The 58,736-nt window shown below is 35.2% G+C and overlaps 1 protein-coding gene across 1 annotated transcript; it reads right to left on the bottom strand.

Moving 5' to 3' along the window:
- Positions 1–30,123: 30,123 nt before the first annotated feature.
- On the bottom strand, positions 30,124–49,823 carry LOC132558097 (uncharacterized). Its single transcript, XM_060222622.1, has 2 exons — positions 49,676–49,823; positions 30,124–31,220 (listed from the first exon to the last, which is right to left on the bottom strand). Exons 1-2 carry the CDS (start codon positions 49,821–49,823, stop codon positions 30,124–30,126), a joined length of 1,245 nt encoding a protein of 414 aa, XP_060078605.1.
- Positions 49,824–58,736: the final 8,913 nt, after the last annotated feature.

The following is a 58,736-nucleotide window of genomic DNA, read 5'->3' as shown; positions in this document are numbered from 1 at the left end:
TAAAAAAAATTATAGCAAGTTGAACTTTAAAAATGTTGAATTTCACTGAAGTTGCAAATGGTATTGTCTACTTTTGTTTTTTAATCAATTTATTACTACTGTCTGGTTTTATTACCAGCATTTCTTGAAATAAGTTTTGATTCATTTTTACAAATATGCTTAAAAATGATTTATTGATTGACAGGGTTTAATGTTTTTGTTAATACTATTTAAAAACTAACCTTCTGCTTCTAATTTTTTTCTGTGAACAACAAAATACTTCACTATCAAACAAATATTCATATTGTCTCATGCATTTAGTTATATTTGGTTAGTTTCCCCATTATTTCTGTAAGGGGAGATAAATCTATTTCTTTTTCAATTAAAATTAAAATATACTTGTTTACCTTTAACCTTATTAATTTAAATCTGAATAGATTAATGCCTTAATGTCAATATAACATTATCCCACACTAAAAGCAAGAAATTTATATGCAATAATGAGTTACTAGACATCTAGCTGTAAATACATCAGCAGCGGCTGTACAATGTAGTATATATGTACTGTATGTGATGTCCACCTACAAAGATTCTTTGAATGGATGAATGGAGTAGAAATTGCCATCAGTATTTAAAAAAGATGATAAAAGAATCTATTCGCTCCTATTCCAAATCAAATAAACGAGATAATGGCAGGTTAGAATTATTGTGTAATGACACAAACCAACTTCAGTTTTCTGTTTAAAAGAACAAAATAGTCTGAAGGCTTTTATACACTTGTCTCTGGTGTGAATAACTTCATAACATTTCTTGCGGAATAATGACATATTAGCAATAACAAAACAAAAGATTGACGAGAAGGGAGATAAATCTGCTTTTAATTATCTATTTAAGGCAGCATGCAGCCTTAATGGAAGGAAGTATTAGTATGAGAAGATATGTGAAATGTATTTAGAAATGCAAGTAAAACTTTCACAAATTTATTTTACAGATATAGGAAGACAACGCTGTGTGTAGGTGTGTTTATGTTTCTTAAAAATTCAGTTTATTTTTAAATTTTATTGATTGTTTGGTATTAGAGAAGATATCATTTGAAATGCTTTTATGCTATAGAAATCAAATGAAAGGCTACACTACCATTTTAATGTATAAGTGAAATCTGCTGAAACTAAATATCGGTCATAATTTTTTTTTTTTTTTTTTCAATATGGAAGTTACCATTGTGGATTTTAATCAGATGATTCTGTTTATAACAAATATTTGTGTAAATATGAATATTGCATGAATGCATGAAATGTTTTCTTAACTGTAATAATGTGAAAAGACAGAGTAGAAAACTAACGATTACACTGCCACTATCAGAAACTAATGGTTTGAAATTTTTGCAAACAAATTTCTGACTACAATTTTGTTTGACTATTTGGTCACTATGTATCCAGTCTTTATAAAAATAATGCTGTAGTGTCTTTGTGTACCACTGGGTAGGGGATGGTCTATAACAATACAAATCATATTAAAGATTTTGAATGATTTTCTTTTGAGTGGTCTGAGTGTGGAAGAACTTGTACATTTTGCAATTTGTAAGTTGGTACAATCTGTATGTAGTTCTTTTGAGTGGAATTAATGTGGAAAAATTGTACAAGTTCATTTATGCCACAGTAATAAATTTTGTCCTTGATTTTTCTGTTGAAGAAAATTGACATTTATAGTGTTGATTTACAACTAAGTATTAGTAGTGAACTCTACCTAAATGTAATGTCTTCACATGATTTTGAAATGTACCACATGTATTTTTGTAGGTTTGCAGTAATGTTGGAGTATAGATAGACATATATGCTAATGTACAGTCATGATATGGTAGTTTTTTCGCTGTGGTGTCTCCAGTTGATCATTAAATTTAACTTATGTTATATACCTCAGTTGAAGACCCAAGGTTCCTGTGGTGGTTCCAATTATCATTGAACATTCTGTGTCATTAGGCAAGAAGTTTACAATTTCCTCCAAGTTGCTCGAGATGAAATGTGATGGACCTTTCTTAAAATGTTTTGTAAGCCGGTCACCAGCTATAATTTAATGTTACTTTTTGCTTTACATATTCCAAAGATACAGAGTACACAATTCAACTGATATTGAAAGCAACACTCTTGGATGTTGAAGATGTTTCATTAATGTGGTTTCATTTCCTCATGATATGTGATTGTTTCTGAGGAAACAATGGCAACTTGTATCATAGCCAATCTTCATGTAATTGTAAGGTTAGAGGAGTGTTTTTACAGCTAGTTGGACTAATGCAACCATGGAATTGTGTTGTTATATACCTATACAGCTAGCTGGATTAGAACAATCATGGAATCATCATCTTATCCACTCATACAGCGAGCTGGATTAGAAAAATCATGGCATTGTTACATTATCTACCTATACAGCTAGCTGGACTAGACCAATCATGGAATCATCATCTTATCTACTTATACAGCTAGCTGGATTAGAACAATCATGGAATGGTTATATTATCTATCTATGCAGCTAGCTGGATTAGAACAATCATGGAATCATTATCTTATCTACTTATACAGCTAGCTGGATTAGAACAATCATGGCATTGTTACATTATCTACCTATACAGCTAGCTGGATTAGAACAGTCATGGCATTGTTACATTGTCAACTTATACAGCTAGCTGGATTAGAACAATCATGGAATTGTTATATTATCTACCTATACAGCTAACTGGATTAGAACAATCATGGAATTGTTACATTATCCACTTATACAGCTAGCTGGATTAGAATAATAATGGAATTGTTACATTATCTACCTACGCAGTTAGCTGGATTAGAACAATCCTGTAACTGTTATTTTCTTATACAGCCATGAATGTATTTTTCAAATAATTTTTCAATCAGTAACGTACAACATAGAAGCAAATGTAGCAGTGAAGCAATGTAGGTAGAGATTGAAAGAATAAATGACAATAGAAACAATTAAAAAAAACAACAATAATTTGAATTAAACAAATTTAATAAACAAAATATACAAATGCCTTATGGCTGCTATGATTTTTATGGGATCTACATACATTCTTTTCAAATAATGAACAGGTAAAATTTACAGATAATTTTATTTGTTTTATGAAAGGAATTATGAAATGATGCCTTCTGGAATATAACTAGGTAACATCAAGAATATAAATGTTCTTCAGTGTTACTATTAAAACCTGCACGAAACTAATGTTGAAAATGTTAGATATAATCCATAGAGTCACATATGTGTATACAAAATCCTCCTTGGTACCCTGTCCTCTTGTATTTCAATGATTTTCAGTTAATTAGTCCTCCCAAATATCATGAGGTCACTGCTGCTTGTGTCCACATCACAGGATCAGGTTCATTGACATCACTAGCTACTCCATGTTTCTTCTACAGGAAAAGAAACTAGATTTAATTCACATTTTAATCTACTTTAATACTTAATCTGCAAAAAAGGTAATATCTTCACAACTTATTCATGTAAACAATCTAAAAGTAATGTAAGGATATATTTCATTTTGTAGGCGTTGTGTGTGACGTCGGTCAGTTGGTCGGTTGGCGTCGAGTCCGTCGTCGGTCAGTCGGTCGGTAGGCGTCGAGTCCGTCGTCGGTCAGTCGGTCGGTAGGCGTCGAGTCCGTCGTCGGTCAGTGTGTTAGGCGTTGTTGTCGGTCAGTCGGTCGGTAGGCGTCGAGAGTCAGTAGTCGGTCAGTCGGTCGGTAGGCGTTGTGTCCGTCGTCTGTCAGTCAGTCGGTAGGCGTCATGTCTGTCGTCGTCAGTCTGTCGTTGGACATTGTGTTCGTTGTCGGTCAGTCGGTCGGTAGGCGTCGAGTCAGTAGTCGGTCGGTAGGCGTAGAGTCAGTCGGTAGGCGTCATGTCTGTCGTCATCAGTCTGTCGTTGGACATTGTGTTCGTTGTCGGTCAGTCGGTCGGTAGGTGTCGAGTCAGTAGTCGGTCGGTAGGCGTAGAGTCAGTCGTCGGTAGGCGTAGAGTCAGTCGTCGGTCAGTAGGCGTAGAGTCGTTCGGTAGGCGTCGAGTCCATCGTCGGTCAGTCGGTCAGTAGGTGTCAAGTCCGTAGTCGGTCGGTAGGCGTCATGTCCGTCGTCGGTAGGTGTCGAGTGTCGGTCGGTAGTCCGTAGTCGGTCGGTAGGCGTCATGTCCGTCGTCGGTCTGTTGGTCGGTAGGCGTCGTGTCTGCTGGTCAGTAGGAAGGCGACGTGTCCGTCATCGGTCAGTCTGTCGTTGGACGTTGTGTTCGTTGTCGGTCAGTCAGTCAGTAGGCGTCGTTTCCGTTGTCGGTCAGTCGGTTGGTAGGCGTTGAGTCCGTCGTCGGTCGTTAGGCGTCGTGTCCATCGTCAGTTAGTCGGTCGGTAGGCGTCAAGTCCGTAGTCGGTCAGTCGGTAGGTAGGCGTAGAGTCAGTCGTCTGTTCGTAGGTTGGATTATGTCGCGTAATTCGTCTGTACATATGGCAGACACCTTCTGACCAATGTTTCAGTCGTCAGTACATAGGTCAGACACCTACAGACCAAGGGTACTTAGGTCGGTAGGTGTCTGTTGTCGGTAAGTCTGTCGGTAGGTGTCATGTCAGTCCTCTGTATGTAGGTCTGTAGGTGTCGTGTCACTTTTCAGTACGTCGGTTGGTAAGTGTGGTGTCTGTTGTCGGTACGTAGGTCAGTAGGTGTTGTGTCTGTCATTGGTAAGTCAGTCGGTAGGTGTCCGCTGTCGTCGGTAAGTCGGTCGGTAGGTGTCATGTCAGTTCTCTGTATGTAGATCTGTAGGTGTCGTGTCAGTCCTCTGTATGTAGGTCTATAGGTGTCGTGTCAGTTTTTGGAACATAGGACGTTGGTGTCATTTCAGTCGTTTTTAAAGTGTTATGATCATCAGTATAATGTTGATGATAGTTTTGTCGAAGGATACTACTTGTTTTACCTTGATAAACAATGACTGTCCTAGGCTTTCAAATAAATGATGGTTAGACTAAATGAGAGAACAGAAATGTTAGTCAGGTGGAAATGGATAGCGGGTGCATGCTGCATACTTACGGTAGTCTGTCTTGTGTCTGGCACTTGAAAAATTAACGCGTTTTGAATCAACATAACATACACACAATATGTACATCTTCAAGCATTTTTCTCTAAATACAATAAATAGAATGGGTAATTTTATATTGATTTAATGGATCAGAAGTCAATGATAATGCATTAATGAAAATTCAAAAACAAATTGTAGTTATATGGAATGATCTCCTTTTTTAAGTATCCATACAGATTATAATATATTAAAAAAATGATAAATGTAAAATCTATTTAAGTAAATACAAACAGATGTACATGTTTCTTGGGGCAGTGGGGACATGCAGGCAAACTTACTCAGACTTTCTTCCTGTTTTTTTCAATCAGTTTCCTAGTTATATAATCTGTAATTCAAAAGAAAATGAAATAAAGGTAATTTACTGTTACAGAGTAATGTAACGGGTAGTAACAGACAACAACAGAAAGTAAGAGTGAAAGTAGAATATCAAGTAGTAACAGTTGATAAATAAATGTCACTGAAAATGCAGTAACAAGTGGGAAATATATTAACTCAGCTGAAAGTGGAGTTACAAGTAGCAGCATGTATAAAAGAGGAAAGTAACTGAAAGTGGAGTAACAAGTAGTTACAGGCAATACAGGAAAGTTATGAAGTTAAGGAACAAGTAGTAAAGTAATTTGACTGACAATTAAGTAAGTAATACCATGTGATAAATAAATGTCACTGAAAATGCAGTAACAAGTGGGAAATATATTAACTCAGCTGAAAGTGGAGTTACAAGTAGCAGCATGTAACAAGTAGTTACAGGCAATACAGGAGAGTTATGAAGTTAAGGAACAAGTAGTAAAGTAATGTGACTGACAATTAAGTAAGTAATACCATGTGATCAATGAAAGTAACAGAAAGTAAGGTAACAAGTAGTAACAGGCAGTAAAGAAAACTTACTAAAAGTTACAAGTAGCAACAGGCAAAAAGGGAATTAACATAAAGCTTAAAGTGGAGTAACAAGCATTAACAGCCAATAAAGGAAAGTAGTGCAAAAACTTCTGACAATAAATGAAAGCAATGTAACTGGAAATAGTAACAAGCAGTAACAGGCAGTAACAGGCAAGAAAGGAAAGTAACAATTAATATAGTAACAAAGAGTAACAATCAATAATAGGAGGAACTGAAAGACAAGTAACAAGTAGTTACATCAAAGTAACAAAATTAAGAAACAAAGTAGTACAGACAATAAAGAAAATAACCTGAAGTGTAGAGTAAAGTTTTTACAGCAAAGTAACTGGAATGAATCACAAGTAGTAACAGGCAATAAATGAAAGAAACACTTAACGTTGAGTAACAAATAGAAACTGTCAATAAATGGGATTAAAATGGAGCAACAAGTAGTAACATGATATACAGGAAAATAATAAAGTTAACAAACAAGTAGTACAGGCAATAAAGAAAAGTAACACATACAACTCAAGTTAAAAGTACTGACACTGATAAGGAAAGTTACTTAATGTATGGTAACAAGTCTTTTCAGATAAGAGAAGTTAAGTAACTGGAAAAAGTGGCAAATACTTATATGCAATAAAGGAAGAAAAGTAAAAGTAAAGTAACAAGTAGTAACAAACAATGATACGAAGAACTGAAAATCAAGTAATTAGTATTAACTGGAAATGGATTAACAAGTAGTAACAAGATATACAGAGAAATAACAAAGTAAAGTAACAAGTAGTAACAAGCAATAATAGGAAGAACTGAAAATCAAGTAATTAGCAGTAACTGGAAATGGATTAACAAGTAGTAACAAGCAATACAGAGAAATAACAAAGTAAAGTAACAAGTAGTAACAAGCAATAATAGGAAGAACTGAAAATCAAGTAACTAGTTGTAACTGAAAATAGATTAACAGGTAGTAACATGCAATACAGGGAAATAACAAAGTAAAGTAACAAGTAGTGACATGCAATAATAGGAAGAACTGAAAATCAAGTAACTAGTTGTAACTGAAAATGTATTAACATGTAGTAAAATGCAATACAGGGAAATAACAAAGTTAAGGAACAAGTAGTACATGCAATTAGGAAAGTAACTGAGTGTGGATCAACTAGTATTAACAGGCAAAAAGGGTAAACAGTTCTTACAGAATTAAGAGAAAATGAAACTGGAAAGAAAAACAATTATTAAAAGGCAATAAAAGGAGTGCAACCGAAGGGGAAAATTTGAAGTAAAAAGCAATATAGGAAAGTATCAGAAAGCTAAGTAACAGGAAGTAACAGGCAATAAAGGGAAGTGACTGAAAGTCGACAAGTAGCAACAAGCAATAATGGATTATTCCTAAAAAATTAGAGTAACAAGTTCTTACAGTAATAAAGAGAAACAAAGTAACTGGAAAGAGTAACAAGCAGTGACAGGCAATAAAAGGAAGGTAACTAAAAGTAAAGTAAGTAAAAATGAGCAATAATAGGAACAACTGAAAGTTCAGTATCAAGTAGTGACAGGCAATATAGAGAAGAACCTGAAAGAGGAGTATCAAGTAGTAAAATGTGATACAGGAAAGTAACAAAGTTCACAAGTAGTACAGACAGTAAAATAAATAAGCTGAAAGTAGAGTAAAAAAGTTCTTACAGCAATAAAGAAATGCAAAGTAACTGGAAAGAATAACAAGTAGTAACAGCCACTAAATGAAAGAAACACTGAAAGTTGAGTAACAAGTAGTAGTAATCAATAAAGGGGAGTAACTGAAAGTGGAGCCACAAGTAGTAACAAGATATACAGGAAAATTAACAACTAATAGGAAGAAATGAGAATCAATTGACTAGCAGTAACTAAAAACGTAAGTGGAAACAGAGAAACAAGTAGTAAATGGCAATGAAAGGAAAGCAACCGAAGGGGAGAAATTAGTAATAAGAAGAAATCATCACCATTAAAAATGGAAGAGTCATAGAATATCAATGACTGAAAGTAGATTACAAGGGAAGTAACTCTAATCATTCCATGTTGTTTTACTAGGCAAATGCAATTTGTAGTATTTGTAGTTGTAATTTTGTTAGTACAGTAAGTTTTTAGCAAAATGCAATAATCTCAATAAATCACTAAAGTCTTCTTCATAAAATAATATTTAAGATAAAGAAAAATATATGCAACTTACTTCCTTCAAGTCCAGTATACTGAGCTTTGTATTCCCTGTTCACTCTATCAATGTGGTTACTAAGGTCCTGTATCAAAATAAATACAACTCCCCCCTCCCCCTCCCCCCCCCCCCCAAATTGTCCCAGAGGTGACTTTTGTGAAACGTGCGGGTCCCATTTTTCAATTTTCTGCATCTGTATTTTTCATATCTATAGTTCAGTGATTTTATCTATTCTACTTGCATTCCGTCGAAACTAACACCACACAAACTACACTCAGCTCAGGTAACAGAATCAGATTTTTGAAAATACGACGTTCACAACAACATTTAATCAATCTTTGTAATAATTATACACGTAATACATGTGTAAGTTGCTGAGAAGTAACAAATTTGACACAGACCTTATCCACAGAGGCAGCTCGTGCGCACATTTTTTCGCTAATGAAAAATGCGCCCAATTTTTTCACTGCCGCAAAACGTGCAATTTTTATATGTATCTGATTGGCTGTTCCTATGTACGAACGATTTCATTGGTCATTGTGATAAAATGACCAAGATATTCCTACTCGGTATATAGATATATAATATATGTTTGTGTATATAACAAAGGAATGGGCACGGTTTAAATTCTGGACACAATATAGTTCCTTATATTAAGCAATATACTTGGCTAAATATGCGGTACCAATATAATCTATATATATGGTGAAAATAAAGAGACAGTTACAGAGTACGTGTTTGTAACTAAAAGAACACAAAGACAAATTGTAATCCGCACTATATGTATTACATATGTGTGTGTGAGAGTGTGCTTGGAGAAATTATGAGTAGATGTCACTGATTTTCACTAATCGTCCCAGTTACATGTTATATGTGTGGTATACACAATATGTCGACTGAAACATTTTAAAAACTAGTTTCAACCTCGTCGTGCTTCTTTCAATTTGGTATGTCTGTAAAGAATCTGTCTACACATCTTTCCCAGTCCGTCAGTGAGTCTTGTTTGTACATAACAAAATACCTATGATTTATCAATCTACATTGTAGATTAATAATTTGAATAAGTCATTATAAAGCATACTGCACTGTTGTCAGAATGGTATAATAACAGATCCCCACCCCAACCCTCACCCCTGCCCCATCCCTCTCCTCACTCCTCCTATGACACTTAGCTAATCATTATATATTTAATTATCATGTCTAATATGCCACTAGTCACTGTTTGGTTAGATATGTTTTTTATGACGCATTATTATACATTAAAAAGATACATGTATATTCTATAATGTCTTTGGATATCTTTAACATTACGATTTCTGTGTGTTCATGATATATAAATACGATAGGATATGGAAAGGATATATATATCTAATATATTTAAATGTTGGAATTCTATGTGATTGTAGTTTGATTGAATCATTCTTAATAAAAACTGTTTTCATTTCTTAGTTTTCCAAAAAGTTTTACACGTATCGAGAAACAGAAGTTTGTCGACTAATAAATTTAAATCAGTGATATAAGACTCCGATTTGAGCAAGAGACTTGTAACAAATATCCTCGAAATGTTGTATGCATTCCCAAGTACATGTGGCGTTTTATAGTTACTGTAACTGGTATAAAAATGCCGACAGTTGTTTCAATCGCCACACAAACTGTCAGTTTAGAGAGCGTGCCAGCAGAAAGCTTCAGATGAAATGTGTCTCCAACCTATATTCTCTTTCTCCTCCTTCATTCCCCTGTTCCCATCATTCTTCCTCCCTTTTCCCGTTGTTGGGTTCGATTGTACCGGTAACGATTTATACTTAGCTCAAAAATTGTACAACGTCTCTGTCGCCGATACAATTTGTATACATCACGTCGTACGAATCATGCTTTACTCAGAACACCTGTCAAACTTGTCCAATATCCATCACGTGCTTCTCAGCAGAAACGTACGCGTGTTACATACGTCTCTGTTCTCAACAAAGCGCACTGTATGTAATAATAACTCGTGAATAACATAGCTGAGCATAAAATCATGGAAAAATGGATTTCTAATGCGGTATCACTTTCCGTCCCTCCATTCATCCGTCTGTCCCATTTCTAGAACAGGTCTTACTTTCATTGCAACAACGGAGGTGGGGGCATCAATCGTGCCCCCGATATTCCATATCCAAATCTATCGGATCTACAGTGGTGATAAGGACCGTGAAAGTCCGGTTATCTGAATATCAACGCTCATGAAGGAGATATATGACTCTAAAAACGGAAATTTCTTCAGAGTACGTAGATAAAGGGAACTGGAGTCATAATCACTTGATAATATTTTCAAATACATTGCAATTACCATATTAGGAACTACAGAGAAAAGAACAGGAGTATGTTATAAGTTTATATGCATGTGACGATGAAAAGATGATGATATCGAACTGCTGATACCCAGTATGAACGAACAAAAAAATAGTAACACAATAACACCTATGGCTGCGAAAAAGCAGAAAAGAAGATTTGAAAATTGTATTGTGAAGACGTGTATATGCAAAATAAACCGAAACGTGTACTGAGTGAAATAACATCAGCCATGAAAAGTACTGGGAATTATAACCAGAAGGTTTGGAAGGGGACAAATATAAGTTGAAGAGAGGCGTTATTGGGTGTCTGGAGGATTATTATGGAATTGTTGACCCAACCCATCCTTCTTACTATCCATTTACTATTTAACATTTGATGTTAGATCAATTACTGATTAAATTACTTCAAAATCCGGATATATACTATTTTGAAATTTGTATTTTGTTTATTCTTACTTATAGGTACATGTATTTTATATAGAAAGATAACTTGATAGCAGTGAGACTTTTTGTAACTCTTCCCCATAAAGTGATATATATTTTCCCGCTATTTTTTCCCGCCAAGAAATACAGCATCTAAGAAAATGGCAAAGAGGTAGCGAATGGGAAATTACCCATGATTCCTAGACAGTCGGTTGTACGGTGAAGTGATAGTCCATGATACGTATTATTTTCCATGTTTAGCCTCATTTTGTTCAGATTTACACCAGGATCAAGAAAATATACCATATGTAAATGTAGGGAACTAGAAAATTCCCCACAAACTGAATGAACCCCGTAACGTTGGTCCTAATACTGCTGAGAGTTCCCCACAACGTAGCGTATGCTATACCCCCCTCCCTCTCTCTCTCTCTCTCTCTCTCTCTCTCTCTCTCTCTCTCTCACACACACACACACACACACACACACACACACACACACACACACACACACACACACACACACACACACACACACACACTTACACACGCAAACACACATAAATGTATAAATAGATCAGGTAATATTTTCAATTACCTAGATATACAGTATGAACATTCGGCCAAACAAAAATGCCAGAAGCTAGAAATGGAGTTGCACTAACCCCAAAATTCTATAAATCGAAACTTTCAATGTTGAATCATTATTCGGAACCACTACCTTCAAATCACAAAGATTTACATGGTGGGTGTCGCCGATGAAACAGAACATGTCTAACCTTTCGAATACACCCGGTACTTTTTGTCTTTGAATGCTCCTATTTTGTCCTAGTTTCATTAATTTCGAGTTTAGAATAAGATTCCTTTTCACGTGTTAATTTGTTCTTGTTGATTTGAGGCTAAATGACATATAACAAAAAGTAATGTATTCGAAGATCATCACGTTATCGACCAATCAACCCATCTAGATATGTTATCCTAGGACAACATAGTCTCTTCAGCTTAGTGACGTCATACACAGATAGGAGGACCAGAGTCCAATTAGTCAAGAGGAGGAAGACATTTTATTACATTGTATATAAAGGGCACACACGAAAATTAATCGCAGGTAAAGTACATTATGCAAATGTAATTGTTTGATTTCTAAACAATATTACAAACATTATATTGCACTAAAGCGTGTTTCTAATACTACTCGAGTGTCAGTATGTTTTACCGGGTACTACAGTTTCCTCTCACAGTAAGACCCCTTCCATTCCTGCTTCCATCCGAGCCAACCACAGTGATTAATATAAGCTTATAGCTTGTTTAACAAATTTAAAATTAATAAAAGTTTATTACATATGTAGTTTTACAGGACGTTTTGTTTACACCACGTTCGTTTATAAACTAATGATAGATGTCTATAGTGTCCATATATATTCTATAACCAGATAACTAGACAGTTATCAGTCATAAGTCACATACTTCCACGACAGTTTTTTTTTTTTTTGTTAGGGTCGTGATATAAGGCTTCTTTCTTTATAACAAGGCCAATGTCTTACTACTGTAGTCGATTTTTCCTTAATAAATTTCTCTAATTATATCTTGTTTCGGAAATATAATCGTTTCAACAAAGGAGTCAATCTGAGTAAATCATGTCTAATAACCCTCCCTAAAAACCTTTTTTTTTCCAGTTTTGAACGTGGATATTTGAGCCCTGATGGCGACACCGTCAGCACCGGAACTAGTTTCGTGCCCATCTCATCCAGGAAGGGAAATACTATTCGTCTGTTCCACTTGTGGCGAAGCGTTTGCGTGCAGCAGATGTGTAACCAGCATCCATCGTGGACACGTACTTAATGGCGTTGATGAAACAGCAAAGTCATTAAGTGCCCAGGTATCCGAGCTGCTGCGCTTCCGAACAACGGATGCGGAGACGGTTGCTAGGAGATTAGACGACATTCAAATAGATTACGATCAGACGACAGACAATTTGAAAAACGTAATAGTAGAAGTGAAGCAGAAGAGAGAAAAGATGAAAGAATTGGTTGATGAAATGGCGGACAAAGCAATATTACGTATACATGATCTGTTGCATGACAACGAGGATATCTTAACCAACTATAAGACAAAGTTATACGAACTTGGTAACCATTTACATTTATTGACAAAAGACAAAACCGAATCAGTTTTTCCCTTTGGTAAGGCCCTTGACATAATCTGTCTTTTCAAGGACTTGAAAATTCCACCGCTTTTCCCAAGATGTCCTTCCTTTAGATGGGCGAAATTTATTTCTTCCGAACTTGATATGGAAGGTCTTGGGAAAATGTTTGGGAAATTTGCTGAGAACCAAACTAAAGCAAAGCAAAGCGACCAAAGCCCTCCTCCTATACCACCGAGAACTAAACCGAAATCGGAGCCATTAGCTCCAGTGATCGCTCAACACACAGAAGTAATTCCATCAAGAAAGAATAAATCTGTACGGCGTGCTTCAACTAATTCTGCAAGGACTGAAAACCCCAAACAACACTCACCAAGGCTTACAAAATCAGAACGACGTAGTGCTTCAACAAGCGATGAATCTCCGCCCAGTTTACCGCACAAGGTTTTACTCGACATTAAAAAATTGGCAAATATTCAAGAGGAGTCAACGAGCAAAATACGATGTTTTTGTTACAATGAAGGGACATTTGTTATCTCTTACTATGCTGGTCGGCGGTTAGTTTTCGTTAACGAGAATGGAGTAAAACACAGGAAGATAAAGGTCATGTCTAATATCATGGGTACTTGTATATCGCCGCTTACTGGAAATGTCTGGATTTGTTGTGAAGACTACTCGGTAATCGAAATCGGACCGAAGATGAAGACAGAACGATTTAAGACGGAATCTTTGCCCATGTGTATCTGTATATCAAGGAGCAATATGGTTTTTATTGGTATGGAAAACGAACTTGTGCGATGTAGCAATGACGGCAATGTTCTACTCCGTGCGAAGTGTCTGGACGAAACTACGGCTTTTCCACGGGTTATCAGAGAAAACCCGAACACTGGAGAAATAGCAGTGAGTCATGGGTATGAGCTGGAAACATCTTCGAAGATTACGGTCTTTGATCGAGAACTCAAATCCATATACCATTTCCCTAGTGATAAACTCCCACAGGGAAGTTTTATTACAGAGAACTTTTGTTTCACTCCCAATGGAGAACTTCTGGCACTGAACAGTGCATCTAATACACTTGTGTGGGTTGGAAGACGGGGCTTGGCCCTTAGAGAAACGCCCCTTCACCCATACTGTCCTTCGATGATGACAATAGGACCAAACAATCAGCTCTATCTGGTCCATCAAACGCTCGCATCTCAAATATTGACCTCCGGCCTTCTCCGGACAGACAGTAACGAATATTCTTATGCTACTTTTTAAAATTATGTATGCAGATCTATATTGATATTGTGATAATAGTGACAGCACAGATTTGGATAGATGTATCAAAGCTTTGTTCTTGTCCAAAGTTCATGTTAATTTGCGATTCGTACACATACTGGACTGAAAAATGGAAAAAAAATCACCTAGGCTACTATGACAGGGACAGGTGTAACCTAAAAGTCGTAAGCGGAAGTCTTTTCTGTGGGATATCGCATATACACATGCCGAAGTATAATGCTACACATTCACTATTTAAGATATCACATGTGTTGACCAGGGACTCGCTTGGTCTGGAGCATGCTATAAAGGAGCTTTCATGTATAATTCGTGCAGTCGTGTGTGCTGCCTTTGAAATATCGCCAGCTTCCTGACATATCTTATAACAAGTAAACTGAATGGTTTTAAATAAAACTATTTTTGTGGAAGGTTTGATAACTTTGCGGCCTATCTAACTCTGTCACATGACTAGATTACCTTATTATCATCCTTTCACTAGCACATCGATCACGTGTCTGATATAATGGCGTGTTAGGTAATGTTTTACTTATATTGAAATAAACAATATTTTGGTATGACAGTTAGTTGCTGGTTGTAAATCTCCAAAACAATGCTTTCCAGAAGTTAACCACAAATGACCTATCACGGAGCAGAGGTCATCCTAGAATCGCTTTGTAACTTTTATCAGAGACCTATATAACACATAAACTTCTCTGGTTTCACATTCATTGGCGCATAATGTTATCCGCGAAGACAAATTTCTGGGTTAGGGTTCTCTTTAAATTCAGGCATGTTGTCGCGTCATTCTTCCCACGGCACAATAAGTCTTCTAACCATGGTTTAGGTAAGAAAGAATTACATAATGTTGTGTGATAAAACAGTGACTAAAATGTAAATGAATGACATTAGACCGGGAATGCTAACTCCAATGATGTCGCATTATCTATGACCTCAATGATATTGTTGAACCCCTCGTCTCGGTGAGGTTCTCTGAGGCTCTTTTCCACTCATTGGGAAGCATCCATGTGCCTAAATACCGGCTCTCTGGCACACCAAGTGTTAACGCTACAAACTTCTTTGACTGTTATGGTAATGTTACGTAACAAACTCGTATAAAAAGTTAAACAAATATAAACCTGCTATATTGTAATGTAATGTGTTTAAGTCTCGCCGTCTCGTAATGTTATAACCCGTAGATGGTGTATCCCACTTTGCAACATCATATTGTGCTCTTTGCAATCGCAATACGATGCCTTCAAACTTCTGTCATTTATATCATCGATAAATGCCATCAGAAGACAGTAAAAGGCTTATATTTAGCTCCCTTAACTATTCTGTCGTCTTTTTTTTAAAGATTAAGACTAGATTTAAATTAAAATAGTAATCGAAAGTGTATTCGATAGTGTTATCCGTTTAATCGAACAGCCATTTGGACAGAAAACGGTCGCCGCTTCTTTATCAAAAATACTGACGTCATAACTATCACGCGAATTCTATGATATATAACACATTTTTATCTGGTTAGTTTTTATAGTGTCATTGCCGTGTAAATATATCGTAACGATAACAGTAAAACGTGTCTATAGCATCATGTTTTAGTAGACTGCTGCACCAGCGATAATCGGTCTAACTGCGACAAAATGACAACTTGTGTGTGTAACAGTGACTGGCATCTGCACAAACGCTACTGCATTTTCTGTTTACATCGATAAGGTATGAATTGATCTGTGTTTTGGACTGTAAATTAAAATATCCACGTTACAGCTATACAACCTTAATCCATCACAATATGTGCAACCAAAAAATATCTCAGACAGCGAACTGTCAATCCCCCAATGGAATTCTAAATATACTGAACATACAGTATCGGATGGTACGTATATATCCTCGTAATCTCTTATTTCTTCTCAATTTTCTATTTTTTTCCAATGTTGACATCAGAATATCCATATAAGACGACAATCCAAAACAACCGTTGTCTACCGGTAATTCCATGAATTTGAGAAATGTCCGTCCTGTGATGCTAGGGAGAAATTACGATAGTTATGAAATGTATCAGAACAGAACTCTAAGAAAGTAACAAGTAACTAACTGTATCTTAATCCATGATGACCACCTATCAGCCGACATGCCCATGCGATCATTTCAAAATGAGCATAAGCAATGAGGTAACCAAGGAAACCTACACATGAAATTTAATTTGAGTACGACACATTCAGCACCACCCGAAAAGAAAGCGGTACACAAACGTAACAAACCATAACTGTCAAATTCAAAGACATTAAGATTTTCAAAGCTGAGAGGGCACTACATAGGACCAATGAAAACCTACATTAGAATTTTTTAGAAAGATCCTTTCTAGTACTTTTTATGAAATAACTTTTGTATTGACTTTCAATACATAATATGGAGCAGACGCCTTTCATGGCCAACGGGAACCTACATATGAAGAGGAGAATTATATATATAGTATTTCTAGGGGAACAATGGTAACAAAATTCGTTTTAGAACAGACAAGACAGAAGAAGATTTGAACAGAGCTCGCCATCTGGTTACAGTGCCCTAAACAGTACTTAAATAAAAGGAGTTTTCCCTTTCAGGAATGATAAGACTCGTTTACCTTCTTGAAATAAAATGAGATATTAACTTCTCTATCCAAGGGAAATGCTCTTTAAGTTGGCAAACATCAGGCTTGAAGAATTGCCAACATTGCCGAGGCCCCTATATATCGCCTTTTATGGGATCAAAATATTTTGTCTTAAGCTTCCAGATCTCCGGCATATGTAACATTGTTATCCCAAGGGTTGGGCAATTCTTTGACTGCTGACGTGTCCTCATTGAATTATTGCTGTGATGTCTTGTTAGCGAAATTCTCCATCCCCAAGCAGAGTAAAAATACATCTGTAAGGAAAATATTTTCTACCAATCACATATTCGTCTCCCATTTTAGATGTCTAGGGTTTTTCATTCAACTCCTAAGGTATGATAAATTGCAAATACTGACCTTTTGTGTCAGAAGTGAAAATTACAGCATCCGCGTGACAACAATGAACTCTCTTTTTTATTTAATACAAATTTGTAATTATATGTTATACTTATATACAGGTGGAAAGGATTAGAGAAAACTGATCACTTAAAACAGTAAGATTCTTGAATACCAAACCATGTGCACAGCCTCGGTTTGGACATGTAAGATTTTCTTTCTTTGAGCGTTGATTTTTATACCTTTAAGAAAAAGAGTATACACAAGACAAACACAAGATACCGCATAAGCATAACCTTTTATTTTTTAGTAAACTAGTCGACTCGGGATTACCACTTAAAATAACGTACGATATAACAGTACATATATAGAAGTAGCACTGACTGCTCCCGATACTCGATACGCAGAATACATAACAGCATAATCACCATAACAATCAAAATGAAGATTAAAATGTAAACGATGAGCAACAATGTTGATTATTATACTAATTAAATTAAGATTGACTGGCTTAAATATTGCAAATAAATATGATTATATAATATACATTTTGACAAAACAAGTTCATAAGTTGATCATTACATGTGACTGATTATGTACATTGTTTGGCATTTACTCTTCACCGAACAGAGAGAAGTTGGAAGTGTTGATTGAAATCTACTACACAAGAAGCATAGTTAGTATACCATCATAAATATATTGTAATCTGACAAAAGGCATAGCTACTACAGATATATACAAGTGTAATTATGTTCACATGACACCCAGTGTGACCTTTTGCGTGAATAGTGCATAAAATGTCTTTCTGTTAGGGGACACTGAGATGTGGAAAGTGGGACAATGAAAATGAGGTAGAAGTGGGGAGCTATAGGGAAAGAGATGGGATTTGGAGTCTAACAGAGAAAAGGTATGAGAAATACATCATGTAGGTTCTATTAAGAATGGGGCTGGGAAGGGGATTCTTTTGAGGAAGGAGTGCATGGGGTAAAGATGATTTTTCCTTTGAAATTGTTCACTAATTTCCTCCAAGGGTTTTTTTTTAAAGTATTATACAACAGATCCTTACAAAGATGAAGTAGAGGACACTTTTCATGTATTGCATGTTTTCCTGACATATTTCTGATTGATGTAACAATCATAATATCAATGTATTTTATTTGTTCTACACAATAACATATGATTATTAAAACATCTTGATAACTGGAAAAAATCTTCCACATAATCTTAACTGCAAAGTCAGTCTTGTTGTCAACATAATAATTTTCAACACTGCATGAACAAAGCTCAGCAACAGTAAGTACATATGGTGAGGGTAAATTTTGTGGATGAATGTATCAGTACAAAGCTAGGTCTTTCCTAGGAAATTTTGTTTTTCATTTATATCATCATCATGTCAAATCATAAAGAATTTTACTCAAACAAATCTGTAAATATTCACAAATCATTCAAACGGAAAATATTTGTATAAAACGTGTCTGTGAGGATGTGTTGGCAAAGTCATTCTGTGTGCAGATATTTCAGAAATTTACCTCTAGGTTAGGTGCCTTTTGTTTGGGAACTACCTATTTTTTGGTAGCCATGCCAATGTAAATTTTCTATATAAAAACATAAAACCTAACAGACCTCTGTGGAAACTATAACTTACTAATGCTAATGGCTTTCAATTATATCAATCATTAGAGAAAATAAAACCACAAGGATTGAGGAGTGAAGAGAGGCCGTTTGGTGTGGTAATCGCTTGCACATGTGTTTTATTGACTAAGCATTTCACTGTTAAAACCCATCCTATCTTTCTGTATAGCCATCAAATCTAAACCTGTTCAATATATTGCTGTGAAACATATTGATATACTTTTAAATAATGACTTTAATTTAAAGATATTAAATACAAATTGCACACAAGAATTCAGAATGAAATGAAATTAAAGTCTTCATTTGATTAAGGTCATGGCATAAGGCAATGAGAGTCCTAAATTTAGTATGATAAGAATGTATGGATGTGAAAGTCTTTATTTATGTCAGGTCAAGGGTTAGGCTGGGAAAGTCTTTATTTAAGTCAGGTCAAGGGTTAGGCTGAGAAAGTCTTTATTTAAGTCAGGTCAAGGGTTAGGCTGGAATTGTCTTTATTTAAGTAAGGTCAAGGGTTAGGCTGGGATGGTCTTTATTTAAGTCAGGTCATTGGTTAGGCTGGAATTGTCTTTATCTAAGTCAGGTCAAGGGTTAGGCTGGGAAAGTCTTTATTTAAGTCAGGTGAGGCTATTAAAGTGATACGTAGGGCTAGATCAGTGGGCAGTGAGGTGAGGCTATTAAAGTGATACGTGGGGCTAGATCAGTGGGCAGAGAGGTGAGACTATTAAAGTGATACGTGTGGCTAGATCAGTGGGCAGAGAGGTGAGACTATTTGGGTAAAATTAGATTAAATTGTGATGTGAATGTCTTTTTTTTATGGATAAAGTTAGATGTAAGGCTGTAAAAGTGATCAAACGAGATAAGGCAGAGAGGTGAGGCTATTAAAGTGATACGTGGGGCTAGATCAGTAGGCAGAGAGGTGAGGCTATAGCTACTGAAGACTTGATTACCTGATTAGGAAAGGATGCAAGACTGTTAATCTCTATATAGGCCAAGAAAGATACCTAGATTTTCGGAGAGAATTGTTGAAAAGATGAAAGTAGGATTTATTGATATCTGTCTGATATTGGTTAACAAAAAGAAGTCTAATAAGAAACACCAAAATAGAGAGCTGAGGTAACGGCAATATAAGACAGGGCGGGATGAGAACTATTTGTAAAAGATTACTTTTCTTTAATGACTGCAAAAACAAGAATCAGATTTGATCCACTATCATCATATATGAATGGGTAAATTGTTTTCTGAGGAATTTCTTGATACCAGCAAATATTTGCTGCCTAACCACAGATACATAAACATTGCAATAAATATTTCTGCTTCTGATTAAATATCTGACAGGCTAACAACCATGCTTTACATGTGTACCCAAAGAATGATATGGCTACACAGCAGTATGTCTACCCAACAAAACACATGTATCAAGTCAGGTATGTAACTGCACGTCATCTTCAGAAATATATGAAAAGATACAAAAGTCATTAAGATAAACTGGGATCTAAAATAGACCTCACACACTTGCATCAGTGGCTGGTTGCCAAGCAGATGTAAACAAAATTTTGGCAGTAGTGTTTCTTAAAATATTGAACTGTGAGAAATCTATAAATAAAAGACAATAAAGTATTCTGAGCTTACATAGCTTCCAAAATATTTACACTATTTTTAAGTTTTCAAACTATCTTGAAATTTTATATAAAGTTAAACAGAACTCCTTTTCAAACTTCCATTTCTCTTTGTGCTTTGATAATGAAAGGAGCAGGATTATTTTGTAAGATAAAATTGTTATTTTTTTTTTAAATTTTCTTCCCATGTAAGCTATCCTGAGCCATTTTCTACCAAAAATAAAATTTTATTAGTAAATTAGAATATTTCTCCGTTTAACAAAACAGGGGCATGGCACCTTTTATTATTAGTGATAAAGGTTGTTTTTAAAATCAATTGCCTATAATTCCAGTCTTTTTTATTTGACTTCCTAAATCTAGAATGGAATCCATCCATAACATCTTACCATACAAACATTGCCAATATAGGAAAGTTTTGATGGTTCTATTTATAGCTCTTGTGTAATCTGTTCAGCAACACTTCTTACAATATACACTGTTGCATACTGTTCTGTGGGAATCTCCACCAAAATAAACAAAATTTATCATATAAAACTACATATAAAACCATTGTAGGAGGTTCCTTATCAATGCTAAAAACTAGTCTCAGTTTCTTGTTTCCTCAGGCTTCAACTGTTTCTACATAGTTTTTTCTGTGTACATGTGCATAGACAATTGTTTCAGAATTTCTGTTTTTTATATCAAACTCATGTCAAATTTGACCAATAGCCCTAATGTAGTTGTACTGTAGATATGAACGATGTTTTAATTCACAAGAAAAGTTAAGTTTCACAAAATGTACACACCATACTTGTCATTATAATCCTCAATATGCTGACTTTGGCAATTGGACATTTTTCTCTTGTTGATTTCAGCTGTATTGTAAATACTAATATCTATGGATTAGAAATATCCTATAAGATATTGTATTATAAACATGCAGATATATTTCTTAATCACATAATTAGGTCATCAATTACCCTCCCCCACCCCAAGACAATAAATACTGAATAATTATACAGTCTGAAATGTTAAACATGTTAAACTGATCAAATACCACCACTGAAATAAATGATTGAAGCAGAACAATGATCACAATAAAATATATGTACAAAAAAAGTACTGTGGATGTAATTTTTCCTGTACCCTTACCCTACCCCTCTAACCAACAAAAACTTCTGGTCATTACAATGTTCAGAAACTGAGAGTTTGTATCATTAAAAAAAACCCACAAAAAGGAAGCCAAATTATGTCAGTATTACGTGTGGGCTGAATGTAAGAGTTACAGATGATAACAATGACAATCTTACATGACTGATGACGTTTGATATTAGAATCAAGTTCTTTAAAGGCCGACAATGTAAAAACCCATTAAAACCAGGAAATATTATCACATTACAGAATTAATTAAGTTCAAAAATGTGCTTAAAAATTTATGAATTTTGCCAAATAATGTAATTGTTGTTTAAGTAAGAATTACTAGAAATTGAAACCCCCTCCCTCCACATTCATAATGACATATTACAATGTAAAACCCATTCTGTCTGGCAAAACTCAAGAATTCAACATTCATCAAAGTATTACACATGAATTAAAACAGCATGTGATAGTTAAGTATAACATGGCAATCACATGATAAAAACAGAATGTATGTCATTATCTCGGGCTTAATACAGGGTTTACATGACATGATAAATTCATTCCAACAATGCGTAGAGAAGATGTAGGTATTGTAACAACTGATGCTTAGATTCAGGAAATAAATATTTGATTGTTCTGTTGACATAAACTTGCACTATACATGGTACATACATGTAGGGTGTTGTAATATTGTTGAAATAAATCTTCTTACAATATTGGTTTTAACTGTCTATCAATAAAACATGACTATACATTCCTTGTTATACATTCAGTATAAAGTACATATGTTTTGGATAGAACAAGAATACAAATATAATGTAAGGCTACATAAACATATATATATATCCATATATACCACATCATTTTGAATTTTGATTCCTTACATTAACACAAAATTAGAAAATATCTTATTTCATAATATTGTCAAAATTTTGTCAATTCATTTAATCTTTAAAGATACAAGTCATTGGTCAATGACCTTTGATGTTTTAATATTATGAATCTACATGAGTGAAAATACAAAGGAACACATTGACACAAAGCAGTATTGAAATATTGGGCAACTCATCGCATATCTCTGTCTTGCACATTATAATGTACAAAAGGATTTACTTTCTCAATATGTGTATCATGAAACATTCAAAGTTTCCGCAGTGTTCAATTACATTATTGTGAAATATTGAAAAACCTAATAGCCTTTTGATGATCATTCTTATCCACCACACAACATAGTATTAATGTAAATATTGTATGAATTTGTCCTCATTCAGGTAACAGGACAAAAGGACTACATCAAATGAGAGATAGTGTTAAATGACTAGTGTTATAAAGGACAAGATCATTTCCTAAGCAAAAGGACCAACTTCATATACAACACTACCTCTGATTGGTCAGGATGCTGAAACTGGTTTCATGTCTTCACACATGCAATGGAATGATGCTTTAATTAAATTATTCATTACAGTGCTTTATGATAACTGTACTGGTGATGAGTTGACATAACAAGTGATATCTATACAGAATGATAAAAAGTGTGGTCAGCTCTCCATCACAATGGATTGGTCAATGCTGAATTTAGTGACCAGCTAATGGTCAGTGCGACAGTTGTAATATGTGTATATGACAATGTAAAGGATGTGGGAGTAGTTCCTCCATTATGATGTCAACAACAGTTAAACAATCAGCACCTCACACGTTTGATTAATAAACAATATATCTCCCATCTATAACCACTAACTTTACCTAAATGTCTATACTGTATACAGCCATTGGTAGCACAACTTCAACATATTACTGATGAAAATGATACTCAAATCCGTATATACATGTACTTTTTCAGTATATTTTCAGCGTTACCTCAGTAAATATAAGTTACCAATTGAGAACACTGTAGTCAATAATCAAGTGGGTTTTTTTTAGCAATTAATCAGTACGTTTTCAGCACTACAGCATTAGTTTCAGTACTAGATCTACTTAGTATATATTCAGAACTATTTCAGCATTAATTCAGTATCTCTTATCTGCTGAGTCCCTTTTCAGTACTACTTCAGTACATGCTAAGCACATATTCAGTAGATTTTCACAACACCATTATAAAACTTTCAGAACTAGATATACTAAGTATATTTCCAGCGCTATTTCAGTACATTTTAAGCACTAATTCAGTACTACTTCAGTCCTATTTGGCGACATGTTACTTTATCAGTACATGTATATGAAATCAACTTCTAGAGAATTGGTATTGCCTACGTATCACTAATACTTGTAAGTTTTGAGAATCAATCTCGACCAACTACCCCAACAAACAGCACAACTTAAATCTCTTTATATGAAATCACATTCTTATTCACCCTTCAACCTGCTCTCCTGTATTCTTCATCCCCTCAATAAATATTTGTGTTCTGTAAACACTAGAATATTGAGAGGCTGTCTTAGGTTATTGTGTGTATACCTATAGGTAATCAAATATATATCACACCTATCCTTACATAAGCCCAGGGGCCCAATATATAAATTCAAAGTCAGGGGTGGGCTTATTGCAGAATAACATAGTAACATAACCTAAGGAAAATGACAAATATGTGGGAAGAATATTTCGGCTATCAACCCTATTTTGGGCAGATAGTCACATTTTCCACAGAATGTCACATTTTCCACAGAATGCCACATTTTGGGCAGAATGCCACATTTTCAACAGAATGCCACATTTTGGGCAGACAGCCACATTTTGGACAGAATGCCACATTTTGGGCAGAAAGCCATATTTTGGCCAGACAATCATATCTTTGTGTTGGATCCTGATTTTAACTGATCTTGAACATTGCACTATTTCCTGCAATTCAAATCTGACTAATACATTTATAAAGTGATTTTTTAGTCTGGGTGTAATTCATCCATACAGTTTGAGTATAGATCAGCTACAAGGGATGTCTAGGTAAAGTTTGTGAGTGGTGGTTCTTATCAATTCATTATTACCAATGGTTCTTAACTACTTGTAATCTACCACAGAGTGTTACTGACACAGTGTAAAGGATATAAAGAGTGATACCAGTACAGGTAGTAATTATCTATATATATCTATATACCTACAGGTAATATAAATACCAGTGCAGGCAGCAATTATCTATATATATATCTATATACCTACAGGTAATATAAATTACAAAATTTCATATATCTCTATATACCTAATATATAAATACCACAAAATTTGGTAATATAAATTACAAAATTTCATACCACAATATACACAAAATTTGGCACCAGGTGACCAGCAAAATACCATGTAATCAAATCTGCTCCATGTAGTTCTTTTCTCTTGATAAAACTGTTATTGAATCTTAACAGATGAAAACAGACACCTAAGCACTAACCATTTAGTTGTACAATATATTATCTTACATACCATTTTCGTTGAAAAACGGTTTTCGTTTGAACAACAAAAGTATAAAATGACTGAAGCAAGGATATAGGTCCTTATATCACATCTCAGTTCTAAAGTATCACAAAGCCTTAAAGCCTGCATGTTAATTAGAATACAACAATTGACTGTATTACATTTGTTTAACAAGTTTGATTATAAAGCACAAAAAATCTCACAGCAGTAACATATATTTATAACAACACCATGCTACACACTCTTAAGTTTCCACCATTTTCAACATTTTGTGACCCATCACCAGGAGTGAATGCCTGTTGGTTTTTAAATATTTTTTCCTATTGTAATTCATGAATACATAAAATTTAAATCAAGAGTTTTTTTCCCTCTATTTTGGCCCTAAATAATATGGATCTTTAATACCTTTAAGTTTTGGGAAGAAGCAGAACCCTTCAAGAGTCAAAGCTGCACCTCTTAGACACAATGTCTGTTAAATGGTGTAAAGGAGAGCTTATCAGCATTACTATATATCTCCTAAAGCTGTTGTCTATATCCCTTGTCGATTTCAGTAATGACTCAATGACTCACCAAAACTTTTATCTAAAACTTCATTTGCAAAAACATTCAAATCAGTGAAAAGGATAAAAATTTAACATCACAGACATTATATCATTTAAATATTTTCATATTTTTTCAAGTTTCTTGACATGAAAGGAACCAGCTGTACTTTGTATCTATTTGTAATACGTCTGTCAGGCACACTAACAAACATGATTGTCCTGCCCGAGGAAAACATTTCTTGCACCAGTGTTTTCATAGTGGATCACATAATGTTATACAGACTTCAAAACGGATTGTTACATTCTCTTACGACTTTTTTTATGAACCTAACAAATCCATTCTTTTTAAAATAATTTGTTTCTGAATGAATGCTGATTTTGTATCTGATTAACAGTTTGTATATAAATACATAAACAAAGCATCACAATATATGTGTAAGATCCATTGTACACAAGCTTATCGGAATAGATAAATACCAATTCAAATGTTTTACAATTTTCACTGTCACTGTTCAAAAGTGTCAATCATTAATATGCTTGCTTAAGTAAAAATTTCTCTAGGAAGAAAAGTGGACTTCCCCTAATTACTCTTAAATTATTTAAATATACCGTATTTATCCTCATATAAGCTCCCTGCTCTAGTGTAAAAGTTAACTATTTAGGTTGTCCATTCCTGCAGATTTATTAGGATAAAACAATTAAATGACTTTAATTCAATGGTAGATATACTTACATCACAACAAACACATAAAACACATGTATCACAACATTACTTTCACTACCAGAGTCACATATTGATATATATGTTTGACCTACTGATCCAGATTTTGGCAATTTTAAGGAAGTAAACTTTTCGATGGACTAATTCCCTTATAAAACAACCTATATATACATATCACATAAATATCATTGAAATGCACAATGTAACCATAACTGTCTGGTCTCTTTTACTGGCAATATTGTTTCCAAAACCCATGTTTTTTGCTTTATTTTTCAGCTTTTATGAGATAATCATCCATAATTTCAATTTCTATTAAGTCTTTGACATCATTAGCGTTACATTAATATAAGCAAATAAAAAACATACCTAACCATAACTTTTTGAGATGACGATTGTTTACACTGCTGGTAGTATCGTGAAATGATATTGTAGTGTAAGTACAGTTTCGAGGATTTCGGGTACCGGCACACGAAAGGCCTTGTACATCTCCATTACCTGTGTTCAGTTTTCTGGTATCAAATGACTCCAGCTGAATACAGACATTTCCAGCTGTTAATACATCTATCTGACAGTATTGTAATATAATAATATCTTTGTCTTTTTTTAACATTTCACAAGTTCTATTTAATATCTGACATAAATATGTTATCAAAAGAAAAACTAAAAGAATGCTGTTCTGTTTTTTTGTTGTTTTTTTTTCTGTTAAGACTTTGTTAGCACAAAGTTACAATACTGAAATCCGTGTTTATACCTCTGCTGATCATGAGTGACCATCATGTTTTTCTACCCTTATTCAATATACTGATCTTGTTAAATTTACTTTGCTTACAAAAAATTTCTTATCCTTATCCTTAGGCTGCCTCTTGTGGTTAGTAAACAAACTCAAAAATGCCAAGGTTAGATAGAAGTTCAAAAACCAGATAGCCTATTTTGTAAAACTAACCAGATTACCAGGCTCTAGAAAGAGCGACGTCACATAAGGGTTATTTTAAAGTATGGGAAGGGATTACTTGTGAACTACGGAAGAGGGGCTGTTTTAAGGGCAGGGGTTTATCTGTGGATAAATACGGTACTGCCATAAGAACCATTAAGCTTTGATCTATATCTCAAGCTGTGACAGTAACAATGAATTTGATTTAAATTTTCTGTAAATATCATTGCAGATGTTTTAACTAGTGTAGGAAAGGATTGTTAGTATTATCAAAAATAAATTCTCCTTTAACAGGCTTACATTAAGTGAACATCCACCTAACACAGTGTATTGCTATTAAAATCACTGAATATTAATTTCTTTGCTACATTAAAAACTGGTGTTTTAAGATATCTGTTTGTAACAAGGAGGTCCAATTTTCAGCATATGCCTAATACATTGAAAGTCCCACTGTACTATCTCCCTGACTGCAGAATTAAGGCCCTCACATTATTTTGAACACCACTTACATAACTATACAACTTGTGAAATGTAGATTTTATTATCATCTGAAAGTCAAAGCTTTGACAGAAATCACAACCACAAATTAAGAGCAATCAACATGAGCAATACAGGCTATAAACTGGCACTGATTGGATAATACATAGTATCACAGGACAAGGCTTTAACTCACAGTTAGGTGGTCATCCATTTAATGTCTGCCTGTGTTGTCTCTCTCAATATCAATACACTTTTGGGTATACTATCACTACAAGCACCAAGTTCACTTGTATGAAGATGAGGGTGAGCTTCTATCTAGGGTGAGCATGTTGCTGTATGAAGGAGTGACTAGATAACACTGAGGTGTTTGTAGAGAACTCACACATCTCTTTACTACAATTAGCTGTCAGCCACATTTTTGGCCTATATATTTTTTTACAATTAAGTTTAAAATTACATTAGAATGAAACACCATTTTATTTAGTGTATATTTTAAAATTTCTTTCAAATTACTTTTCATTTTTGGGTTTTGTGCCATAGGAAAAAAAAACATTCTTTCATCCACCTGTTTTAAATGGTGATGTGGGTGTGATTCTAATATAACAGTACCATTAATCTTGAGTGTATATGGTTACAAATTTTCTGCAATTTGTAAATTTCTTATCATAGAAGTGTGTTAATGTGGGTCTCCTGTCCTTTTCCTAGCTTCTGATTTCTCCATCTTTGTGATTCCAAAACTATTACTCAAGTTTACTGAGCTTTACATCTGCTGTTTATAAAAAACTATTTGACTGACACATAGGATTATACTGTATCAACATCTTATGAAGATACATACATTAACTACAGCAACATCTGTCAACATGTTACAATAAATGAATAATATATTGACAGGTATTATGGTATAACTGATACATGTTGTAACATATTGACTTTCCAGATAAAATGTAATATATAATATACACACCATGTAATATATTGACACACTAAGTATTATATCAACACATTATGTAATATCCAGACACATTATGTAATATCCAATATCCAGACACATTATGTAATATCCAGACACATTATGAAATATATTGACAGGTGTTTCAATATAACTAATATATTATACAAATTACATTGATACACCATGTAATACAAAGACACAATATGTCATATACTGTTACATTATGAAACATATTGATACAATATGTAATATATTGAAACATGTTGCAATATAACTAATATATTACGTAATAAATTGACATACCTTGTTTTATACTGGCACATTACATAATATACTGACATACTATGTAATATATTGACACATTATGTAATATATTGACACAGTTTGTAATATATTGACACAGTTAGTAATAAACTGAGAAACATTGTCATACAGTGACATGCTATTGACACACTATGTAATATATTGACACAATATGTAATATATTGACACAGTTTGTAATAAACTGAGAAACATTCTCATCCAGTGACATGATATTGACACACTATGTAATACATTGACACATTATGTAATATATTGACACAGTTTGTAATATATTGACACAGTATGTAATATATTGACACAGTTTGTAATATAATGACACACTATGTAATATATTGACACAGTATGTAATATATTGACACACTATGTAATACATTGACACACTATGTAATATATTGACACATTATGTAATATAATGACACACTATGTAATATATTGACACACTATGTAGTATATTGACTCACTATGTGATATATTGACACAGTTTGTAATAAACTGAGAAACAATGCCATATAGTGACATGATATTGACACAATATGTAATATACTGTGCAATCACACTGTTTGATATATCATCATGTATACTATAATATATTGACACATAATTAATATGTTAACATATTATGAAGTATTCAGACATAACATGTTATATATGTACATGTATAATGGGATATACATTTCATTAACACATACATGATGTAATTTTTGACACACTTTGTAATATACTGATGACAATACTTACGTATATTGACACTTAGTCATTATAACATATTGCAGCAGTTGGGAAAACTATGCAGAGAGGAAAAATTTGCACTTTTACTTCTATCCTGAGTTAAGCCAATCAATATCAGGTGTTCCTGGTTATTTACAAGGAGTTCTGATTCAGAAATATATTCTTAGCTTGACTTCACTTGAACTACACTAAGTGTTCTTGACAGCATTTCTCATTATTGTAGCAACAACTTACTTGTGTTGTAACATGTGAAGTTTATTCAAGCAGACTAGAATAACAATATCAACCACTGCATCTTTTTAAAACTGATCAGAGAGAGGATCAGTTATACAAATGAACAAAATGAAGGACAGCTCCATGCCCAAACAGTTATAGCATTGAGACTTAGGCAAATTCTGGTTGAAATTGTAGATACTGGACCAGACGGGCAGGGAGGGGCAGTTTCGGGAGGATCTCTGGGGCAAACGTCTGCAGAATACGAATACGACTGCGGTTCTGCAAGCTTCCAGCAGTTGGCAGTTTGTAGATTTGTAGGTGGTCAACTGGAGTTTCCATATCATTAAGGACAATAGCCATACGACTGCCACAATTAGAGAAGAGTGGCATGAAGTTAGTTGGGCATGAGTGTTGTCCGCACGTATACCTGTTGTACTGTACACAGTGTAGAGTTTGCGCTGTATCTGCATTGAAGATGTAGATGCTAATTTCGATGGGTAAATGTCGACGTAGTTTCTTCTCCCTGCAGTGACAGCCAGCAGTTACCATGACAGCAAAGATGAGATAGCCATCTTTCGAGTAGAAGAGGTCTTTAAGCGTAGGGTGTAGACTTGGTCGCATATCATCAACACGCGTGTTGGTACTGATCACCTCCCATGAATCAGTGTAAATCAGACTCAAGCTGTTGTCCTCCCCAGTTACGAAGCTGGTAGCTGCGATGCGACTGGAAGTGAAGCGAGGGTCAAAGGCAAATAGACTGTGATGAAAGGGTAGGGCAAGCTCGCGTACTAGTTCTCTTGTCTTGAGGCAGTAAAGCTGGAGGACAAAGGCACTGTTATTGTCACTAAGCTTGGGTATCTTAATGAGGCAAAGGGAGCCGTCTGGGCTGATCTGGCCCCGCACTGCCTCATTTACAAACTCAGCAGTCTTTTTACCAAATATACCCAGAAATTTGTTTATTCCTAGGTCTATGACCCCAAACTGAGTCATCATGTTCCGTACCAGGTGAAGCACGACAGTGGTGTCATGGTAACACACTACACTTTTTACATGAAAGTTCTGAATTGACGACAGATGAGCAGGGATATGATTGTATTCAAAGTGCTCTGCCATCTTAGTAAATTTGTTTTTCCGCCTAAAGCTGAACACAGAGCTGGTTTTGTTGATGTTTATAATGCCTTGCCGACTTATGCAGAATGTAGGGCTACAGTCTTTAAACATTACACCATTGCATGTCATCGTTGTTTCTGTGAACCCAGCTGCCTCTGCAAAGAGAACCATATTGAGAAAATGAAGATATTTTATACAACAAACATTATAAAGTCTACATCCATACTATACATGTATATGGACTTTTTGTTTTGAAGCCATTCAGAAAAAAATATCGAGTGAAAAATCTCAAGCCAATTATGAAAATGAAGTCTAACAGTGGTCCCCATAACAGATCAAAGAAACTCGACACAAAGTCAATCCTCCAGAGTCACAGAGTCCAGTGCATATCTGTGCTTGAGTCAATAAGTCGCTGAGAAATGTTGGTGAGTCTAGCCAATATTTAATGACTGAGTCTGCTTGAGTCAATAAGTCGCTGAGAAATGTTGAGGAGTCTAACCAATATTTAATGACCGAGTCAATGAGGCAATGCTCGGAGCAGTGTAACCATCGTTGTATTTGAGTCAATACTAGTCAAAAAGTCATTGACTAAAGGATGCTGATTAGTGAATGTGATAATTGTAGGGAGTCATTGAGGAATGCTGATGAGTCTATAAGACAATATAACATCAATCAATTTTGTGCACAATGAAACTATAATCCACGAGTCATTGAAGTGATGCCTGTAAATTAATACTTCTGAGCTACGATGATGATGCTGATATTGCAATAGGAAAGAATAATGAAAAACACTCTGCTCCTTGTGGGGATCAAACCCGCAACCCTTCTGTCTCTGGCCAGATACTCTACCGCAAGAATAAAGAGAAACTTCCACTAGCCAAGGCTAGTGACTTGTACTCTACAACTTCTACAATATGGTAGTCTGTTCTGCAGATACAGTGTAACACAATAGGCCACTTAAGTCAACAGCTACATTAAAAAGTCTTAATGTCATTTTTGCATATTTTTTCTTCAAAAAAATTAATGATATTGCAATGAGAACTATTGAAGGTCCATGGTAATAATGGACAATATTTATCTAAAAATATTCTCACTTCTGATAACAGATTCTTTCAGATTTCCATCGTGGGAGATAACTGAATTAGGTGATGAAGTCTTATTATCTAGAATTCTTCATTTTCATTTTAGTCATTATAACATATCATACCCAGAGTTCACTCCCTTTAAGTTTAAAACCTTTAATTCTTGGCAAAGCAAGTGCAATTCCTGGAGCTGTTAGCTTTAGTGAAGCTAATATACAGCCCATATACTACTAACATATAGCTTTAATCAATGTTGTATATAGCTACTGTACAGACCAATACAGCTGAGCCTTTTATTTTCAAACTAGAAAAAAAAGAGACAATAACTTTCCATTAAATTATGCACACAAACTAAATCAGTTTGTACTTGGGTTTACAGCGATTCTTTAAGAAAACCTCTGTGAACTCCGGTGTACCACACCATCCATCTCTGTTGAAGTGCCGTAACTGTAGAGGCGTCTAATTGCCGAGCTATTTTTGAACTCAGTACAGCAATTATCTGCACGGCATATCTAAATCAGTACGGATCAATGGGACCTAGTCAGTTTCTTGGTACAATCAGTGTGTCACAAGACACACCGTTCCAGACAATCCCTGACAACCAAATAAGGCTCCCTTAGATCATGGACATCAGACCATTCCCAAAACAGCTTCTGTAATGTCCTTTATTTCAATCAAAGGACCTTTCACGTAAACGTGTCTGGAAAAAGCTTTACTTTCCAAAGTATTTTTATATGACTATTATCAAAATGCTGATTACATACGTGACTAAAGTATCCTGAAGTCTGCATAGTTGTATTCTACACTCATTCAGACCAAGTTTAGTCGATAATATTTCATCTCTTTTATATTTAAACTAAACATCTTCAATCTTAGTTTATTGTAGTTAACACAGCAAATGCTCCTTAATCTCCACAAAATTAAATCTGTGTGCTTTGGCAAATATAACTCAATCATCAACTTCAGATTAAGAAAGCAAGCAGATCAGGATTATGATTTTGAGAGTCCAATGGTCACTGTATAATTTCACATTTGATAATATATAGGGTCAGTACAAAAATATTGCATTGCCAAGCTTACCTAGCATAAATAACACATTAAACTCACTTTAACATGTGAAAAACAGTCAAAAGTATATCAGAACTTTTTAAGTCACCTTATGCCTGCATTTTAGTACCAAAGTCTATATGGGTATATCATACAGACAATATATATCCCAACTTCACAGTCATACAGACCATGGGGCTGGGAATTTTATGCAACTAATCCTGAACAAGAGAGCCAAGGCTTCAAACGGTCATCCGACAATCAATGAACAGATGGACAAACCACAAAATTTGCAGATGGTGGTCTGAACTTTGAACATTTCTTAAAAGTTGAATTCAAACTTTGAACATTCCTTAAAAGTATCAGAAACTCATAAATGGTAAGTAAGTACATTAAAAACTGTTGCGCAATCATATTACAAAATGGCTACTGTGGTTGATCATCATGAAAGACAACATCAAACTCCAAATATTTTTGTCAATGACGTAAATGAAACTTTTGAAGTAGTCGCAAACTGTTTGTTCAAGACAAAATATGTTTTGCGCCAAAGCACCAAACCGAAATACTCCCTAATAATGTTTCCTACAAAATTTGAATGGAATCCAATAAAGCATTAAGGAAAACTAGCATTTTGAAGCAAAATATTGGCTAAATTCCTAATTTTGAGACCCTGCCCCAAATCCCCAAGGGCTGAATCAGTTTTCTGAATGTGAATCCCCATCCGATGACATTTCAGACCAAACTTGGTTGAAATCCACCCAGGCATTAAGCATGAGAAGTGTTTCAAACGGAAAGTTTACAGACAGCACACAATGACAATGGACGATACATGACAGCAGAAGGTTATCTTGACCATTCGAGTCAGATGATCCTTAAGGCCCGTGGGCCTCTTGTTTAGGTCATCTGACTATAAAGACCTAAATATGAAAGAGGCCAAATAGGCCTAAAATAAATTGCTCAACTACTCTACAGCTTACATAGAAGATATTGTTGGTTAAACAAGACATTTTCTGCAAACCTGAAACCTTATTCTTTATACATGCAGTACACAAATGCCATTACTCTGAACATATTGCTAGTTGAAAAAAACATGCTAGAGGCCCAATATCAAGACCCTTGGCCTTTTGGTTACTGAGAAGTTGCTTAAGCATTTCAACACATTTGACCCCTGTGAAACCAGGTCAGGGCCATTTACATAAACATCATGCTACAGGCCCAATATCAGTGCCCTGAGTTATTGAGAAGTCATTTGAATGGAAAGTTTATGCACAACAGACAGCAAATGACGAAAAAAAAAACATGTAGACAGATTGATGGAAGTTATAGTATACTATGTTCTGTCTTTAGTATGGTATGTTTTTGTGAACAAATTCAATGCTTCTTTTATTCATTGTTGAAAAAATTGTGTGAGGGACAAATGGCTGTGAAATCGGGGAGCATTGAATATCTGTTGTGTGAACTTCGAAAGTGATTGATGCAGATTGTGTTTTGGAATCACTCTGGAATGGTTCTGGACATAACTTAGTCTGGGTTTGGATTTTATGTGTCAATACCATGCCTCAGGTACATTATGGTCCAGACAGGCACACAGCATGGACTAAAAAGTTGTGAATTCTAATTCCATCATCAAAACCGTATTAGTTTATTTCTTGAAATATTTTGTCTTTAAGACTGCATGTTTTGACACCTTGGTTGGCACTCAGTAAGATCATTTCCCCAGAGTACATTGTGTAAAGTTATGATGCCAAACATTACCTTGGTACAGCTTGTGTGTAAAGGAAACATAATCATCAAATCGAAATAATCTCTTACAGAAATACCTCTGATCTAATTGAAAATTGATGCCTCAATAACACTTCACTTCTAAAGATATACCTAATGGCACGTTAAATTACATTGTGTACATAGTCAGTCTAGTAATTCTGAATGGGATTGCAGACAAATTGAATAATACATAGGGACATGTGCTTATTTGTCTGCAATTCTGCAGAGCAGATTTTCTTACTACAGAGCAGTGGTAACTTTCCAATGGTGTATTAATTTCTTCTTTTGCTATTTCACAGATAAATACATAATGCTGACTTTGAACAGAAAGTAGATCCTTTTAGCCAATGACTGCTTGCAGATAAATAGCATACTTTTATTTTTATCACCAATGGATGCTCCGAGCTAAATTTTGTTTTTCTCTGATTTCTACAGAAATGTCCCGAGACACAAAGGATAGTTATCTTTATTGCCACTGCATGGCTGCCTTCAGATAAATACTAATATACAATTGCTTTCATCATCCCTAGCTACCATAAGATTAAGAATGAACAGTTATCTTGTGATAGCAAAGGATGACCCAAGATAAAATTACTGTAATAACTATGTCAATCTTTTTAATTTGACTATGAATAAATACCAAATTACTGGTTGAACAACCACTATTTTTTTTTCAATAGTTGCAATACAATATTAATAAACAATTTGCTACATTTTCTATGAAAATAATACAGTTATTTGGAATCATTATGACTGATATAGTTGTGACACAAATTATAAATAAGATTTTAAAGTAAAATCCACATTAAATAAGTGAATAAATGAAAAAAATGATTAAATTAATAAAGTACAAAATTAATTAACTTCAAAACAATACCACAAAAAGGTGTTGGGGGGAGGGAGGATTTAAAAACTGATGACCCCATATTAATAAAGAATGTTTGATAAATATATCTAAGTTTAGGTCAGCCAACTGTCTTACTGCATTTAGGTATTCTTTCATGCTGAAAATAATCATAGATGTTGAAATGTTTATGTCATTTGCCCCCATTACATTGTAATACATTGGGGTAAGTTAACTTCAAAAATTTTAACTCTGGTACACAAGATTAAAAAAAGGGAAATAACTCTTTCACAATCGCAAAAACTCCTTTCATTTTGTAACAATTTATGTTCCAAATTTCAATACAGACATTAAAACAATAAAGAAGAAACATAAGTTTAACATCATGAAATGTTTTAAACTTCAAATCTAATCAGAAATACGAAGAATGTCATTAATCATTATGTCAGAGTTATGATTCCTTACATAACTCACCATTGATTTTAACAATATCAAATACATGTACCATGATCTCCACTGCTATATCTGACAATTAATAAAGAAAAGTAGCATTCCTTAAAAGGTACCTTTCAAGCAGATGTTTTGATCTGATTTCATTTCAGTATATTTGTTGTTATTAAAGACAGGATGAAATTTAACGCCCAGCAATCAAGTAACATCAATCAAAATATAAGGAAATATGTACAAATCATATACCTGTTTACACAGATACACCAACTATAGGGTAAATGTCGAGTACTTTGGTAGCATGGTGATGCCATGAACGTACATGTTTACTGCAGCATACCAGTAACTGTAGATTAGTATCCCAACCATAAATAATATATAAACCTATATAGAGCTTGGAAGTGTGTTAGAAGGGTCCCTCACTGGACATGTAATACAAGTACATAATTATAATGTAAAAAACAACATCACAAATAAGGTCTTCATTAAATTTTCAAATCCAAACTGTCATCTGAACAAATTAATTCTCAACTAACAAGGTCACTGTCTGAATAAGCAAAATCTCCACTAAACAACGAGAACAGCTCCTATCTAGAACATCATCTTCTCAGAATTATAAAGATGATCTTTGCTAAAACAATGTCACAGGCAAAATCTACTCAAAAATGTTGGTCAAAATCAGGTTTTCATGCTAAGTCATGGTCAAGAACAAGGCCACAAAATCAAAGCCATGATCAAATTCTAAAAATCTGAGCCACAAAAAAGTTGCAAACACAAGGTCTGAGACAGGTCACCATATCTTGGTCACAACAAGGTTACCAACACAGTCCTTAGACCAAAGTTGTCCTTAGAACAAATGATGAAAATCAGTATTACTATTTCACCAAGGCATGTGTGCTGGACATATGTGTGTCTTGAAACACATGTGAAGTCTTCAGTAGAATACAAACCAGTGACAGCTATGATATGTATGTTTGCACCCATTTAACTTCCAACAGAAAGCTTCTACTATGACAACTGCTACAATTTCAAAAATCAATACCTCACTTGCAGTGTCTGTTTTTTCGAACATAACATTTAAGCATTCTGATGATGACTATAAATCCCTCTGACATTTTTTTTTTCAAATGAAAACCTCTTCATTTTCCAGGAAATCCTCAACAAATTCTGAAAAATTGTCAGCAGATTTCTTTGTGTCAGAGAATGTTTGTATAAGCTTTAAGACAGATGAGTTTTCCTGGTGAAGGTAATTGGTTTTCAAGCATCTGTTTGAGCGTTGTTGTTCGAACACGCAATATTAAGGCCTGTGATTATACGGGTAAAAATTGGGCACAATAATATTATTAGATACTGTTATATAATTGGAAACTAGGTTAGGCTTGGAATCTGGTGTCCATGACAACAATTATGTGTTAGATAGCATTACATATCTCTGACAAATAGACATCAAGGATTCCTTCTTCTAAGATGAATATTTTCAATCAAAATACTGTGGACATTTCTGATTTGTTGTTGTACAATCTGACATTGATCCATAACAATTATTTTTTTAAATACCTAGAATTCAAATTCAGACATTTTCTCTGAAGATTATATAAACAGATATATTACATGTAAGTACAAGTATTTCCTGTTGAATATTATAAACATGTATTTTGGTATATATCTGATGTACGCTGAAGAGTGAAAGACATGTGAACACAGAAGACTCGAAAAAAAGTAAATATAGAAATGATAATTCTAAATAGATAATTTCTGTAAGACATAAATATCCTTTTCCAATGTATTTCGTTTGGTAAATTTCTTAAAAGCTAGTTGTGACTATAAGATCATACATGTCTCCGATAGATAAGTTAGGATTGTACATGTCTCCCAATACATAAGTATAGGACTGTACATGTCTCCCAATACATAAGTATAGGACTGTACATGTCTCCCAATACATAAGTATAGGACTGTACATGTCTCCCAATACATAAGTATAGGACTGTACATGTCTCCCAATACATAAGTATAGGACTGTACATGTCTCCCAATACATAAGTATAGGACTGTACATGTCTCCCAATACATAAGTATAGGACTGTACATGTCTCCCAATACATAAGTATAGGACTGTACATGTCTCCCAATACATAAGTATAGGACTGTACATGTCCCTGATGGATAAGTATAGGATTGTACATGTCTCCCAATACATAAGTATAGGACTGTACATGTCTCCCAATACATAAGTATAGGACTGTACATGTCTCCCAATACATAAGTATAGGACTGTACATGTCTCCCAATACATAAGTATAGGACTGTACATGTCTCCCAATACATAAGTATAGGATTGTACATGTCCCTGATGGATAAGTATAGGATTGTACATGTCCGCGATAGATAAGTATAGGATTGTACATGTCTCCCAATACATAAGTATGGGATTGTACATGTCTCCCAATACATAAGTATGGGACTGTACATGTCTCCCAATACATAAGTATGGGATTGTACATGTCTCCCAATACATAAGTATAGGATTGTACATGTCTCCCAATACATAAGTATAGGACTGTACATGTCTCCCAATACATAAGTATAGGATTGTACATGTATCCAAATACATAAATATAGGACTGTACATGTCTCCCAATACATAAGTATAGGACTGTACATGTCTCCCAATACATAAGTATAGGATTGTACATGTCTCCCAATACATAAGTATAGGATTGTACATGTCTCCCAATACATATGTATAGGACTGTACATGTCTCCCAATACATATGCATAGGACTGTACATGTCTCCCAATACATAAGTATAGGATTGTACATGTCTCCCAATACATAAGTATAGGACTGTACATGTATCCAAATACATAAATATAGGACTGTACATGTCTCCCAATACATATGTATAGGACTGTACATGTCTCCCAATACATAAGTATAGGATTGTACATGTCTCCCAATACATAAGTATAGGATTGTACATGTCTCCCAATACATAAGTATAGGACTGTACATGTCTCCCAATACATAAGTATAGGATTGTACATGTATCCAAATACATAAATATAGGACTGTACATGTCTCCCAATACATAAGTATAGGATTGTACATGTCTCCCAATACATAAGTATGGGATTGTACATGTCTCCCAATACATAAGTATGGGACTGTACATGTCTCCCAATACATAAGTATAGGATTGTACATGTCTCCCAATACATAATTATAGGACTGTACATGTCTCCCAATACATAAGTATAGGATTGTACATGTCTCCCAATACATAAGTATGGGATTGTACATGTCTCCCAATACATAAGTATGGGACTGTACATGTCTCCTAATACATAAGTATAGGATTGTACATGTCTCCCAATACATAAGTTTAGGATTGTACCCAAGTTTCCAGTTGCTATGAGATTTATGAAATGTCAAAGAATTTTTGGTTCCAACAAGTCTCAAGTGGGCTAAAATGAGATACAATTAAAAATCTCATATATATCAGAAACAAAAATGGAATCCTTTTTAATAACATGATAAGTTATAATTTTGTAATTGGTGTTGTGTATCCTATTAGATAACTGAATAGAGAATGTGCTTTTAAATGTCCTTCCTGAACTTGTTTTGGCTCTGTGTCCATGTGTTATGTCATTTCATCATCTTCTCATGTTAACATGTTCAACATATTAGGAGTTTATTCACACAATAACAATGCAATTATATTAAGTCACACAAAAGAAACAATGGTCATCAACTCTCTACCATCCAAAAATTCAAGCATCACATTGTACTTTGCATACAGACATCAACAATGAAGTTTACAGGAAAAAAAGTAGTCCTATCCCCCCTCCCATCGTTAATTCTAAATACCATTTTTTGTGAATTTCATAACTTTTTTGAAAACAAGTGCAATCCTTAATGCATCCATGAGGACGCATTTCCCTGGAGGGATAAACTACTTCAAGAAATGTGTCGATAAAATATCACAGCAGTGAAAAAATCATTCTATCAATGCCAATACAATCAAATGGTATGTAAGCAAGGATCCATAAATGTGCTATAATTTTGTTACATAAGAGTATGTATAAAGTGTATGCTGGTAAGGTGTTGTCTGGCCTATGACATCCTCCTTACTTTGAAATTAACATGACTCATTTTACTGATTAAGGTGTCAGCTGACCTAATGGCTTACCCCATTACCTATTAATGCAGTCTATTGATTTTGATGTCATTGTCCTTAGGCATTCCCAGTACCTAGTGTCTCAGTCTATTGATTTTGATGTCATTGTCCTTAGGCATTCCCAGTACCTAGTGTCTCAGTCTATTGATTTTGATGTCATTGTCCTTAGGCATTCCCAGTACCTAGTGTCTCAGTCTATTGATTTTGATGCCATTGTCCTTAGGCATTCCCAGTACCTAGTGTCACAGTCTATTGATTTTGATGTCATTGTCCTTAGGCATTCCCAGTACCTAGTGTCTCAGTCTATTGATTTTGATGTCATTGTCCTTAGGCATTCCCAGTACCTAGTGTCACAGTCTATTGATTTTGATGTCATTGTCCTAAGGCATTCCCAGTACCTAGTGTCTCAGTCTATTGATTTTGATGTCATTGTCCTTAGGCATTCCCAGTACCTAGTGTCTCAGTCTATTGATTTTGATGCCATTGTCCTTAGGCATTCCCAGTACCTAGTGTCACAGTCTATTGATTTTGATGTCATTGTCCTTAGGCATTCCCAGTACCTAGTGTCTCAGTCTATTGATTTTGATGTCATTGTCCTTAGGCATTCCCAGTACCTAGTGTCTCAGTCTATTGATTTTGATGTCATTGTCCTAAGGCATTCCCAGTACCTAGTGTCTCAGTCTATTGATTTTGATATCATTGTCCTAAGACATTCCCAGTACCTAGTGTCTCAGTCTATTGATTTTGATGTCATTGTCCTAAGACATTCCCAGTACCTAGTGTCTCAGTCTATTGATTTTGATGTCATTGTCCTAAGACATTCCCAGTACATTCCCATTCTTGCAGCATTTGTACCTTCAGTGTCTCAGTCTATTGATTTTGATGTCATTGTCCTCGGTGTATTGGCATTCCCAGTACCTAGTGTCTCAGTCTATTGATTTTGATGTCATTGTCCTAGTGTCTCAGTCTATTGATTTTGGTGTTGATTGTCATTCCCAGTACCTAGTGTCTCAGTCTATTGATTTTGATGTCATTGTCCTTAGGCATTCCCAGTACCTAGTGTCTCAGTCTATTGATTTTGATGTCATTGTCCTAAGGCATTCCCAGTACCTAGTGTCTCAGTCTATTGATTTTGATGTCATTGTCCTTAGGCATTCCCAGTACCTAGTGTCTCAGTCTATTGATTTTGATGTCATTGTCCTAAGGCATTCCCAGTACCTAGTGTCTCAGTCTATTGATTTTGATGTCATTGTCCTAAGGCATTCCCAGTACCTAGTGTCTCAGTCTATTGATTTTGATGTCATTGTCCTTAGGCATTCCCAGTACCTAGTGTCTCAGTCTATTGATTTTGATGTCATTGTCCTAAGGCATTCCCAGTACCTAGTGTCTCAGTCTATTGATTTTGATGTCATTGTCCTAAGACATTCCCAGTACCTAGTGTCTCAGTCTATTGATTTTGATGTCATTGTCCTAAGACATTCCCAGTACCTAGTGTCTCAGTGTACTGATTCTTGCAGCATTTGTCCTGAGCCATTCAAGTATCTAGTGACTCAGTCTATTGATTTTGATTTCGTTTGGCTGAAAGCAGTCCCTGTACATAGTGTCTCGGTGTATTGATTCTGGTGTCATTTGTCCTGAGGCATCCAAGTATCTAGTGTCTCAGTCTATTGATTTTGGTGTCATTTGTCCTAAAGCATTCCCAGTACCTAGTGTCTCAGTCTATTGATTTTGGTGTTGATTGTCAAATGACCTCCCAAGTACATAGTGACTCAGTCTATTGATTTATATAGCTATTTTTACCTCTCTGCACACTCATAATTAGACATTACTGCTAGCTAAAGCACACAATTATTTCCTGGAGATTTCATTATAAGATCTCCTAAATCCATGTAGGAAGTGGATTCATAAACATGGATGAGCTGTATGGATGAAAAAACCAGGCAACTCTGGAGACAGTGTACGGTAAGTGTTAAGTTGGAAAGTTAATTTAACAGGCAGGGGAAAGGAGAGGTCAAAATCCTACAGTAGCTCATGGAAAGTGGCATAGACTTTTGTAGACATAGCTAAATGACCGGTGGAGAAAATCATTGAAACGAAAATTCCATTGTATGAGCAAAAAAATCTTTGTGATTTTTATTAATTTTCGGTTATATGTACAAAAATTTGTAAAAACTAGAGGAGAGATCAATATATTTTAATCAAGAAACTAAAACCATTGGCAGCTAGAAACATTGGGAAATGTCAATCTTAAGTACCTAATGGGAACACTTATAACAAAAGGCCCAAGGGAAACCATCACCTGAGTCACAATGGTTCTTGTAACATGTCATAGAAATGATTTGTTAAAAAGAGAATATAACTTTAACTATATTTTACACATAATGTAAATTGTGTATTCATTAACTGCTGTCCCATGCTAAGGCTTCTAACTAAGTTTGAATTAAAAGAAATTTCATTCAAGACTTTAATTTTCCTACATAAAATCTTCCATCCAGGACAGTAAAATTTTCAGTCAATTTGACCCAATTTTGGCCCCGCCCATCAGTCCCTGGGGGTCAGTTAAGGTCAATTTATGCATCACATCAGTCAGCTTATACTAATAATAAACAAATTCTAACCCAGTTTGAACTATTTCTGAAAGAAAATAAACAAATGATGTTAAAAAAACGTAAATTCATCCATTTAACTATAGGAAACCTTAACCCCTCTCCAGGGGGAAATGTGAGACCTTGGGGTCATGAAATTTATAATTTTTAGGTAAAGCATCTGAAGGCCTTTCCATCCATGAAGAGTTCTTGATTTTAATTCTGGGATATGAGAATTTTCTTTTTTAATTTTAGTCAATTTGACTCTTTTTCTGCCTCATCCAAAAGCCCCTAGGGGTCTGCTGAGGTCAAAATATGCCTCTCATTGAACTGCCAACTTAAACAAGTAATTCTATCCAGGTCTGAACTATTTCCAAAAGAAAATAAATAAATATTGTTCAAAAATGTGATTTTCCTAAATAAAAGGGTTATCTTTCTACTTTGAATGAAATCTTACTAAAAAGCTGTTTTCTATAATGCTGATGATAGTTTTATTGAGAAGTAACTGTAATAAGTGTTACCTATTTTTGGACAGTAAAGTTTGAGCTCAATACCACTGGTGAAACCTGAGAAGAAGTTTGAAATTGCACAGGAAAACCATGATTGAGCAATCATGTTACAAAATGGCCTCCCTGACTGCCGTATCAAAGTTTTGACAAGGTAAAAAAATAACAACATTTTGTTGGCTTCCTTTCCTTAACATTCTCACCAATTTTTAGCTCAATGGCACCAGTGGACCTGGAGAAGAAGTTTTTTAAACTGGCAGCTATGGCAGCCATCTTGGATTTCAAACATACTCGAAAAATAACAAAAGTCCGGCAGGACCATCTCAGGGTCATTTCATTAAAGTTTGAGCTCAATCCCACTGGTGGAACTTAGGAAGAAGTTTGAAGTGTCAAAAGTTTATATGCAGCAGACAGTAGATGGCAGACAACGATGGACGAAGCATGATGGCTTTAGGTCATCCCAGAAGAATCTTGGCGCCAACCATTTTTAATCTTTATATGCTCTAAAAGTTGAGTATTTTCCATTCTCTTCTCTGTTTTTGCTCTAAATGTTAAGACATTTGAACATTCCTTAGCAGAAATAGCCATGATAATCTTTAACAGCCAAATCCAAAATGGCTGCCTGAAAGCCATTTTGTTTCTTCTGATCAGTCCCAAATCAAACAAGCACAAGGAAAGACCAGGAGGAACATATGTCTGAAATTTGAGAGATATCCATTCAATACTTCTTAAGAAAAAGCAATAACAATCTTTAGGCAAAATCCAAGATGGCTGCCTTTCAGCCAGTTTGTTTTTCTGATCAGTCCTAAACTCAAACAGGCACAATTAGGGATAAAAAAAAAGCATATACATGAAATTTGAGAAGGATCTATGCTGTAGTTCTCAAGATATAGTGATAGCAAACTTTCAAAGTCAAAATTTCAGATGCCATCTGTTTGCTATTTTATTTTTCTGATCAGTCCCAAAATTAGATGGGCACAACTAGGAACAAAGGGGAACCTATATATGAAATTAAAAAAAGATCCATCAAGTACTTCTCAAGAAATAGCAATAATATCTTTCCAAGTCAAAATCCAAGATGGTCGCCTGATCAGACCCAAAATCGAATGGGCGCAACAAGGCACTAACAGGAATCTACACATGAAAATTTATAAAAAGATCCATCCAGTACCTCCTTGAGAAATATTAATAACAATCTTTCAAAGTCAAAATCCAATGGGCACAACTAGGCACTAAGGGGAACCTACAAGTGATATTTGAGAAAGATCTTTTCAGTATTTCTGAAGAAATAGTAATTACAAACTTGCAAAGTCAAATTTCAAGATGGTCGACAATTGGCCATTTTAATTTTCTGATCAATCCCAAAATTAGCTGGGCACAATTAGGGACCAAAAACAACCTATAAATGAAATTTTAGAAAGATCTTTACAGTAGTTCTCAAGAAATAGTGATAACAATCTTTCAAAGTCAAAATCCAAGATCGCTGCCTTTCTGCCATTTTGTTTTTCTGATCAGTCCCAAAATCAAACTGGCACAACAAGGGACCAAGTGGAATCTACATTTGCAATTATAAAAAGATCCATCTAGTACTTCTCAAGAAATACCGACAACAAAAATTGCTACAGATGGACGGACAGATGGTCGACCATGGACCACGAATGAAGAGCGATTTGAATAGTCTACCATCTGATGATGAAAACACTTGAATCTAAAGATATTAGGAAACTTAAAGTATCAAGAATAAACCCTGTAGAGTACACAGATATGCAGGAAAGATTTGACAGAAAACAAATCTTACAGAGAAATTAATTGAGGATAGAAAAAGATTGATCTCACACAGGGATATTTCATTACAGCTTAAAATGATTTGGACATGAGGCAAAGGTGAGACAAAATCTATTGGGAGTTCAGATGAAGATAGGCTGATATCAGCAGACTGAATCATCAGATGATGGGGAAAATAATCTAATGGGGCTATACAAGCAAATCAAAAATACAACCTTGCATTTGGTATTTATAAATCAATTTGAACTGAAATATGTATTAATATGTTATTTGTCATGTTCATGTTGAGGTTGAATCAACATTCGACAGAGGCCTAATACAATATCCCAATGAATGTGACAATGTCCTGTTTGTTATGAAGAACATGCACATTTGAATCATTAACGATACTGTAGTTGGTATAATCATAATCACGACATCAACAATTGTGTGAGGAGATGAGAGGGGACAGTTTACAACTTTAGAAAGTGACTGTAATATCAACACATGGTCAGACTCCAGTAGTGACTGTGTAGTGATAACAGTGGGTGACAGTATCCCTACTAGATTCATGGACTGAAAAGAAGAATGTTGAGTCATTGAATTGTCTCTGTTCTCAGAGGCATCATATAATTTTAAACTGAAGAAATAATTGAAATGAAGTTATAACTGTTCGCATTTTTAAAGAGGACAACACAAGTTATTCCTAGGTTTTATGTTTAATTAAAACCAGGTGGGTGGTACAGGCAGACTGTGCTGCTGTTTAATACAATGAATTTTATAAATATATATATGTATATATATCATTATACTATCATCAAAGTTTTAAAAAAATATTTTCCTTTGGACTGTAAACTGTGACTGTGTAATGCTACCCACTGATAAAAGTTCCTGATAAATGTAAGGGAGACAACCTACAACAAGAACAATTCTATTTGTTAATTCACAAATATAGGATAAAAGCCTTTCTGTCATTTCAATGGTTTACTAGTGGTTTTTACAGCTATGTGGTATGTGAATGTTTTAAGTGTAAATATTGAAATTTGTACACTAAATATGAATTTTACCCACTTTGTAAATATTGTTTTGTATATTGTTTTATAAATGAAATACTTGTAAATTAGACAGAGATTTCTTTTTTTCAGTTTATTGTTTTGTTGATTTTCAAGAACTTTACACGGTACAATTTACATAAGTATATCTTTATCAAAAACTTTCTCTTCTTGGTTTTAAAATTTATTCTTGCTTTTATAGATACAACAGCTTTAAATAATGAAATATTTCCATCACGATTATAAGGTAGTGTTTGTGAATAGTGTACAGATCAAAGCAAGAAGGCAAAGCCTATTAATCTGCAGACTTCAAATGTTTTGTGTATCTCCATGCTACACTACCTGTAATTTATCCAACCTTACAGCAAAGACATGGGTAGTTTACAGGCTGATCAACCATCCTTACTTAGAAGTTACTATAAATAGATACAGTAAATATTTCATCATATCATTACATCTATATTTATTTACTTCATAGTATCAATTTCATTGGGGGTGGGGGGTGGGGGAATGATACTTGTGAATGAATTATTTGAAAACATTGTTCAATGAGGAATCTTATAAACATTTGATAATGATCCCTTAAGTATTTTCTGAATTACAGCAAAAACAATTCCAAGATGTCAGCTCTATGTGAAGGCTGCCCTTGTTTTACCAGACATATTTTTCTTTTGATCATTTTGAGAATTGAACAGCTAGATATCATTTCCTTGTTGGGTCCTGCCCTTGTGGTCAAACAGAGGTCAGATTCACTATTCATAAAAAAATTGCTTCACACCAAACTTGGACCTTTTATGGAAGAAGGACTTTTAAGGACTTACGTTTCCCCAATTGGGCCCACCCCTTCTGATGCACCATTTACACCCAAGAATACTTCAGATCAAATTTGGGCAATAACCATTCATTCTTATAGAATAAAACCTTCCCCATTTTGACCCCGCTATTAAGGCCTCTGGAAACTGAGAATCAATACTTACCCAAACTTTGTTCCCATTCATCCAAGAAAAATTCTGACCATATTTGGGCAATATCTTTTCATTCCCAATGGAGAAATAGGATTTTAAGGAATTTGCTCTATTTCCCCAATAAGACCCCATCATTCCTACCATTGGGGCCAGAATTCACTGTTTATACAAAAATGGTTCTGCTTCATCCCAGAATTCTAAAGACTAAATTTGGGAATTATCCATTCATCCCTAAAGGAGGAGAAGGATTCTGAAGAATTTACTCTATTACCCCTATTCGGCCCTGCCTCTCAGGCCCCAGGGGGCTAAGACCTACCATTTATAAAAAATTGATTCCCCTTCACCCATTTATGCTTCAGACCAAATCTAAGCAAATTTCAATCATTCCTAAAGGAGGGGTAGGATTATAAGAATTTGGTCTATCTTTATTATTGGGTTCTTCCCTTCCCACCCCAGGGGGCAAAGAACCACCGTTTATACAAAATTGATTCCATTTCATCCAACAAGGTTTTCTATAAAATTGGGGTAAAATACAATCATTCCTACAGGGGGAGTGGAATCTTATAGAATTTGATCTATTTCACCTATTGGGCCTGTTCCTACTGCCCCAGGGGACTGAGAACCACCATGTATACAAAATTGATTTCCCTTCACCAAACAATGCTTCAGACCAATTTGCGCAAAATCTAATCATTACTAAAGGAGGAGTAGGATTTAAAATTTCCCCTTTTGAACCTCACCCTGCAGGCCCTTAGTGGCAGAGACTAATCGTTTATACAAAATTTTTCTGCTTTCCCGAGGGATGCTTCTGACCAATTTTGGTCAAAATCCTTTAAGTCATTTATGACTAGTAGTGATTTATATGAAGAAGTTGACAGACCAACGGATGATACGGCAGTATGCCATAAACTCACTTGGTCTTTCTAGCAAGGTGAGCTAATAAAACTGAACAAGAAAATGTAACTTTTTAAATGCCAATTTGCAGTAGAACATCTATTGTATCTTAATTTAGCCCTGATTTAAACCACCGCACTCAATATTGATGTTGGCCCCCTATATTATAAAGACATTTACATAATGATGAGAAATGTTAGCTACTTGTGAAATTAATTTAACCTCCCAATCTTCCAAACTGTGACAGGAATTGGAGGTTAGAAAAATCAACACGGAACAAATCAATTTTAAATAGGTCTGTTTTTTTCTTTAAGACAAAATTCTATTCAATTAAAGCAACATCTCCTTTTTCACCGGTTGGAATTGATGCAAAGGCAAAATACAGTTTGGCAGCCATACACAGAATTTTACTGAATAATTTGTGTGGTTATGTAGTCTATTTAGGATAATGTGTGGGTGAAAAGGTGTATTTTGTCATACCGAGCAAAGTATTCCTGACATAGTACAAAAATTATACTGAATAAGAGTATTTTCTGAGAGACTAAACATGTTCATAGATTATAAACTATTTGGAAAGTAAAGAGTGTAAAATCATATATATGTATATGCATGCAAAAATCACAATTGACCTTATGACAAAACAAGAAAGGTCAAATTGATGTATTAAGTGTTAGTTTGATGTTCCTCAGGAAACTCCTTGCTGAAGTATGATGACTTTGCCCTTTAACATTTTTCACATCTTAAGTAAGCCTTTTCAGTAAGACAGAAATGTATGAAGTATGAGCCTGATGTACTCAAAGATACTCAAAATCAACATGGATCTCTGTTTAGACAAGAGATCAACAAAGATCTGGACCTTAGCACCCACCACTGAATAAGTTTTACTGGTATAACATTGATTTGATCTTTTCTTCGCTCTTGCAGTATAATAGTATGGACAGCTGAATGAGGAGAAATAACATTTGAAATTTGAGAATAATCCATTAGGTAATTAAAATCTGACATTATAAGCAATAACAGGTAATATTCAAAAGATTTATACATGCAAGTACTGCTCAAGATATATTTAGACTTAAGATTGTCAGGATCCAAGATGGTCTTAATGCCTGCCATGATGTTTAACTGACCAGTTCTAAAAGTGGCATAGGGACTCAAAGTAATAATGGATGCACAGGAAAATGAATGTAATGACGATGAGCTTAAAAATGATTGCCAACAAATCAATCTCAATTACACTCTTTTGGCAACACAGGAACCAGCATAAAATAACATTGGGCCAGGTGAGCTAAAAATAAATATCATCTAATTCTACTTATGGTATTCTTTGCCTATTATACTGACTGCCCTAGCTCTTAAAGCTAGAGACACTTGGAAAAGTAGATTACAACACATATCATAAATAAAACTGTGGCACAAACAAACTACATTCAAGAAGTCACTATTTTCTAGACTTTAATAGATAAAACGAGATTTAAATACCTGCATGTCCAGATTTCCACTGGTCAAGGGAGCACATGTGGAGCAGTGACCATGGCCGGGCAGCCTGCGCCTGGCGGTTCATGTTGGCTACCACCGCACTCGGCCCCATCAGACCGTAGTTACCTCCCTTGCTCTCCTCTGCTCCCATGGCTACAGATGAAATGCTTACATCACAGGACCTTTATACCCTTTAAAACAAACAAATAAGCCATTAACCATATGAAATGACAATTTTTTTAATCATTTTTTTAAAATGATTTTCCTTACTTTAACTCCTAATACTTTCTCAGAAAGAAAGACAACAGATTTTTGTTAAATCTGTAAAAAACACTTTGAAGATATGATTAAATTTCAAATATTTCACCATCATAGGTTCTGTATTCCATAAGAAATTTTATTTGCAATTCAGACAATTTGTACATTTTGTCTATGATATGTAATATATTATATGTAAGATATGAGAAGAAAATATTTTCTCTAAAATATGTTTACAGTACATAACTGCAATTTCTGTGTATTGTTTACATAGCAATCAAGGTAGATGTACTGGTTTACTAAGTGCTAATGTACTAAATTGAATTGCACCAATTTAAGTATGTTTACATTATCAGTATTTCCAACTTGAATTTGACATTTCTAGAAATGGGACAGTAAAAACTTTAAGAGATTCACACAGTTTGGGAGGGATGACAGGTACAATGTATAATACTTCTAATTTTTCTTTTAAACATAAATAAATCATGTGGGATTCTGAATTTAAAAGTAAATATTAAATAGGTTATTGAAACCCTATTGGATACTAATACCAGAACTGGTATTTGGTTCATGTATGCAGTATAACCACTATCTGCCATGGTCTGTTGACACTACCACCTGTGCTAGTCGTATGTGGTTACCACTATCTACCCCTAGGCTTTTGAATACCACTATCTGTCCTTGTTTGTGGATACCACTATCTACCCTGGTTTATTATACCACAGTCTGTGTTTGTATGTGGATATCACCATTTCCCCAGGTCTGTGAATACCACTATCTGTTCCTTGTTTGTGGATATCACTATTTCTCTAAGTTTGTGGTCATCACTATCTATCCTGTTTTGTTAATACATTGTACCACTATCTGTCCTTGTTTGTGGTCATCACTATCTGTACTGTTTTGTTAATACATTGTACCACTATCTGTCCTTGTTTGTGGTCATCACTATCTATCCTGTTTTGTTAATACATTGTACCACTATCTGTCCTTGTTTAGGGATACCATTATTTCTTCTGGTTTGTGATCATCAATTTTTCATCTGGTTTGTGGTTAACACTATTTCCCTTGATTTGTGCTTACCACTATTAACTCTTGATTGAATGTCCCTCTATTTCCCCAAAGTTGTGGTTATTATTATCTTCCCTGATTTGTGGTAATCACTATCCACTTTGGTTTGTGGTAACCACTATCCACCCTGGTTTGTTGTTACCACTATCTCCCTTGGTTTGTGGTAACCACTTTCCACCCTGATTTGTGGTAACCACTATCCACCCTGGTTTGTGTTTACCACTATCCACCTGGTTTGTGGCTACCACTATCTCCCCTGGTTTGTTGTTACCACTATCCACCCTGGTTTGTGGTTACCACTATTTCCCCTGGGTTGTGGTTACCACTATACTCCCTGGTTTGTGGTTACCACTATCCACCCTGGTTTGTTGTTACCACTATCTCCGCTGCTTTTCTAATACTTCTACCTGTCAGAGGTTTGTGGTTATCAATGAATATGCCCTGATAGTATGTAACACAGTTGATTTCCCCCTGAAGAGGGATCATGGTAATCATCCTGTTATGTATACACACCCAGATTGGCTTGTATTAATGCTCTAGGTCGGCTAATTATCAGACCAATATTTATCTAATCTATAAGGCAGCCATGAAGGCCATCTGTTCCTGCTAGTCTACAATGTTATCTGACTAGTCATGTTGAAGGTTCCTTGGTCTATATTTATAGTCATGGAATGCTGTAAGATCAATGCAGGGAAGTTTAATGGATGACAAGGAAACAGCACTAGTCATCTATACAATGCCATACATCTGTCTGCGATTTTTTTTTATGGAATTCAGAAATTAGCATTTCAGCATATCTACATGATTCAGTTTTTTTTAAAGAGCAGAACATCTCCAAACTGACAATGTACTATATATTTAGTTTTAATTAATCAAATCCTATGTATTATCTCATTAAAATCTATATACCATTATAAACCATAGACTTCCTCTTAGATATGCCCTACTTTGATATTACCACCAGCCTATCTATTTTGTCACATGTACCTGCCACATACTGATCGTACTATGAAGTTAGATTGACCTCTCCCACACGTGGTTTATCAAATCTAAACCATGCCAGTACACAGTCATGTCTACTTTACAATGACAGTCACTGATGCGAAAAACTCAAATGTCCCTGGGCAAGAACAAAATCAACACAAGACCAATGACATATTAAACCCCGCTATAGAAAGTCCATATTCAAAATGACCAACAGCAATCTTCGCTGTGTATGTCCACAATTTTCCTATCTAAGTGTCTCAGTGTAAGTCCTTAAAGTTCTTGATCAAGGACAGATAACTGCCAGTGCAGATCTTCGATGTCCAAGATCAAGGACAGACAATTGCCACTGCTTGTTCACAATGTCCGTGACCAATGACAGACAATCAGTTATGTGTAGTTGCTCAATATTCCTGACCAAAGACAGACAAATGGTTTCTTTTCAGATCCTCAGACCAAGCATACAAAATTGTTTCTGTGTAGGCTCTCAATATCCCAAACAAAGGACAATCATGTCTGTTAGGTCCTTAGTATTGCCCAGATTAAGCCAAGGACAGAAAATGGTTGACATTGATGCAAAAAATTGAAATGCAGGTTCCAGTTTTTCTTTCTAGCTAGCTTAACACTGATGTCACTAAAGAGATCTAAGTTTCAGTGTTAATTAGTCTTTATTGTTTCCATATGAAACCACATGTTGGCTTTAAAGTAAATTCAATGCTTACCATTGCCAGGTGTAAATATCAGTGTGTGTGTGTGTGTCTGCACTTGCGCATTGAAATTGAATTACAACGAAATCCATATTAAATTAACACAGCTTAATTGAGATGTGTTGATTCATCCATTTGTTAATTTACAGGAAGAAAATTTGCTACAGAACTTATTTTGGTGAAATTAATTTTACATAATGGATTGTAATCATTATATAAACTGTACCTTAGGCGGAGTTTAATGAACAGTATTCATAAAGAATGCATTAACTTGCAGGAAATGAAGCAGATTTTGGGTCTGTTTTAGTGCATCCTGTCTGCCAGCCCAGAATTACTAGCTATACCTTACACATATAGAGTATGCTTTGATAAGTCAGCAAATACAATTAAAGAATGTCGCCAACAAAACAATAGCACTATAGTGAACTGGTGGTGAGGCACAATCAGAATTTGGGCAATAACTAGATTATCACATCCGCAGAACTGAAAACCAGTCTGTCACAGAGGTACCACCAGAGGCCCATTTCTAAATGTCTTCACTTTTAACAGTTTTAACTCAAATGTCAGAGGTGTGGCTGCGCAAGACTTCCACGCTCTGAAATTTTCACTGGCTGCTTCAATATATATCACAAACTCATGATCAGTTGTCAAGAAGGATGCTGTAGGATTCTGTCAATACCTAAGAAGTGCTGGTTATAATTGTGCCAACCAAAGGCAATCTAAAATCTAAAGTCTGCAATATAGTGAATTTGTGATGCTTTTGTCACTTGTCTCTGTTGTGACAATTTTTATGTAATATAACATAGAAATAATATGACATCATTACTATATTGAACTGCTTATCAATACAAATGAGATGTGAGTTCTGTCTCTCTGTCAATACAGGTGAGCTCAGTCACTATACTACATCAATAGTGGTGAAATAGAGCTGTCACATCAACAAAAGTGAGCTCAGTTATTGTACAAAATCAATACAGGAGATCCAAATACTGTACTACATCTATACCCGTTAGCTCAGTAACTGTACTTCATCTGTTGAGCTCAGTAAATGTATCAAATAAAGTGAGCTCAGTTACTGTACTACATCTGGTGAGCTCAGTTACTGTACTTCATCTGGTGAGCTCAGTTACTGTGCTACATCTGGTGAGCTCAGTTACTGTACTAAATCAATACAGGAGATCCAAATACTGTACTACATCTATACCCGTGAGCTCAGTAACTGTACTTCATCTGTTGAGCTCAGTAAATGTATCAAATAAGGTGAGCTCAGTTACTGTACTACATCTGGTGAGCTCAGTTACTGTACTTCATCTGGTGAGCTCAGTTACTGTGCTACATCTGGTGAGCTCAGTTACTGTACTAAATCAATACAGGAGATCCAAATACTGTACTACATCTATACCCGTGAGCTCAGTAACTGTACTTCATCTGTTGAGCTCAGTAAATGTATCAAATAAGGTGAGCTCAGTTACTGTACTACATCTGGTGAGCTGGGTTACTGTACTTCATCTGGTGAGCTCAGTTACTGTGCTACATCTGGTGAGCTCAGTTACTGTACTAAATCAATACAGGAGATCCAAATACTGTACTACATCTATACCCGTGAGCTCAGTAACTGGTCTTCATCAACAAAAGTGAGTGCTATCACTGTATAACATCTTTACAGGTGGGTTCTATCACATCAACTGAAGTGAATTCAGTCATTGTAATACTCCAATATTGGTGAGTTCTGTCACCTTACAAAATAAAAAACTGGTGAGCTGAGTCACTTTACTACATTGATGTAGGTGAGCTCAATCGCTGTATTTCATCGATATTGGTGAACTTAGTCACTTTACTACAACAATACAGGAGAGCTCAGTCATTGCATTTCATCAATACAGGTGAGATCAGTCCCTATAATATACCAATATAGGTGAACTCAATCACTATACAAAATAAATACTGGTGAGCTCAGTCCCTGTATCAAATCAGGTGAGCTCATTTACTGTACTACATCTGGTGAGCTCAGTAACTGTACTTCATCTGTTGAGCTCAGTAAATGTATCAAATAAGGTGAGCTCAGTTACTGTACTTTATCTGATGAACTCAGTAAATGTATCAAATAAGGTGAGCTCAGTTACTGTACTTCATCTGATGAGCTCAGTAAATGTATCAAATAAGGTGAGCTCAGTTACTGTACTACATCTGGTGAGCTCAGTAAATGTATAAAATAAGGTGAGCTCAGTTACTGTACTTCATCTGGTGAGCTCAGTTACTGTACTACATCTGGTGAGCTCAGTTAATGTATCAAACCAGGTGAGCTCAGTTACTTTACGACATCAGGTGAGCTCAGTTACTGTACTATATCAGATGAGCTTGGCTACTTTACTACATCAGATGAGCTCAGTCACTGTACTACATTGGATGAGCTAAGTTACTGTACTACATCAGATGAGCTTTGTTACTGTACTACATCAGGTGAGCTCAGTTACGGTACTACATTAGATGAGCTCAGTTACTGTAATACATCAGATGAGCTCAGTTACTGTACTACATCAGATGAGCTTAGTTACTGTACTACATCAGGTGAGCTCAGTTACTGTACTACATCAGATGAGCTCAGTTACTGTACTACATCATATGAGCTTGGTTACTGTACTACATCATATGAGCTTGGTTACTGAACTACATCATATGAGCTTGGTTACTGTAATACATCAGATGAGCTCAGTTACTGTACTACATCAGGTGAGCTCAGTTACTGTACTACATCAGATGAGCTCAGTTACTGTACTACATCAGATGAGCTTTGTTACTATACTACATCAGGTGAGCTCAGTTACGGTACTACATTAGATGAGCTCAGTTACTGTAATACATCAGATGAGCTCAGTTACTGTACTACATCAGATGAGCTTAGTTACTGTACAACATCAGATGAGCTTAGTTACTATACTACATCAGATGAGCTTAGTTACTGTACAACATCAGATGAGCTTAGTTACTATACTACATCAGATGAGCTTTGTTACTGTACAACATCAGATGAGCTTAGTTACTGTACAACATCAGATGAGCTCAGTTACTGTACAACATCAGATGAGCTTAGTTACTGTACTACATCAGGTGAGCTCAGTTACTGTACTACATCAGATGAGCTCAGTTACTGTACTACATCATACGAGCTTGGTTACTGTACTACATCATATGAGCTTGGTTACTGAACTACATCATATGAGCTTGGTTACTGTACTACATCAGATGAGCTTTGTTACTGTACAACATCAGATGAGCTTTGTTACTGTACAACATCAGATGAGCTTAGTTACTGTACAACATCAGATGAGCTCAGTTACTGTACAACATCAGATGAGCTTAGTTACTGTACTACATCAGGTGAGCTCAGTTACTGTACTACATCAGATGAGCTCAGTTACTGTACTACATCATACGAGCTTGGTTACTGTACTACATCATATGAGCTTGGTTACTGAACTACATCATATGAGCTTGGTTACTGTACTACATCAGGTGAGCTCAGTTACTGTACTACATCAGATGAGCTCAGTTACTGTACTACATCAGATGAGCTCAGTTACTGTACTACATCAGGTGTGCTCAGTTACTGTACTACATCAGATGAGCTCAGTTACTGTACTACATCAGATGAGCTTAGTTACTGTACTACATCAGATGAGCTTTGTTACTGTACTACATCAGATGAGCTTAGTTACTGTACAACATCAGATGAACTTAGTTACAGTACTACATCAGATGAGCTTAGTTACTGTACAACATCAGATGAACTCAGTTACTGTACTACATCAGATGAGCTTAGTTACTGTACTACATCAGATGAGCTCAGTTACTGTACTACATCAGATGAGCTTTGTTACTGTACTACATTAGATGAGCTTTGTTACTGTACTACATCAGGTGAGTTTAGTTACTGTACTACATCAGATGAGCTTAGTTACTGTACAACATCAGATGAGCTTAGTTACTGTACTACATCAGATGAGCTCAGTTACTGTACTACATCAGATGAGCTTAGTTACTGTACTTCATCAGATGAGCTTTGTTACTGTACTACATCAGGTGAGTTTAGTTACTGTACTACATCAGATGAGTTTAGTTACTGTACTACATCAGATGAGCTTTGTTACTGTACTACATCAGGTGAGTTTAGTTACTGTACTACATCAGATGAGCTTAGTTACTGTACTACATCAGATGAGCTCAGTTACTGTACTACATCAGATGAGCTCAGTTACTGTACTACATCAGATGAGCTTTGTTACTGTACTACATTAGATGAGCTTTGTTACTGTACTACATCAGGTGAGTTTAGTTACTGTACTACATCAGATGAGCTTAGTTACTGTACAACATCAGATGAGCTTTGTTACTGTACTACATCAGATGAGCTTAGTTACTGTACTACATCAGATGAGCTCAGTTACTGTACTACATCAGATGAGCTTTGTTACTGTACTACATTAGATGAGCTTTGTTACTGTACTACATCAGATGAGCTCAGTTACTGTACTACATCAGATGAGCTTTGTTACTGTACTACATTAGATGAGCTTTGTTACTGTACTACATCAGGTGAGTTTAGTTACTGTACTACATCAGATGAGCTTTGTTACTGTACTACATTAGATGAGCTTTGTTACTGTACTACATCAGGTGAGTTTAGTTACTGTACTACATCAGATGAGCTTAGTTACTGTACTACATCAGATGAGCTTTGTTACTGTACTACATCAGATGAGCTTTGTTACTGTACTACATCAGATGAGCTTAGTTACTGTACTTCATCAGATGAGCTTTGTTACTGTACTACATCAGGTGAGTTTAGTTACTGTACTACATCAGATGAGTTTAGTTACTGTACTACATCAGATGAGTTTAGTTACTGTACTACATCAGGTGAGTTTAGTTACTGTACTACATCAGATGAGCTTTGTTACTGTACTTCATCAGGTGTTACTGTACTACATCAGGTGAGTTTAGTTACTGTACTACATCAGATGAGCTTTGTTACTGTACTACATCAGATGAGCTTTGTTACTGTACTACATCAGGTGAGTTTAGTTACTGTACTACATCAGGTGAGTTTAGTTACTGTACTACATCAGATGAGTTTAGTTACTGTACTACATCAGGTGAGTTTAGTTACTGTACTACATCAGATGAGCTTTGTTACTGTACTTCATCAGATGAGCTTTGTTACTGTACTACATTAGATGAGCTTTGTTACTGTACTACATCAGGTGAGTTTAGTTACTGTACTACATCAGGTGAGTTTAGTTACTGTACTACATCAGATGAGCTTTGTTACTGTACTACATCAGATGAGCTTTGTTACTGTACTACATCAGATGAGCTTAGTTACTGTACTACATCAGGTGAGTTTAGTTACTGTACTACATCAGATGAGTTTGTTACTGTACTACATCAGATGAGTTTAGTTACTGTACTACATCAGATGAGTTTAGTTACTGTACTACATCAGATGAGTTTGTTACTGTACTACATCAGATGAGTTTGTTACTGTACTACATCAGATGAGCTTTGTTACTGTACTACATCAGATGAGCTTAGTTACTGTACAACATCAGATGAGCTCAGTTACTGTACTACATCAGATGAGCTCAGTTTCTGTACTACATCAGGTGAGCTCAGTTACTGTACTACATCAGATGAGCTTAGTTACTGTACAACATCAGATGAGCTCAGTTACTGTACTACATCAGATGAGCTTAGTTACTGTACTGTACTACATCAGATGAGCTTTGTTACTGTACTACATCAGGTGAGCTTAATTACGGTACTACATCAGATGAGCTTTGTTACTGTACTACATCAGATGAGCTTTGTTACTGTACTACATCAGATGAGCTCAGTTACTGTACTACATCAGGTGTGCTCAGTTACTGTACTACATCAGATGAGCTTAGTCACTGTACAACATCAGATGAACTTAGTTACTGTACTACATCAGATGAGCTTAGTTACTGTACTACATCAGATGAGCTTTGTTACTGTACTACATCAGA

This window comes from Ylistrum balloti, unplaced genomic scaffold (assembly GCF_031769215.1).
Source record: "Ylistrum balloti isolate Yb309-2 unplaced genomic scaffold, AGI_CSIRO_Ybal_v1 Utg370756, whole genome shotgun sequence".
Lineage (NCBI taxonomy): Eukaryota > Metazoa > Mollusca > Bivalvia > Pectinida > Pectinidae > Ylistrum > Ylistrum balloti.
The sequence above is the reverse complement of the archived record's forward strand: the minus strand, read 5'-3'. Positions and strand labels throughout refer to the sequence as shown.

Excerpts from the sequence above, each read along its gene's own strand:
- LOC132558097 (XM_060222622.1), bottom strand. The coding sequence starts at position 49,823 with ATGGGAGCAGAGGAGAGCAAGGGAGGTAACTACGGTCTGATGGGGCCG. Across the intron at positions 31,221-49,675 it reads GTGGAAATCTGGACATGCAG|AGGCAGCTGGGTTCACAGAA; the intron begins GTATTTAAATCT and ends TTCTCTTTGCAG.